The sequence below is a fragment of the Silene latifolia genome, chromosome 5 (assembly GCF_048544455.1).
Source record: "Silene latifolia isolate original U9 population chromosome 5, ASM4854445v1, whole genome shotgun sequence".
Lineage (NCBI taxonomy): Eukaryota > Viridiplantae > Streptophyta > Magnoliopsida > Caryophyllales > Caryophyllaceae > Silene > Silene latifolia.
Window position 1 is genome coordinate 35,038,602 of NC_133530.1, and position 72,089 is coordinate 35,110,690.

The 72,089-nt window shown below is 41.4% G+C and overlaps 1 protein-coding gene across 1 annotated transcript; it reads right to left on the bottom strand.

Annotated features, from left to right (window-relative positions):
* Positions 1-1,982: 1,982 nt before the first annotated feature.
* On the bottom strand, positions 1,983-15,548 carry LOC141657245 (folylpolyglutamate synthase; the record flags this gene model as incomplete). Its single annotated transcript, XM_074464405.1, is given in 17 exon segments — positions 1,983-2,047; positions 2,681-2,886; positions 3,437-3,592; positions 4,499-4,577; positions 4,682-5,008; positions 5,495-5,653; positions 6,187-6,264; positions 6,419-6,465; positions 7,926-7,986; positions 9,231-9,287; positions 9,985-10,068; positions 11,385-11,445; positions 11,666-11,775; positions 12,463-12,528; positions 13,594-13,814; positions 14,050-14,212; positions 15,370-15,548. Coding segments are annotated over 16 exon segments (1,920 nt in total). The 5' UTR covers positions 14,198-14,212; positions 15,370-15,548.
* Positions 15,549-72,089: the final 56,541 nt, after the last annotated feature.

Below are 72,089 nucleotides of genomic sequence, written 5' to 3' on the forward strand. Positions count from 1 at the left end.
AATCGAGTAAATGGGGAAGACAGAGAATATTGAGGGATTTGAGAGATTGGTAAAACAACTTCCATTGATGGAGTTGAAGAACCAGCTTAAGGAAAATTGTCAACGTGACAAAGTCTTCATGCATATGCTTTGGATTGTCGATCATGGTCTATTTGAACTAGTACTATTTTAAGTGTTTTAGAGTAGTATTTTAAACTAAGGCTTGAAGAATTCAATAGTTGTGAAGTAACATGAAATAAAATAAAATACATCGACCCAATAAACCGTATGTGTTTCTTATATATTATGAAATATCGATCAGTCTAATTTTATAACGTATTTTTTCACCCGTTCATCTGAAAACAATCTCTTTGTGTAAGGTTGCGTACATCTGCCCTTATCTTGCCACATGCATGCACTGAAGTCTTGGCATTATGTTGATTTTGTTGTTGTCTGACATTAGAATAAGTTTGCCAATACATAAATTGATTTGTTAATTATTACTACTTGTTAAGCAAATCCATGATTGAATTTGGATTTATGTTTTTAATTAATGTTCGACAAAAAAAGTTAATCTGGATCACACTCTCCAATTTAGCTTCTCAATCATTAAACAATGCAAAAAATCCCACAAATTTAGAATCACCAGGTTAAGTGAAACAGGGGGAGAACCGCCGAACCGGAGAAGTAAGAACTCAAGTATGTGCACTGGCTCAAGCCCTCAACTCATTAATGACTCCATTTCCAGTCCGGGAACTAACAATGTTATGATGTAAATTATGAGAATCATAAGTGTGTGTTCTTGCGACGAGAGAGGGAAAATAACTGTTGTGCCATTGTAGCAAATCATATTGCTTTTTTGCCGAAGTTAGGGAATTTTTTGGCAAATTGGTGTTTATTAGCAAAATAATTAGGGGGTTGGGGTTAGTTTGAAACTATTTTGACTTATGGTGTCCACGTCATCAGTTTTTTTTTTTTAAAATTTTTTTGTTTTTTTTTTTTTGAAAGAAAAAAAAAAAGTGAATAGTAAAGCCGCTAAGAAACCTAGCGGCTTTACTATTCATTTTTTTTTTTCAAAAACCGTCACCTTCTAACACTGATGACAGCCTATTCTAGAAATGAATAACCACTAAAGCCGCTAAGAACGTTAGCGGCTTCCCTATTTCTCTATTTTTCATAAGCTTATGGCATTTATTATCTAAAAAATGACAAAGAGACAAAGCCGCTAAGAAACTTAGCGGCTTTGCCTAAAAATTGGAAAAAAAATGAAACCGATGACGTGGACACCATAAGTCAAAATAGTTTCAAACCAACCCCAACTCCCTAATTATTTTGCTAATAAACACCAATTTGCCAAAAAATTCGAAGTTAGGGACGTCTTAAAGTAAATGGAGGTCCGGTACACCATAAAAAAATGAGGCACCAAATATGAATGTATAAGTGACTACACGTCGAGGTTTGTATTGAATTTTATTAATAAAGTTTATAAATTCGGTGGCCAAAACTGGAGGTCCGGTTCCGCCGCCCGGGGTATTAGACGCTCCTGAGTTAGGGTGACCCCTTAAAACATCAACTTATCAGTTGTCACAACACCAAACCTAAACAATTTGATAAATTGTTATATGGGACGATCTTATAATCAAGACCCGAACAATTAGCTCAATCCACAACCTCGTTGATGTTTTCGTATAGAATGATTTTTATCCAGCAAGGGCTTATGTTAAATGGCCAGAATTGGTCATACATATACAACCAAAAAAGGGTTTGAAATTTGGATACATTTGTAAATCAGGTAAGCATAAGTTTTAAACATCTTATTGTCAGCATTGGCTGAAAAACAGCACAAGCACAAACAAACGTAAACAAAGCGAAAAGGGAAACAAGAAGAAATTACTGAAGATCAAATAAGACTGTACACTTTACTCAGCTGTGAAGTCAGACTGTAGAGACTGAGAGACGTGAAACACCAACATGTCACTCTTGGAAGATCTAGCTTCGGTTACTTCGATCAACTCCTTAGTAACTTCAGAACATCTCCCACTAGATGCAAGGACCCCGTCACAAGGACCTGGAAAGTCAATTTCTTTAGTTAATGTTAAAGCACCCACGAAACCGAACTATCAGATGTAACGTGCTCTGAATCTGAGCTATGGTGCAAAACATATTTTGCTTGATTTGTAACGTGCTCTATTTATGTTATCTATTGAGGCAAAAAAAAAACATTATTTGCCCTCATTTTCATTCCACTCTACAACTTACTCATCATAAATACCTCTACCTTGACTTTACAAACAGGTCATTCGACTCAATACAAGGCAGGTAATTTTGGTATGCTTGTCTTCGAGTTCAGGTCATATAAGATAATTTAAAGTATTATACGTTATTCGGTGTGTGAGTTAGTTCGGGAACATTAAAGTTTGCTGGGGTTAATTATGGTCTCAGGTCAGTTATGGTTACGAGCCATATTTGGGTTATTCAGTTCAGTCCCCTACCCCACTTGCATGTGTGTGTCTAGAAACAACAATGGAATCGAACGTAAACTATGGATGAAACAAACGGAGCAGTACAAGACTAATTAGCAGATATACTTTGATTTGCTTAGCAATTCATCTATAAAAATCTTGAATGAAAAGGTAGCACGTTAGAATAGTATATTCATCCTAAACCTAAGTATCTCCGAAAAGTAGAAATGAATCCTTACCTGAAGTCTGAGAGAAGGATTTTCTCTTACACAATCTCTCAGCCATTTTATTGTTAGTGGCAATGAAGGAAGAACTGCACTTCTCGGACTGTAACCGCCAGGGATCTCATGGGAGTACTCCCTGTTCAGAAACTCCAACAGTGGCAAGTAATCACTTCTCTCAGCCTTTGAAAAATCCACCATGCTACTTATAGCTATATCAGAATCTGCTTTCGCATACACATATAGTCAGGACACGGAAAAAGGGTGCTCATAGAGAGTACGCTAATCTTTCCATTTATTTGAATGCATAGCATTTATTTATTTTTTGTGTCAATCATCCAACCGACTATATTTCTGATTTTCAATAAATATTGAGCATAAAAGGCAAAAGTACCCTCTCAAAAGCATGGGGGTTCCAATGTCCATCCAGTCGCTTTTACTTACACTCTCCTCACTTCACATATATACCCTTGCCATTTATCCAACTCATAAAATTTGTATCACTTGGAAATGCAGTGAATTCAAATAAATAGAGGTAGTATACATTATAATTATCAAAGCCTCGATTTTTTCCCCTCCTCCCTAAACAAAAAAAAGAAAGCAAATGATAGGCAGGGAATGCGATAGGTATGAACCCTGAGCGCAAAAAAAAAAAAAAAGTACAAAAGAATGTATGAGTAGATTCTACTGCAAAATGTGATCAAAAATTTCAAGTTGTAATCACATGCATTGTATGGTTGAAAACCTCAATTGTAAATTTTAGATAAAGCTTACCTTCCCTCTGCATTATCTTCTCCCATATTCTTTGCAGATTTAATTGCCAAGATAACTCCCTGGCAGGAATGTCTAAGGAACTACTTGTAGAGCCAGAGATAACTTTGTTGTACGACGATATGCTTGGCACAAATAAGGCTCTAGAGAAATCAACGCCTGAACAGTTAGCGAGTTCTCATGTCAAAAATAACAAGACTTCCTGATGTAGATCAAATGATTTCCTGATAGAGCATCAAAAACCACAGACAAGGCATGACTGACTAAATGAAATTTTATTTCATTACTCGAACAATTTCGCACATCCTGGTAGTTACTGGCTAGACATTTCAACTATCAACTCACCATACACACACAGAGATTAGATAAAGCTTGAGGATACATTAAATACCCAAAACACAAAGTGAATAAATAGGAAGTATTGCCCAGAGCGCAAGATATTAGGCAAAGGCGTTTATCCACGGAAAACGAGCTTGATATCTGAATATTTTGCTTCCATGTTTCACAAGTACTTCAAACTAAAATTTCGACTTAAGTCTGAGGTCGAGCTAATCCTAATTTGATACCCTGAAGTTTGGCTAATTCCAATTTGGTGACCTAATTTCCAAATTGGTTACCGGGGGGTTTGAAAATTTTCTCAATTTGGTGATCCAAGGTCGAACTTCATTTAGATTGAAGACTTTCTTCGGCATACTAACATGCAAATAAACATTAAGGTGAATTTTTACAAAACATGGCAAAAGACTACTTTGTTATGTATATTTGTTTTTCTGGAAAAATTTCAACTGATATCACAGTTTTTTTGTCACCAAAAAGGAAAATATATCAAAACTCTAGGTCACCAAAGTGAAATTATTTAAACCTCAATGCATCATAGTGAAGTAGCTCGAACTTTAAGGCGCTAAAGTGGAAATATTCCTCTTAAAATGTAATTAAGTAACATCTTCTTAGTCACAAAGACCACTTGTGTTATTAAGCCACTCACTGATTTTAGAATCATAGGTGTGACTTAATCAAGGATGACTTGTACTATACTGATGAATGCATACCAAACATTGATCATACCCGAGGAAGCACAAGTCTCAACAAGCTCTGAAAGCAATAGTTGTGGGTTTCTCACCTCCATGCAATTGAACAGAAGAACCTACAAATTAAAGCCTCGAAAGTAAGAAGTCCACTAATTAAAATGTCACAAGTCTTATTGAGTCATAACTGAAAAGAGGTTAGCTCAAAGAGCAGCCTAAATACCTGTCTAATATTTTTGTCAGTATTTTCCCTATTGCGGTTGATGAGGACATTATGTTTCATTCCTTGTCCACGTCCATCAGTAAAAGATGAATCTAAAGAGGGCATTGATTTTGAACCCTCACTCCCTTTCACAGCATCTGAAAACCATCTAGCACAGGCATCAATGCTTTCAGGACTGTGGGCTCCATCCAGATAAAAGGTCAAATCTCCTGAAGATATGTTAGAAGATTTGGGTATGGTGTCGTGAACAATCTGAGCCCTGCCGGAAAGGCGTGCTGCTGAAAGGCCTCTCAGAAAGGCATCTGGTAGATTTCCTTTGTTGTCATCCTGAGAACCAATATGTCATAGCAGCCAAGAAATAGTAAAATAAGTTGAAGCTTAGTTGCTGAAGGTAAACAAAGACGATTTTGCAGTAAATATGCCAAATAAAAAGTGAGCAAGGGCATTATGAAACATGATCAGACAATGAACTCCAGACGGGCAAATGGTTATCTGACTAACACCAAGTATAGAAAAGTTCAAGGATTTTCTCAAGTATAATCCATTAAAAATCCAACATAATGATCTCGCTATCAATTGCCACCAATCTAATTTAAATAAATGTTAATTGCCTGTGCTATATGAAACGGATTACACAATACACATCCACCAATTTCAAATTGCCAAGTGCCAATGGCCAAATCATAGAAATACTACTAGATTCCGAAATGGTTAACTGTGGTGCATCATTGGCTAATCGATGTGGAGAAAAAGATAATCTAGGTGATTGATTTTTTATGCAAGTGAACCAAAGAAGAAAAGTAGCTAACCAACATTGAACGCAATAATTCTGGAATTCCCTGTGAGTTCAAGCCAAGATGTACAGAGGGTCACAGCGAGGCCAGCATTCGCAAATTGATGATCACCTGCCAGACTTAACTGTAATCCATTTAAGTCTTCACGGCTAAGTGGTGACACTACTCCCAGCGGGACCTGCATATAGAGAAGGCAAATTAGACAAGAAAAACAGTGAGCATGCGTGTCATACGGAGGCATAGTCATCAGTCTATTCTTGCCACTTTAAGGCTTAAGCAAACTTATGTGTGAGCAGTTCGCAACAACAAAAAAGCCTCAGACCCAAAATCATTTGGGGTAAGCTAACATGAATCATTAATGTGAAGCCGCTCAAAAAAAAAAAAAAAAAAAAAAAAACTGAAGCTTTTGGTAGAAGATGGATTGAGTCAAGTGATATGATGCTTTAATAGTCCTGTTGCAAAAGAATTTGTGTTGGTAATAGAGACTCACATGAGCAACGGGATGCTGTGACTTTCTCATGCTTTATTTAATTATATTTTCCTTGCAAATGTAGCAGTCATATCTAACTAGGTAGGAATATGAGTGCGACCTAATATATCTCGATTGATCTTGTAAACTTTTCTTTCAATCGTAGCGTTGTCGTGGAAGATTAGTGACCAAGAAATTTGGTAAAGTGTAGCTAAGTTCGGACATTTCAAATAGAAGCTTACCTTCAACTCATGAGCCCTTTCCTTGATGATAGTCATTGCTTCAGGAGGCTGGATTACTGTGAATGCTGGTATATTAGGCTTCAGAAGCAGAGGACATCATCAATATACAATTTAGATTATAGCTGGCATACAATACCTCCAATTCACGATTTGTTAATATAAATTGCATATAAAATGTTATAATCAAAGGACTCTTCTGATACCATTCAGTTCCATTGGAAGGATTTTGTACCTTGAAAATACCAGCCTTGTGTGCGGCAATTTTCGCCAGAGTATCTCCTGTGGAAATACCGAAATATTGATTTAATGCCGTCAGGTCACACATATAGTCTAACTGTCTAAGGCATGTAATTATCATCATTATCATAAATAAACAGTATCGGACATCCGAAAACAGTCTCCTTGTACATGCTATATGCGTGAGTCATTGAGTAACTAAGGTGATTTTCTTACCATTTATCAACATTCTCATATAGAAGAAACATTGAAAGACATAAAAGTGCATTTTTAAAAAATTTAATGATGGCCAAACTAAAGCAGAATGAGGAACATCAATGAAGACCGTTTTTTTGGGTGGCGGAGGGAGGCAGATGGGAATCAAAGTTGTTATGGGGTTAGCATAGAACCATTCTGCAAAGAAAAGTATACACTACATGTTTAAATCAATGGTTCAGTCAATCAAGTAGTTCCTTCACAAGAACTTCGGTCAAGTACACCACCAACTTCTTTATTTCATTGATCCTCTATCTCTTTCACTTGGTACAATTTTTGAATGAAGTACAGCCTTGGCCGATAAAACTACAAAGACTACTGTCACCAGCCCACAAACTAAAGAGCATGGTTGCATGCACACATCATGAGTCAAAACATTCAAAACCTTGGGACGCTAACCTTGTTCAGCTACCATTGTCAAAACACAAAATTGCTGATAATCCTCAACGCTCAAGAAGGTTATAACAGGCTGCTAGTTGATTTACAAGGGTCAAAAGGTACTAAACCAGATCATTTTCAAAGATAAAGATTAGAACAGTTCAGCATGTTGTGTTCCTTTTTCAAATTTATGCACAGTGTTCGTAAACAGAAATCAATTCAAAGCAAAACTTTACAGTTGTTTTTATGGTATGTCCTTTAACTAGCAATTGAGCCCAACTCATTCACGGACAATCATTATCACTACTTCATTAACACGAAAGAGGCTACCCCCATAAGTAGTGTAGGGCGTGGCACATGTTCGCAACCATTTCCCTATTGACTATGCAGTAACATACAACTTACAAGAAGGCTGGTTTCAGCCACGACAAAGCCTGAATCCCAAAGTACGCTACAACAAATCGTAGCTAGAAGCCTAGAACGTGGTGAAACAGAGAAAAGGATAAAAAGAACGAAAGAAAGAACTGCAAAGGGTCTACTAGCAATTTTTATTGAGTTCCTCCATGAACTACAGAAGAATGTATCTACTACATTGGCAGATGGCTGCACTCTCACAGACACATCACCGCAGTTGATACACAAATTTACAAAGTGTAGCTTCAAATCTTCAATAATTAGTCAATGCCAAGTAACAGTTCAATAACACGATATATGTTGCAGCAAAGTCAGATTCATGCAATAAACTACGGAGTAATAATTTCTAGGCAACACATAACATTAATATACCAGAAATATAACAAAGAATAATAGTGGTGCAGAGGCATCCTATTTAGTTTAAGATAGTTCATTGTAACTGAAAAAGAGAATACCTAGTATCTCCATATGATCCATTCCAAGTGAAGTGATTCCACAAACAACAGGTTCTTTGATCTGCATAATCAGGAAGGAGACTAAGGACTTGCTTGAATGGGGGGATTTGGAGGGAAATGAAGGGAGAAAGATAAGGAGGGGGAGGGATTGGGATTGGGAGGGATCCATTTTCCCTCTTCCAAGCAAATTAAAATCCATCCAACATAGGAAAGTGTATCGAAACATCTATACTCCATTCCCCTTCCCCTTCTCGTCCCTCCCTTTCCCTCCTATTTTGCTATCCAAAAAAGCCCTTGGGCCTTGTTTGGATGAGGGGATTTGGAGGGAAAGGGAAGGGAGGGGAAAGAAGGGATACAAAATTCCTTGTTTGGATAACAAAAGAGGTAGAAGAGAAATGGAGCGGGAGGGATTTGGAGGGATCCATTTTCCCTCCTCCAAGGCAAAACAAAATCCCTCCACCATAGGAAAGATTTGGAGGGAAATTGTAACCAAACACTCATCCTCCATTCGCCTCCCCCCTAGCTCCCTTTCCCTCCACTTTTGCTATCCAAACACACCCGGTGTACTTGGATACAAATATAGGAGGAAGATTTGGGGGGGGGGGGGGGAGGATGTAGGGGGAGAGAAAGGGAGGGAAGGGAAGGGGGGAAGGAAGGGAGTTTGAGAGTTTAAACTCCATATCTTTCCTAGGTTGGGAGGGATTTTGATTAGGCGTACAGGAGGGAAAGACCCTTCCACTGCCCTCCTACCCCTTTTGGTAAACAAACAAGAAATTTTATAGCCCTCCCTCTCCCTTCCCTCCATATTCCTACAATTCCCTCAATCCAAACAAGGCCTGAGGATTGTACTTTACCATAAGGAACTCCATGTGTAATTTAATATTCTACAAGTTATGACGGACATGATAGCACATGTTTTATTTCAACAGAAACGACATTTCATTATTTTGACAGTAGCATAACAGCCTCTAGTATACATAAAAAAAAATGTGCCCCGTTAATATTACAGGGACATTACGTGCAGTCAATGAACTGTTGCTGGGTTCTTTTCTGTTGGGAGAGTGTAACACTTGCTCATTACAAATTTGCCTAATTCGAGGTAAATACATAACATCTAACATGCGATCTGCTCTTAACGGTGTTTGTTGTAGACTTTAAGTGAGAGCCATGATAGAATACAGTCATACACTCGAGCAGATTCGAGATTCACTGAGAATTGAGCGATCCGATAACTTCGATTTATTCGGGGAGAAAGGAGGTAGAGAGACTAAAATAAAGTAATAGAGTGGTCCAAAATTCACACACCACATTTGTGGAATCATTTCTTCCTCCAAGACCAACTTCGAAAATTCCAACATCAACCTATGGAAAACAATTACAGAAACTGAGAATCTCAATTCCCCATTAGCAGATTTATCCGACAAGGGACACAGAATTTAGTAGAATAGTAGAAGTATCAAAATTTTATGTGCTCTTTAATTTTTTATGTTGGATCACAAAGTTTATATTCCTTTTTTAGCTCCTTATACTTGCAAATTATTAACATCAACATGACATGATACTATGATAGTCATCTGATACATCATAAGGAAGAATACTGACACCAGGCAAGTAAAAGTAGGGCAGTAGGCAACTCAAACTAATGTTTCAGACACGACAACCCTTCAAACTAAAACAGAAGTAACAAAGTGGCATAATTTTCAGACAGGAACACTCGGCCCAATATGGCTTGCTGATCTGGCCTCGCTTCTTTTAATAGTGATACAGTAGTTATTCAACGCGATTCTTGACGTAATTAGCATTGCAACTCTTGATGTAATTAACATTATGGGTCATCTATGCAGAATAAAATGGTAAGGTTGCAAATATCCAACCGTCACTTGCCCCACCATGTGCGGGAGTTCTTGAGCCAATGAGATGATAATGTAATAATATTGTTGTAACAATTAACCAAAAGACGCAATCTATTAAATATCACACATAAGAAGCTAATCCCTTAAAATTAAATTAAGTAAAGGATAATGAAGAGATAAAAGCGCAATGAGTACAAGGATCTGACCTTTTCATGTACAAATATTTTGAATGCCATAAGACTGAGAAACTGAAATAAGGGAGGCATAGGCAACTCCTTTGATACTTTCTCCTGCATTGTGATTCACTAATCAATCCATAGTTTTCTTTCTGTCGAAATTGGAAGAGCATTTTTTCTACATCAGTAAGATTGCCCGTTTTTAGACAGGTCACAACAACATCTGAAGTTCTAGATAACAAGAAAAACATGGTCCTGCAGTACGGAATTGGACTTGCACCAGCAGGTCACAAGTTCAGAAATCTCTAGATAACAAGTCATTCTACCCTCTCTCTTCTAAACGTGCTGTGTTGGCCCAAGATGGATCCAGCCTATTTATGGAAACTAAATTCTATTTTTCTTTTCATAATAGGACAGAACAAATAAATATATTCAGCTGTCTCCCAACTACTGAGTAAATAACAAAGGAAGCTTGCGACTGGAACTGCAAGAAATTAGTTCAATGCGAGAACCATGGTTACCAGATACGTAATACGACCGATTCCAATTTGTAATACAAATACGCAATTCGCTCAAAATAGAGCATAATTCGATAAAATTATAACCAAACACCATAATTCAATGTAATTCGAATTCGTAATTCGTGATTCGTTAGGCAATTAAGCGAATCCGGTAACCTTGGCCAGAACCGACTAATTAGCTTGACATAATTACCAATATGACACTAAGTTCGGTAATGAGACAACAGGTTCAGTGATATTAGAAGTAAAAATTATTCACTAGACCGATTAGTCCAACAAACTGTTTAGACAAATGATTCGACAATTTTGATCATTGCCATGCAAATGATTCACAGAGTCACGTTTTTACACATAAGAGAATTTAAGGATAAGACAAAAGCGCAGGGAATAAGATTTCGACAGACCATTGTATAAGTACTCTACCATCAAGCTGACACTAAGTTTTGCTGATCTATCAGTTCCTATGGTAAGAAAAAATTAGGGAACCCTGACTTTACAGAATTACTCCTACAAATTATCTTAAAATTTAGAAAAGGATAACAGAGCATCGATGATATTGAATACTCCCTCCTATTCCGAATAACTGTCCCATTTGGACAATGGCACGAAAATTAAGGAATGGAGTTAAAATAATGAAAAGTATTGTATAGGGGTAAGAATATAGGTGTTAAATAATGAAAAGTATTGAATATGATGGTTTAGGGGTGGTTGAGGTGGTAAATAAAGAAAAGAGCCAAGGGTAGGAAAGTCAAAAAAACATGTCCAAATATGGCAAATGGGACAGTTATGTGAATAGACGGAAATGGCAAATGGGACAGTTATTCGGAATAGGAGGGAGTATAACTTAAAAGTCTTAAACTAGGAAACAGCTACATACATGTAGAGAATAGTATACACGAGAGATATTACCCTTAGCTGATCCCAGCAGTCCCAGAAATACCGCAGAAATGCCTCCTCGGAGATATCAAGCCTATGCAAGAGCAAGGGAAGAAAAAGATTTAATCATTGGAGTATTCAAATGAATACATTCAGGAAGATAAGTCTTTATATTCTAGATTTCATGCTTGGCTAAGTCTAATGAAACCCGATACAGTAAAGAGCACCAGATTATCCAACAATTGTCAATTTATACATTAAGAGAGATCTCATAAAAAAGTAGCAAAAAAGAGAAGTCACAAGAGCACACTAACCCATCAATTCTAAATCTCTCTCGCACATCAATTAAATGGGGTGATGTAAAAAGGCCAGTACGGAAACCACACTCGCGTAATATGGCCTCGGAGAAAGCACATGTAGACCCCTGCCAATGGAGAAAAAATATATTAGAAACAATAAAGCAAAAGGTAAAGATTTATGGCAATAAGGTAAGTTTCCAGATGATGGGAGGTAAGCACCTATGTTATTTAGACTCGGCTACATGTGTCGGATTGATAGTGTCGGAGTGTTGGACACTGCTACTTTATAAAAAAAAAAGTGTCATGTTTTTAGTCTAAAATGGGGTATCGAAGTGTCTTATCAGTTATCATGACAGTGTCAGGATGTCAGACGCGAGCCACTTCGACAAAGTGAAGTGACATAGTAACATAGGTAAGCACATAGCCATATCTCTTCTCGAAAGGATGGTGCGATATGAATCCAGTGTGCTCCAAAAGCATATTGTGCAAAATTCAATATTCTCTCTCTCTTTAGCTCTATAGCCTTACTGAAGGGAGAACCTTCTACTAAATCTGAATACCATCTGACTTCCACATCAAGACCTCGGTTTAACACTTATACACCTATCAGCCTGAGCATTTGTGCCTGTCCCAATCTTTCCTCTATCCTTCCTCGCCAAAAGACACCGAGAAAACACACACAAACTTGGAAGAAGATAGGAAAGCAATTTACCCAACACTTGTTGTTTATGAGAAAGCCAATAATTGTCTACCACTTAGGCTGTTATCCAGGAAAAAGCGAAGGCAAAGTAAAAATTGAGGAAGAAGAGTACCTTTCCCTTTGTTCCAGCTACATGGATTATCTTAAGTCCAGCTATTTTTTCCTCCAAGCCTAATATCTTGAGAGAAAAAATGAAAAGAGAAACAGTCAACATCTGAAGACATAGTTGAAACCATGCATCTTCAAGAGGAACTTAGCAGAGAAAGAAATGAGATTTGAACATCAGAATATTAGAAGCAGTGCTGCACTGCCACATGCCATTGATTAACTTTTACATGGTTGTTATATTGCTCTAGAAATTTCAGAAACGCATGTTTTTCAGATTCAAAATCTAAAATCAAATCAAGAACAGAATTCTTTGCTCTATAAGTCTATAGTTCACAGCAACACATGTTTTGGAGATTCAATATCAAGCACAGAGTACCTCAAATACAGAAAGAGTACCTCAAATACAGAAAGACTCAGTGACTTCCAGCAAAATAAATAAATAAAAATATATACCAGCAAGTCCCTCGAACAAATATTCAGAAACTGGGTGAGTCCTCGTCCAATTTCCCGGTCCAACATGAATTGAACTAGTTACCAATTTAGAGAATCGGGTAAATCATTATACCACAGACATATATAACAAGACTGAAGCTGACAACAAAGAACAATCCCAAACAATTTGCAACAATGTTCTGTTAGCATAGACATTCAAGAACAGTCACTAAATTAAGAGTCGTATTCTGACTTGAAAACAACAATATATGGGTAAGAACCTGGAAAGGTTACCTATATTCATTGAACATGAGGGCTAGTTTCCAAGTTCCAAGACTTCCAACAAACACTTAGAAAAGGCAATAAAAAAGCTTAACAAGCTGATTTTCAGACAAGTCTAATTACTCTAATACCAAAGTCTTAAATGGTTGCCTCGATCTATAAAATGCAACATTCTTCATAAGAGGCATTTCGAAAAATCCAGCCCTTAATCAAGTCAAGCACACACTGAGAATGACAAGCCATGAAGTAATGATCATGCACCTGAGTTAACTAATCAGGATACAGTCAAAAACACTCCAAGAATGATAAGTCCTGAAGTTATGATCAATGATCATGCACCTGAGTTTACTAATCAGGATACAGGAACAATGAGTTCAATTTTTGGCATTACAAACATTAAAAAAAGGCTTGAGGATAATACCTTAAGATACATCACCATCCGTTCCAGCTTAGTGTATTTGCCACCAACTGTAGACTTATCCCCACGTTTACGGCCTCGAATGAGAGAAGAAAGTGCTTCCATGGCAGTCTCATAAGAGCGCGAGTGAGATAAGTCTGATAAGAGTTCTTCAGAAATTTTATTGTTTCTTATTTTTTCTAGAACTTGGGATGTCGGTGAGGACATCATTCTTGATTGTATACCTGACACATTAGTCGCAACAAAATAGTGTCATCAGTTATGGACATAATATAACGGCTACAGTCTTGTACACACTCATCGGCACATGGGATGAAATTTTTCCCGTTCACATTCGTTTTCCGATGCCACAGGCTCATACAGTCACAGCTAAGACAAGTGATAAGGATGGCAAAAATACTGGACATCCAACAGTCTAAGTACTAACTACTAAGCAATCTGTAAAAAAAGATGACTTACATAAGGAAGCAGGATCATATCCATTCAAGCAAGGAGGGAAACTTGGACTCCTGCAAGCTGTAATAATAGATAACCATCTTCCTCTATCATAAAAGCGGGAAATGCCAATAACTTCTCGCCTGATGAAGCCATTTGATAGACTCTGCATGATAGCCCAGTAATCCTGCAAAAATAGCAACTTCCAGTTACAGAATTTATTGGCGTTCTGGAGTTGAACATCTAGAGCTGGATAGTAGTTCACTAAGTAACATAGAAAGACGGCCAATTTCCATACGCATGAGTAAGTCTATATGCAGCCAACTTTTATGTGTTAACAACACATGAGTAAGTCTATATGCAGCCAATACTACCTTCCTGGCCATTTCTGAGAGTCCTTAGGGGCTGAAGGCAAAATCTTGACTGCTAAAAAATCTTGTCTACGACAATGTAACGTTGTTGCTATTGTTTTTTCTCACTAATAGGGGTCACGCAGCTCCATGCCTAAGGCAAAATCTTGACTACGACAATGCTAACCGCCGACAAATGAGAATCTAATCCAAGTATCTAATATAATGGGGTGAGATTTCAAGCATTCATCAATGAAACACAAATTCTCATTATAGACGGTAGATATCCGTCTATAGTTATAGACGGGCCAAATATTCACTCACTCTAAGCATAAGACAAGAATGAAAAGTCACCACAAAACAATAAAAACTCGCTTCGACCTACCATAACACCTTCTTATCAAGATTAATACTCATTTAAACATTGGCAACCTAACAATTGCCCTATTCAATTTATGATTTCAATAATCACCCCATAAGCTGGAACTAACATTTCCCGCCAACTTCTAACAATTACATATGCAACAACCACCATAAAAACACAGCCAGAGATATAATCTAGACCAAATTCCAAGCACAGCCCACATATTAACAAAAAAATTACTCCATCCGTTTCAATTACTCCCTCTGTCCCGGTCATTTGTTGTCCTTTTCCATATTGGGGTGTCTCAGTGAGTTGTTGTCCTTTCTATTTTAAGAATGAACTTGATGAGCAATTTGATCATTCACACCCAATTTGTTCCACTTGTCATTTAATAATTGGCTCATTTCTCTTACCTTCATCTTTGTGCCAAAACCAAAGAACAACAATTGACCGGGACGGAGGGAGTATTTATTTAACATTTTTATTCTTTTAGAGCCGTATTTTAATCAAAGTTAAACAAATGATCAGTTTACAATAAAGTTTGTAAAGTTACAATAAAAATCAAAGATACATGGGTAAAAAAGAATCAGAAATTACGCAAAATTCAAGAAGATGAAGTGATGAGATTACCAGGAAGCCAGAAAATTGTGATGAAAAATGGAATGGTGGTGAAATGGTATGATTCTGCGTGTAAGCTAAGTAGAATACCAAGTGTTGAGGAATAGTAACATTTTTTAACTGAAGGGTAAATAAACGGCTAATTTTAACTGTAATGGCATGGCGGCGTTCAGATATCAAGACATGTTTTGCTTTTTTCTGGGTTCTTTTTTTGGGTGGTTCTCTTGTTTTTCAATTTTTTTTTTTCTTTTGGGGTGGGTTGGGTTGGGTTGGGTTGGGGGAGTATTGCCCAAGTAGACTACCAAGGCTAAAGGTTACCATTTGGACGGCATGGCCGGGTTTAGGGCCAAGTTGCACATCCCGGCCATTTCTAGTCCGCCAAAATTTGAAAAAAAAAATGGTGGCATGTGACTAGGGCTGTAAATAAACTGAGCCTGTTCGACAAGCCCTCGGAATCGGCTCGGTCAAAACTCGGTTCGAAATCGGTCAAACTGAGCTCTAGCTCGGGCTCGAACTAAGTTGCGCCAAAACCGAGCCGAGCTCGAGCACACTAGGGCTCGGCTCGGAAGCTCGTTTGAGCTCGTTATTTTTAAAATTACTTAATATTTTCAATATATTTACTTAAATTGTATCAATTTTAAAATAAATAAATTAAAATATTAGTTTATAAGATAAAATTACATAATAATTGTTATTATAAGCTAACAAAAAGATAATATTCTCGTTTGAATTTGAATTTTAAATCAAAAATTATGTTATAATTAAAATAATGCTCGAAAAAAAAAGTATGCAAACAAAGCTCGGGCTCGGATTCGGGCTTGTAAAATATTATATGAGCTAATCCCGAGCCTTGATTTCAAGAGCTCGATCATAGGTAAGCTCGAGCTTGGCTCGGCTCGATTACACCCCTGGGCAAGTCCCGAGTCTCAACTCAGCAACGAACTGGTTTTTGGCATGTGCCAGCCCGGCCTATCTCCTCCCACCGAAGCACTTCCGTGTCCAGTAAGTTGAGCCCGAATCGGCATGCATGGGCCTTGAGGCCTAGAGTTTTGGGCTTTTTTTACCATAAATATAAAATATTCCTTTGCGGCGATGTGAAAACCCGAATTAACCCGAGTTTTAGTTAAAATTATTTAGTGCGGAACAATGACTGAATGTCAAACATCGGTGAAACATTCCTTGGCTAGTTTTCACCGATGTCAAACTCTAGGCTGAATTCTTCCTTGGCTAGTTTTCATTGATGTTAAAATATGAAACATTCCCTGAGGCCTAGAGTTTTGGGGTTTTTTACCATAAATATGAAACATTCCTTCTCGGTTTTCAAAATCGTTTGGATATTTATTCTCGATTTAAATCTTAAATTTTTATAAAAGAAATCCGGACTTCGATTTTAAAAACTATAAAGTTTAGCTTGACTTTTTGTATTGTGTTTCACTGCCCTTTTATTTTTCACTTTTCCTTTGCTATTTTTTTACAAGATATAGCATTCAAAACTTCATTATTATAATCGCCATAAAGAGGTTACGCTCAAAGAATTAACAATACTAACAAAGAAAAGCATAAGGATTCATACACATATTATATTGACGGTCTTGACTATTTCATACTTGAATAACCACCACAGCACCACCAGTGCATTAAGCATTTCTCTTATACAACATATTGAAACAAGGTATGTCCTCATCCCCTAATATACAGAAATGTAAGAATAAAGGGTGATCATGCACCTGCTTCAAATTTAAAGACCAAGCTAGCATAAAAGTCCGAATTCTCAGCAAGTAATAGAATTAATCGAGTGGAGTTGCTCAATAACCTAAATTAGCAAGATGTGGATTTCTTTGTGGTGAGTTACCAGCACTTCAGTTCTAAAGTTTAACTAAGCATGCACCAAAATTCACAAGACTCATTTTACACGCATTGACTTAACCTATGCAGCTCTCAAACCACTCATTTATTAACGAGGCATTATTCAAGGTTGTTTAATGCACGTATATTGCTTTTTCATGCATCTATAAGGCTACTTCATGCACTGATGAGGCTATTGACCCAAAAATCTTGCCATTCTTTTAGGACGGGAAAGGGTTTAGGGTTGGATACCCTTTCCCTTATTATCGGAACGGGCTTAACTTAAAATTTATGTCCTTAACCAGCCGTAATTAGTATGATAATTCATATGATCATGATTAACATTTCTTGTTGATTTGGAATGATTACCATACTAGATTGCGGGTGCATTCTCTTGAGTCGTAGATAGGAGAGTGTCACGTTCACATATAATTTTCCTTGTTCATATCATGAGTGTGAGTGTTTCCCGTAAGGAGTCTGATGTCAATAAGATCATGCAAGAGTTGAAATGTCCATATGAAGTCCTTTGTGTCACGCCGTCATGTAAATCTCATCCATGTATTGCATTTTTCCCTATGCCCATGTTGTTTCGGGATTTGATTCATTGTGCTTTAAAGTTACTTGACGGGAATTGTATTTGGATGAGACAATTGTTGCTCGTACCCTTGTCCTTGTCATACATTATATTGTGTGCTTGCTTGAGGACAAGTAAGGGTTTAGCTTAGGGGAGTTTGATAGGTCTATTTTATATATAGCTTAACTCCTTATTTAACTCGATTTTATTTGGTTATTACACTTCTATTAGTATATTTGTGAGCTAATTCCGTGTTTTAGGTGTTTTTCTCGTACTCATTGCACTTAACAAAACGAATTAATGGTAGAAATAAAATTACCGTAACAAGGGAACTAGAACTTGAATAAGAAGAACACAAATAAGAAACCCGAATAACTTGAATGGAAAAGCTTGAATTAATAACTTGAAATGCTTTGTGATAAACGAGATAACAGAGAAGAAGTTTGGAAAGATTAATTGATCTTATTATTCATCGTACAAACAATCATGGCATATATACAACTCTACGTAATCAAATCTTCTATGAATAAGGTAAACTATCCTACGAATAATACACAAAATATATCGAGAATATTACAGACTTGTCATACAAGGACTCTATATCGAGAATATTCTTTCACTCCCCCTCAAGTTGGAGCACTTGGTAAACCAAGTCACAACTTAGACTGCAAATATCCATACGCTTCTCCTCCGAGTGCTTTTGTAAACATATCTGTTATTTGCTCCTTGCTACGAACATGAAGCATAGTAATTGTTTTGTTGACTAAATGTTGTCTTATAAAATGGCAATCGATTTCAATATGCTTTGTACGATCATGAAAGACTGGATTTTTTGCAATATGAATCGTTGCTTGATTATCGCAAAACAACTTCATTGGCTGTAAATGAAAAACTCCGAGTGATCCAAGAAAGTATTTAAGCCAAATTAACTCACTTGTGCCCCTGCCATCGCTCGATATTGCGCTTTCGCCGTGGATTTCGCAACGGTCACTTGTTTCTTAGCTCTCCATGATACTGGCGAATTTCTGAGTGCCACAAAATAACCACTTAAAGACCTCCTCGTCAATGGGCATCTAGCATAATCCGAATCACAATATCCTCGCAATTGTAAATCCGATTCCTTTCTCAAAATGATTCCCTTGCTTGGATTCATTTTAACATACCATACTACTCTTATTGTGGCGTCCCAATGCTCTTTTCGCGGCTCATTCATGAATTGCGACAACACATGTACAACATACACCAAGTCAGGCCATGTAATGGTGAGATAAACCAACCTCCCAACTAGTCGTCGATACTTCATTATATCCTTTAATACATATCCGTTCGCTAATGCTAGCTTATGATGCTGCTGGATGGGCGTGTGGACAGGTTTGGAACCCGTCATTCCTGTCTCCTCGATGATGCCTAATGCATATTTCCGCTGGTTTAAAAACAGACCCTTAGTTCCATGGGCTACCTCAATACCCAAGAAATATTTGAGACGACCCAAATCCTTGATGCCAAAACTATTGTCGAGAAATTGTTTAAAATTCTTGCACGCCTCACTGTTATTGCTAACGACAATCATGTCGTCTACATATACAAGGACGGCAATGAATACCCCGTCCCTATTATATGTAAATAAGAAATAGTCTGCTAGCAATGGAACAAAACCATACCGTCTCAATGAAACCGTCATTTTCGTAAACCAATTCCGGGATGCTTGCTTTAGTCCGTATATTGACTTCAAGAGCTTTCACACTTTATTTTCGCCCTTCCTCTCAAAACCTTGCGGGATTTTCATATACACTTCTTCATCGAGATCCCCGTGCAAAAATGCATTATTGACATCTAGCTGCTCAATGAACCACTTCTTCGCTACTGCCACCGCTAGCATACACTGAACACTAGTCATTTTCGCCACCGGTGCATATGTCTCATGGTAGTCCACTCCTTCAATTTGTGTAAACTCTTGTGCCACGAGTCTGGCTTTGTAGCGCTCAACCATCCCATCAGCTTTGTACTTGACTTTATACACCCATTTTCAGCCAATTGGTTTCTTTCCTTGTGGCAGTTGAACAAGTTTCCATGTTCCATTTCTTTCTAACTCATCGATTTCCTTACTCATGGCGTCTCTCCATTTTTGACTCCCTGCCGCCTCATAATAATTGGTTGGCTCTTTAATCTGGTCAATAGCTGCCAAGAATTCTTTGTGGGAGGAAGAAAAATAATTAGTAATAACGTAATTGACTAGAGGATAGCGAGTACCTGCCTTCGAGAACATCGATTGAGCGTGATGAGCATGTCGGATGGGGCTGATAATTCTTGTCGATTTGCAATAATAATCTTTCTTCCAATAAGGCTCAATCTTTTCCCTTGCTCCTCGACCAAGTCTCCCTTCCCCTGTCGTGATATTTCTATCATTGGGCACGACAGTATCCAGCACGTCAGTCTCCGGTATGTTGGGTTGCTCATGACTCTCCCCTGTTTCGAGAGCCTCCCATGTTTCGAGAGCCTCTCATGTTTCATTCCTGCCTTCATCACCCCTTTGTTCTTGGGACGTGTCATTGACATCAGCCGTCTCCGTCTCATATGCCTCAGAACCAGTAACAACATTTTTATTTTCTGTTTTATTGTTGTTACCAGGTTGGGGAATGCTAGGGTCGATAGTATTCGAAAAAGGAAAAACATGCTCGTAAAAGGTTACATCTCGAGACACAAACATTCGCTTTTCTTTCAAATCATATACTTTCCATCCCTTTTTTCTATGGGGGTACTCCAAGAAAACACATCGCTTCCCCATTTCCCCAAATTTTTCACGTGGTTTGTCTTTATTATGAGCGTAACAAAGGCATCCCAATACTTTAAGACCGTCTAATTTGGGTTTTTGATTGTATAGAAGCTCAAATGGGGTTCGACCTTGTAAAATGCCTGTTGGGGTTCTATTGATCAAATAGGCTGAAGTCAATATACATTCCCCCCAAAAATGAATTGGTAAGTCTGCTTGGAATTGTAATGCCCTTGCTTTTTCAAGTATGTGTCGGTGTTTTCTCTCGACTCGCCCATTGATGTATCACTTTTATATATACTTTTATAGCTTCCTTTATACCATTTTATATACCGTTTTCGTGCCTTTATATCATTTACATGCCTTATTTCAATGAATTGTCGATACTGCCGCTATTTTGTGTTTAAATGCAGAAATGACTCGTTATGAGGATAATCGAGCTAAGATGAGCGTAGCAGAGATGGCATAGTAGAATACACGAAGCATGGCACGAGGAACGAGGAAGCATGAAGGCTAGAATTGAAAGAAAGGAGGAAACCGTCTGTGAAGCTGGTTCCTCGATCGAGTCAGGGAGGGCTCGATCGAGCAGCCGTCCTTGATCGAGTCACCTCAGACTCGATCGAGGAACCTCTCTGGCAGACTATTTTCCGGATTTTCCTAAAACAGTTATCTTTTGTTATAAATTAGAAACTCGTACTTTATCATTAGGTTACGCTTTTATTTACTCTCATATAGTTAAATACTCTCTTTAGCCCTAATCTTTCCTTGCTACGGTACTAATCTTTCTTCAATAATTAATCGTTCATTGTTTTATGTTAATCGATTATTGTTCTTATTTTATACTTTCAATTATGTCTTCAATCATGATTATTGTTGTTATTGCTTTAGTTATGAGTAGCTAATTTCCTCATCTAGGATGAAGGGGATCTAGGTTAATTAAAAAGGGAAATTGATTAATTGCTAGGGAAATCGCATAAGTTGTCGTTTGATTATTGTTCTTCTTCTAGTTAATTAACTTAGGCCTGAGTTGTTAATTAGTGTAGCGAATTAATCCTTTCACCGACCGGGTTAGAATTAATATAGGCTGCGATAATCAAATAGATTGTATCTAATTATAGCGACCGCATGTTAGAATCAATCTAAAGGGCATAATTGAGTCGACCGATCTTATAACCTTAGACAGCTTGGTAGATCTAGCAATTGATTAATAGACCCCATATAATTGACCTAGTGAACCGGAAATCCTAGACCTTTAATATCATTGTTTAAATCTCTTTTAATTGCTCGCATTTAGTTGGTTAGATAACAAAATAAAACAACCCCCAGAAAACGGTTACCTTAGGCAATTTAAAAATTTACAGACTTAACCTTTACCGCCTCCCTGTGGATTAGATACCTGTCTACTACTAGCTATTCTTGTTAGTCTTGAGATAGTTTTACTTTGATTTGGCGATACGACTTTAGCTATATCAAATTTGGCGCCGTTGCCGGGGAGGCAACATTTGTTTAGTTTGTTTGTGTTTATTTTGTCTCTTTGTCTCAGGGAACCCAGTTCCTTGAGACCGTTCTCACACTTTTCTTGTTAGTTCCGTGTATGCCCAGGTCTAGTAGGTCTGAGGTGATTCCTTTTGATCCTGAACCAGAAAAGACTTTTCGCTACAGACGGAAATTTAATCAAGAAGTGGGTCAAGTAGAAGACTTGAGTATACTTGACGTAGAGACGGCGAGCTCATCACAGTCAGCCGATCAGTCCTTCGAAGAGGACGACATTCCTATTCCCGAAATCCCAGTCGAAACTCTTATTCCCGAGACTACCATCATGCCTACTCTAGCCAGTCATTCCGAGCCGACCTTAGCTTCCATCCCACAAGGATTTAAGCTGCCCACTACTGACAATGGAACTTTTGAGATTCGGCCATCTTACATCAACTTGGTGGAACGAAATATGTTTGGAGGGGCAGCTGTTGAGGATCCTGCGACACATATGGAGAAATTTGTCACTTACTGATGTTCCATTCCTTTAACAGCTGGAGTGACACAAGATCAGATAAAGCAGGTGCTTTTTCCTTTCTCTATGAAAGATGGAGCAACTGAGTGGCTAAGAGACCTGGATATGGAGGGTGAAGGAATTACAGACTGGAATACCCTTGCTCTTGCTTTCTACAAGAGGTACTTCCCACCTCAAAAGACTAATGCATTAAGAAGTCAGATTACTAGTTTCAAGCAAGGAGCAACTGAAGATTTGAATGAAGCTTGGATTCGCTTCAAACGTTTGGTCCGATCAGTTCCCCATCATGGTTTCCCTAAGTGGTTTCTTTGCAACCAGTTTTATAACGGGTTGTATGACGATCATCGTGCCCTTTTGGATTCTTCTGCAAATGGGAGGTTTCAGGACAACACCAATGATGATACCGCGTGGAAGTTAATTGATCAGATTGCCACCCATACTGTCAGGTATGGAAATCCTAGGGGAAACACGCGAGGTACTGGTGTTGATAGTGCCCTTGCGGCACAGTTAGAGACTATTTCTGCTCAGATTGTCGAGATAAAGACTACCCAATCATTGCGTAGTAAGGAGAGAGTTCATGCTATGAGTCAGCAAGTAGAGGAGTCTTGTGTTAGATGTGGTTTAGACGGTCACGGTGCAGCTGATTGCTTGAGTACATTGGAGCAAGTTAATGCCTTTCAGGCTTACAGACAAGGTGCACAAGGTACACCTTTCTCCAACTTTTATAATGAAAGAACAAAGGAGCACCCATTCCTTCAATGGTCTAGTCAGAATGTGCAAAATCCGCAGCAGCTGCAACCACAGAAGAATACTTATATCGCCCCCAACAACCGTGGTAATCAACCACAAGGGGGATATCAAAGGCAAAATCAAGGAGGCCAGTAGTTCAACAACCAATATCAACAGCCTCCTCAGCAAACTCCTCAACAAGCTCCCAACAATGAGATGGCAGAGTTGCGGAATCTTTTGCAACAAACTTTGTCGATGTAGCAGAAGCAGACGGCTCAAATTTCTGAGCTGATTGCCCACAATAAGATGCTAGATAACCAAGTGGCTCAGATGGCACTTCAAAACCCATCAAAACAGGCCGTGGGTCTTCCTCCTCAAGGTAAACAAGCTCACGAGCAAGCTAATGTTATTCAGTTGAGGAGCGGTACTTCTTACGCAAATCCCGACCTGCAAAGCCTTGGTAATGATGTGCCCATTACTGATGATGAGGTCCCTTATATGCATCCCAAAGGATTGGGAAATTTGGAGCTTAGTGATGATGAAAAAGATTCTGACAAAGTTGAAACACGAGATGACGATAAAAGCAAAAAGGACGAAGAAGCTGAACCTGCTAAGGTTCCTCGATCGAGTCAGCCCAGGCTCGATCGAGGAACCAGTGTGCTCGATCGAGTCACCTCCAGGCTCGATCGAGGCACCTCCTCGACAGACGACGGTGTTTCAAAAGTGATTTCTAAGGTCAAGCAAGCCGAGCCCATTACTATTGCACTACCTTTTCCTCATCGGCAACAAAAATCCAAGCTGGATAAGCAGTTCGGTAAGTTTATGGAGGTCGTAAAGAATCTACAGGTAAGTGTTCCCTTCACTGAATTAATTACTCAAGTGCCGGCTTATGCAAAGTTCATGAAGGATATTTTGACAAGGAAGAGATCCTTTGATGCGGTGGAAACTATTGCTTACACTCAGAAGTGCAGTGTCATGTTGCCAATCAATTCACCACCTAAATTAAAGGACCCAGGAAGTTTTTCTATCCCTTGTCATATTGGTCATCTTGTTATTAGTAAAGCTCTTTGTGATTTAGGAGCTAGCGTCAGCGTTATGCCTTATTCTATTTGTAAGAAATTAAATATGGGTCCGTTAACAGTTACTAATATGACACTACAGATGGCCGATAGATCTGTTAAACACCCATTGGGGGTGTTGGAGGATGTTCCAGTTCGTATTGGGAAATTTTTCATCCCTCTTGATTTTGTTGTCTTAGATATGGCTGAGGACAACCAAATCCCTATCATTTTGGGCAGACCGTTCCTTCATACTGCGGGGGCGGTTATAGATGTTAGGCAAGGGATATTGACTCTAGCTATGGGGAATGATACGATTGTCTTTAATTTGGAAAAAGCGCTAAAACATCCCATGATAGAGGAAACTTGTCATAGTATAGATTTTGTTGATTTTACTATTGATGAGTGTTTTTCTATTTGTTTGGACAGGGATCCTCTGGAGATTGCCCTGGTTTCGGATTCAGCTGATCAGACGGGTTCATGGAGTCCAGAAGTTCATCGGATTGAGAGGCTTCTAACTGGAGAGTAATGCCCCCATCAAAAGGCATACAGTTTGGGTACCACACCTAAGGTATTTGAGGTAAAGAAACCTGAACTAAAGCCTCTTCCCTCTCATCTTAAGTATGAATTTCTTGATGACTGTGAAATGAATCCCGTGATTGTCAATGCTAGCCTCACTGAAGGTCAACTATCTGCTTTGTTGACTGTTTTGAGAACTCATAAAATGGCCATTGGGTATAGCATTGATGATCTGAAAGGTATTAGTCCTGATTTTTTTTTATGCACCGTATTCATTTGGAAGAAGGCCACACGCCTAGTGCACAGGGTCAGAGACGACTAAATCCTCCAATGCAGGAGGTGGTAAGAAAAGAGGTACATAAATTACTTGATGCTGGTATTATCTTCTCTATATCTGATTCTAAATGGGTCAGTCCTGTCCAAGTTGTACCTAATAAGGGAGGTACTACAGTAGTAAAAAACGATAAGAATGAATTGATTGCTACTAGACTTGTTACAGGGTGGAGGATGTGCATAGACTATAGGAAGTTGAACACGGCCACTAAGAAAGACCATTTCCCACTTTCTTACATTGACCAAATGTTAGAGAGATTAGCATGTCATAGTTATTTCTGTTACCTAGATGGCTACTCCGGTTTCTTTTAGATACCCATTCATCCCGACAATCAGGAAAAGACCACTTTCACATGTCCATATGGTGTATTTGCTTATAGGAGGATGCCCTTTGGTTTTGTAGATACCTCATTTCTGCACCTCCCGCAAACCACCCGGTGATGATTGGGCCGCATGTTTGGTATACGGAACGATTTGTGACAGTTTGTAAGTTTATCGTCAAGTGATCGCTCAAACATTTATGTCTACCTCTTAATTGATATCTACGTGCCGATACGGTCGTTTTGGCAGTAATTAGAGTGCATTTGGAGTCCGGACCTAAAACTGTCTTCATTTTCTGACAACCATTAAAATGCCGAGTCGAAATGTTCTGGAATGTTCCGGATATTTCTATTCCATATTTTATAAACCTTTTTAATCTTTGGTAAACAATTTCCCGTAATATTCACACAAAATATTAAGGAAAACCAAATTATTCCGTTATTCCATAAACTAAACACGGAAATCTTTCTTCCGCAGGAGGAAACCACTTGGGAATAGACGCAGTAGGTGCTGCGCCTCTTCCAAGGGACGCAATGCCTGCTGCGCCTCTTCCCAAGTCCTTTTCTGCGTATTTTTCGTATCTTTTCATATCTTTTCGAGATTCACTTCCAAAGTGTCTCCGAAAACCCTACTTCCTCCACGTGATTAGTATAAATAGAGACCTTCGGTCTCACATATTTCTCACGCGAGAGTCCGCCCTTCTCTTCTCCCTTTGCATTCTAGACCACGTTCTTACTTTTCGGCGTCTACGTGCTTGAACTTTTGACCACGTAAGCTCGGATCTTTCTGAGTTCCAGCCTCGTTTTGCATGACCTACAAATTTGACCAACTCCACCATAATCAACTTTAATCAATCTTATTCGATTTCCTCTTACGAGGGCACTTTCGTTACATTCGAGTCGAGCATCACTAATCGATAACTTAGTTCATCTCGTTTCGTCAAACATGTAAGTCTTAGGGTGTATAATCCTTCTTTTATTTATTGTTCTTTATTTTTTGTAATCATATTGTAAGGTTTGTGTCGAAAATACAATTAAAACCGATTTCTAAAAACCTTGTTTAAAACCCTTTTTACGGATTATCAGAAGACAGACGTCGAGAAAGGACGCAAAGAATCGCTGCTGCGCCTCTTCGAAGGGACGCAGCTCTGTTGCGCCTCTTCGTGAGGGCGCATGATTCTCGCTTCCTTTCTTCTTCCTTCGTCTTTCGTTAATTCGTTTATCTTTCTTTTGTTTTCATTTGTTCTTTGTTTCTTTAATAATCTGAACATAAAAATTTGACATGTAAATAATTAATCGTCATTAACATATAATTTATCATTAATATCCCGACTTAAATCCCAAGTAATTAATATTTGCGGGTTTTCGTCATTAAAGTCAAACCGGGTTGTAGAAATTCGATTCATTCATATTGGGTTTCTGGAATTCGACCTTTGATATACTCCCACCTGTTTATTCATCATATTCATCATTAATTCGTCATTAATCCATCTTATTTAACCTAATTATTTTGTTTAGTTTATTAATTTGTTAATTAACCTCTTAATCTTGTCTTTAATTCGTTTTCATTAGTTTCGTTCATATTTTATCACCTCATTCATATGTAAACAACCTATTAATCACTTCCATCCGAGTAAATAATATTAATCAATAATTAATCACCAATTAACATTAACGGCTTGCAACCAATTCACACGACGGGCAGACCGAAAGGAACAGGAACGCGGCGATCGATGCGCCTCTTCAAGGGACGGCGCTCGCTACTGTTCTGGGCCGATTTTGTCCCTGAACTCCCGTTTTGCCTTGACCTAGTTTAATTACGTATTTAATTTACTATTACTCGTATTATCACTAATTATCATGTTCGTTAATTTATTTATTTATTCTTTTCTCAAATTATCTGTTTTGAAAGTATTTTCGACATAAATCGTTTAATCCCGATGTAATTATTGTAATTTCCATTATTGTAATTTTCTTTATTTTCTTTATTGCATTCCTTGTATCATATTGTATGCTTTCACATGTAATCAATTTAAACTCTAAATCCGACCCAATTGTGTGCTAAATTAATTGTTAACCGACTTAGTCAAATTCTCACATGCTAGGATTAAAACGTTGGATGTTGCATTGCATGCATATAATCGACAATATATCGAGCATAGACAATTTCCCTAATCATTAGTAGAGGCCGCTATCGAGGCGGGCGGGATTAGGTGTTCGATCAAAAGAGCTTCCTAATACGTACCCTCACCCCTTACTCCAGATCTCTGTGAACATCCGTGTTCATTGACATCCACGAGAGTCATTCTAGACATAGAATGCTAAGGGTAACGAGTTCTTGGTGTTCATGTCACTACTTTGTGTCTTGACATGACACGAGGTATTCGAACGGTTTCGAATTTTCCACAATAAATTGGTGGCGACTCCACAAATGCAAACGCTTGTTTTTCCCAAGCGCCCCCGTGGGCCCATTGTCCACAATTTGGCGACTCTGCTGGGGATAATACACTTACGTGTAGCCAAAAGGGTGAAACTTAAACAAGGTTAGGGAATAGTTTGTACAAGACAATTGTCGGTTTTTCATAACTCGGTCTTCCTAGATCGTTTATTCGGCCTTCCTAGGCCCAACCCAACCCATTCGACCAATCGTCCCGTCTAAACGGTCCTAATTCTTATTTGGGCCTAAGGATGGATAACGATTGACGTCATCCATACCATGGTACTTACTCTTGTTTGTATCAAGGACTTTCACTACTTGAGGAAATGGACTAGGAATCGGCCTTACTCTTGTTTGGTACGAGCCTCTCCACAGACTTCGGGTTTGATTGTTCGTTATGGCAACCCACCCTTTAAAACCAAAACCCTTCTAAATGCACTCAGCATCCCGTTATAATGCTTGTATATTGTTTGTACCATACATGATCACCCTTTTCTAAACAAAACCATGACGATTTTTGTAAAATTCAAAATCTTTCTTTAACATGTAAAATTTCGAACTTGGGCCTAATATTAGCGCAAAACAAGCCGAAACTCTGTCCAATTATCGAGTCAAAATTCAGGCTTCAAAACCCATTTCAAAACCTCACTTCGAGTCCACTCCTACAACTGCACTAAAGTTGACAAGGACCAACATTTTTCAAACCCTGTCGTTTCCTCAAAGCTCACTGACACAAGTGGCACACTCCCACTTCATGATTCAAAACATTTCTTTTCAAGTAAGTATGCTAGAGTGGTCGATCGTGTTTTGATTCATCGTCGATCTCTTATTCAGCTTCCAAGATGCCTGAAACAAGCGACGTGAACTTAAGTCAACTCCAGAATAGTAATGATCAAATCCTAACCACGCTAGCTCGTCTCCAAGTTACTCAAGACCAAGTGTATGATCGCCTTGACACCATTGAGGGCCGAATATATGCCGTGGAAACGAGGATGCCTCCTCGAGAAAGTGAGATCTCTGATGACTTCGTGAATGACTTCGGGGACGAAAACCCTCCCATGGGTATGACTGCAGCTGAGAAACGACTCCAATACTTAGAGGAGCAATTGATGTATCTTAAAGGGGATGACATTTATAGGGAGAATAATCGCAAGTATGAGGCCGTAAGTTCTAAGTTGCCAACCAACTTCAACATGACGGATATCCCTAAGTTCAAGGGGCATGAAAACCCTTTGAACCATATCCGTGCCTTCAAGGATTACATGTCTATCAAAGGCATTAAACCCGAGATGTTCTTAAGGATCTTTCCTTCATCTCTTGACACCATCCCAAAACAATGGTTCTATTCGCTAGATCACAAGAAAATCGTTACTTGGGACGATGCCGCGATCGAGTTTGCTAAACAATATGCGGATAATGCTGAAATCCAAGTCAACATGCACACCTTAGAGGTTCTTACCCAAAATGACAAAGAAGGTTTCACCGATTTCCTAAGTCGGTGGAGGAAGACTAGTACTCAACTTGTTGAACGTCTGGATGAGGCTACCCTTGTGGAAAAATTCATGGACAACCTAAAGCCCATCTATGCAAATCATTTGAGATATCAAAACATCAAGACTTTCAAAGATTTAACCATACTAGGGACAAGGATCGAAGATGACATTCGAAAAGGGCTCTTGTCCAAAACGATAGGTCGTGGATATCAAGGCTCAATAAGTCGTTCTTACGGCTCTACTAGCAAGACTGATGAAGTTAACCTCCTTGAGCCATCTAAGAAGAGTACCCCTCCAAGGAAATTCACAAATCTAGGGGACACATATTCCAACGCTCTGAAAAGATTGATAAAACTCAGGAAATTCAACCCATAGGCCCTACGCCCGAACCGGAAAAGAAATCCAAGTTCTGGGACGAGAATTCGTACTGCGAATACCATAGAGGTAAGGGACATGATACAGAGAAATGCTACAAATTGAAAAATGTACTTCAAGACATGATTGAAGACAGTCGTCTACCAATACCACCTGGAGGTAAGCCTCACAACACTAAGAATCCTCTTGGAGTTCTAGTGATTACAAATGAAGAATCTACCATAGATTGTTCACATCTCATTTCCCCAGTCGAAGATGAAATTCATGCAACAGAAAATGGAGGGAACTCCTCCACCATTTCTCCAATTATCACCGTGAGCCTACTATTTGGAGAAGATCGATTCGTTAGAGCCGCGCAGGACGAGATCATTACTATGATACTTCAAGATGATCACTTCAACCCTACCGCGTTAATCACATAAATCAACACTAATCAGCAGAAAGGATGGAGAAAATCGATCAAGTGGACAAACAATCAAGGAAGACTCTTCAAGCTCACTACTGGAGAAGGAGAGATGTTCAAAGGAGAACCAGAAGACGATGAATTCGAGTCAGAGTCAGAGTCGGAGTCAGAGTCGAAGTCTAGAGAAGTTCTAGAGAGTCTCCTCCGTCGTCATTCCCACTCCCTCGTTTCTCCGGCCTAGTATCGAATAGCAACAGGTGGTTCGGGAAATGTCCCAACCGCTGTCCCTTTACCGTGACCACGATCGGATGGCTTATTTGTTTCAACTTTTCTCAAATCTTAGTATGAATAAATCAGGTTCTGCTTACTCTTCGTGTTATCTTGAATGCAATTCTGTTTACGATAATGATGAGAATGACCCAGACCCTGACTTAATCGAGATACCTCCCTACATAGCCAAATAAATACTACAAGAGGGGGAAGGGGGACCAGTGATAGAAGACTCTGAACCCATCAACGTAGGAACTGAACTAGAATCCCAAGAACTTAGGATAGGGACAACCCTGAGCCCCACCGAAAGGGCCAATTTCATAGACCTTCTACACGGGTTCAAAGACATTTTTGCTTGGTCCTACAAAGATATGCCAGGGATCGACAGGGAGATTGCAGACCATAGAATCCCAATCAAACCAGGGTTCAAACCCGTGAAACAGAAGCTTTGAAGAATGAGGACAGAATGGGCTCTCAAGATCAAAAAAGAAGTCGATAAACAATTCAAAGCCGGGTTCATCAAAGTTTCCGATTACTCAGACTGGGTAGCTAACATAGTACCCGTACCCAAAAAGGATGGGAGAATCCGTGTTTGTGTTGACTTTAGAGACTTAAACAAAGCAAGCCCTAAGGATGACCTTCCTCTACCACATATCGACATATTAGTGGATAATACAGCGGATCACGCGTTGCTATCCTTCATGGATGGATACGCGGGGTATAACCAGATCAAGATGGCCTTAGAGGACATGCATAAGACCGCCTTCGTCACTCAATAGGGAACCTACTGTTATACGGTCATGCCGTTTGGGTTAATCAACGCCGGAGCTACATACCAACGAACCGCAACTACGCTCTTACATGATATGATGCATAAAGAAGTTGAGGTATACGTAGATGACATGATTGTCAAGTCCAAGGAAAGAGAGGGACATATTGCGAACCTTCGCAAATTCTTCTCGAGGCTACGGAAGTACAACATGAGGCTCAATCCTCAGAAATGCGCATTCGGAGTGACATCTGGCAAACTCCTGGGATACGTGGTTAGCCAACGAGGTATATAAATAGACCCTTCAAATATCAAAGCTTTAATATAAATGCCGCAACCTCAAACAGAGAAAGAAGTTAGGGGATTCCTAGGCAAGGTACAATACATCAGTCGATTCATATCGAAACTCACCATGATCTGCGAACCCATATTCAAGAAGTTAAAGAAAACAGATCACACCATATGGGATGATGACTGTCAGAAGGCTTTCGACCGAATCAAGGAAATAATAGCCAAACCGCCAGTGCTCATGCCACCGCAGCGGGATCAACCTCTTGGTTTATATCTCACGGTAACTGAAACGGCCATGGGCGCCATGCTAGCTCAAACCGTAGGAAAAGAAGAAAGAGCCATCTACTACCTTAGTAAGAAGTTCTTGGAGTACGAGTGCAAATACACACCGCTTGAGAAGACATACCTCGCTCTTGTGTGGGCAACGAAGAAGCTACGCCATTACATGCTTAGCTACTCCGTCAAAATATTCTCCAAAATGGATCCTGTCAAATACCTCTTCGAGAAACCCATTCTCAATGGACGTTTAGCGAGATGGACTTTGATGCTCTATGAGTTCGATCTTAAATATGTACCTTTGAAAGTCATAAAGGGGCGCGCCGTTGCCGAATTCTTCGCAGAAAATCCCATCAATGATACACAAACGATAGACACTTGGTCATTTCCGGATGAGGATATACTCCAAACAGATGTAGACTCCTGGGACCTCTATTTTGATGGAGCATCGAACTTAAGAGGATTTGGAATAGGAGTGTTGTTCATTTCTCTTGAAGGCAAGCATACACCAATCTCTGTCAAATTCGACTTCGAGGTGACAAATAACGCTGCAGAATACGAAGCCTGTCTCATTGGATTGCAAGAGGCGTTAAGTTTAGGCATCAAGAATCTTCGAGTACATGGGGATTCCTCTTTGATCATCAATCAAGTTACGGGATCTTGGAAAATCCGAAGCGAAAGCTTGGCACCTTATCAAGCCAGAATAGACCAAGTAGCCCAATTCTTCGATCAAGGAACCTACTTACATCTACCTCGAGAAGAAAATCAATTCGCAGACGCTCTTGCAAAACTCACATCTTTGATTAACATGCCGGATAGTATGGTACAAATGCCTTTATGCATCGAACGACGATCAGAGCCAGCTTATGTGCATCAAATCACCAATGAAGAGGAAATTGCGGAGGAACCCTGGTTCCAAGCAATCCTAAACTTCAAACTCAACGGCACCTATCCACCAGAAATGGACAAAAGGGGACAACGCGCTATCCGCTTGCTAGCTTCCCAATACGTTCTCATGCAAGGAGAGTTATACAAAAGAACACCTCTTGGTGTCATCCTACGTTGTCTTGATCATTCACAGGCACGAAAAGTGATGGAAGAAGTCCATGATGGAGAATGTGGCTCTCACATGAGTGGACCCATGATGGCAAAGAAAATCACACGTTTAGGATATTATTGGACCACGATGGAATCTAATTGCATCAAATATGTGAGACATTGCCATAATTGCCAAATCTTCGGGAATGTGCAACATGTTCCTCCCTCATTGCTTTACACCATGACATCTCCATGGCCATTTTCTGCTTGGGAAATTGATATCATCGGAAAGATCACTCCAGCCGGAATAGGAGGTCACTGTTTCATCCTAGTAGCAATTGATTATTTCACCAAGTGGGTAGAAGCGGCTTCTTACACCAGTCTTACAGCCAAGAATGTGGCAAAGTTCATACAAACCAATATCATCTGTCGATATGGTTGCCCACATGAGATCATCAGTGACAATGGATCACATTTCCAAGCTGAGACTGAACAATTGCTAGCCAAGTACAAAATCAAGCATTACCACTCCTCGCCATATAGACCACAAACCAATGGCGCGGTAGAGGCAGCGAACAAAAACGTTGTCACAATTCTCAAGAAAATGATTGACAACTATAGAGACTGGCCAAGCAAGATACCCTTTACTTTATGGGGATACCGTACATCCCTTAGGACGCCCACTGGGGCTACTCCTTTCTATTTGACCTACGGCATGGAAGCCGTACAACCAGTCGAGCTAGAAATACCATCCTTGCGTATTTTACTCGAAAGTCAAATACCCGAAGCCGATTGGAAGAGGGATAGATATGAAGAACTCATCCTTCTGGATGAACGAAGGTTACGTGCATTACATAATGTGCAAACATATCAGGCGCGCATCAAACGAGCCTTCAACAAAAGGGTTAAGCCAAGGAACATCAAAGAAGGAGATTTGGTCCTCAAATCAATTATGGCTCTTTTACCTGTCGATACACGAGGAAAATTCAAACCCAATTGGGCCGGGCCATTCCTAGTCAAGTCCATACTTCCAGGGGTGCGGTTAGGATCACAGACCTAGACGGGAACGAATTTGCCAACCCAACAAATCTCGACCAATTAAAACGTTACTATGCCTATAATAGGAGCAAAAAACGCGCCTCGCGTAACCTCACGTGTCGCTCTTGTGGCACGAAATGAGCGGCCACTGGCCAAGCTAAATCAAGCTAATGTCATCTTGCTCTTGCATTTTGACAATTTGTCATTCTCATATCATCAAATAAACTAAATTGCATTTTCGGAGTAAGTAAAGCACATGCTTATTTTCTAAAGTTCGTTACAAGCTCTTACTTAGAACAATTATTCTTTTATATTTACTCGAACTACGCGCAAGGGTTTGATTTCATTTTTAATGAATACGTAGGCAATCCTTCGCGGGATACAACCCATCTAATTCTTTTGAATGTAAATAGAAGGACATTTGCGAATGCATTTGAAATTCGATAAGAATAATGAAAAGAAAACCACAACGGTTTCATAACCAATCCACCTCTTTTATTTCATTCATAATAATAATACGTTACATAATAAAATCCTAAAAATAATAAATAGGCTAGGATTCTAAAAACTCCACCTTCTTATTACAATAATAATAATAATAATAAATAATAATAAAAGACATAGGCTACTCTTCCATTTTCCCTTTGCCTTTGTCATTCTTATCATACTTCTTGTCACGATCTCGAGCCGGACGCTCCTGCACCACTTCCGACCTAATCACCAATGGTCTCTCTCGTGGTCTTGCTTTGCCATTCTTGCCAACCACCATCTCGACGGCAGGAGAAGTCTTCGGTTTCTTCAAAGGATGAACAACTCGAAACCCGGCTTCTTCCTCTCCCTCGGTCAGGTGCTTCTCCTTCTCCTTTTCCACCTCACGAACCTTGTAGTCAACAGGTTCACGCTTCCTTAATCTCTCACGCTCCTTCGGAGTAGTAGCTTTCCTCCACCGCATATAGGAATCCGACACCCATAGAGCGCTGACAGAAGAATTCAATAACCAAATATTCCTCTGAGCCCATTTGATGGCCCATTCTCTTCGACTCTCCGTAGTAAGTGCCACAGCAGTCTGCGGGACAATCTCAAGCTTCGGGATCATCTACTTCAATCCAACCTGCCTCATCAACCTCTCCGGGAAGATGCATATCATAAACTCCAAGCCGGGAATGCGAACAGCTCGGGTAGGAGGATCCAGGGAAGATACTCCAGTGACAGATTTGAGGTGCCACCATGGTACAATCCATCTAATTAAAGGGCCATCTTCACTTTTCAACTTGTTTTCCCAGTAGTTGCACACTCGAGTGAAGTCCACCATGTAAAGCCTGGTCCTCATTGCAATCGAACGAGCATGGTAAGAAGGAACATTAACTGGGGGCTCGATCAATCGAAGTCGCTCCATGAGCCAGACCTACCAAAAGCGGGTGTCAAAAACGAAAAAAAAAACACAAACGAAAAACGAAAAAAAAAACCAAAAAAAAAAAAACAAAAAAAAGGAAAAAAAAAAAAAGTATTCTTTTACCTGCAAAATAATGGGACTTCCCAAATAAGGTAGGTCGCGATTGGCTTTCCTGTTATCCAAGCCCAATAGGATCTCTCTTAAACACAAACAAGCTGGGCTCCTGCGCAGTTCCATTTGCTCAATCAGGCTCAAAAGACGAGGGTCGCCCCTCATGTCCTCATCAACATGCCCTTGAAGGACATATACATGTAACAGGCAGAATCCGAACGCCCTTCGCCTTGCAACATAAGAAACAGTAGGATCAGCCTTGTTGATGAAGCGATCGATGAAATCCAACATTCGCACTCCTTTAGAAGTCACAAGACGGTCAACATCAAGGCGGGCTAACCCAAGCAAGTCTCTAAACTTATTCTTATACCCTTGAGAAGTGGAGGGAATAGCGGGCAAATGTTCCGGATCCCAACCACCAATCGCAGCGATCTCCTCCGGAAATGGGCAAATGTCTCCTCCAGGAAAGGCAAATACGTGCTGATTAGGGTCCCAATAGTCAAGACAAGCATCGAGAAATGGTTTGACTACCTTGATCAATTTCAAGCTCAAAAGTGCTCCAAAATTATAAGCACCCGTGTCATACTTCTCCATGCTATAGAACTCATTTGTCCATTCTTTTAGACGAATTTCAAGAGTATTCATGATGTAGGCTTATTTTGGGAATTTGTGTAATAAGACGAAGAAAGACGGAAGAACTATGTGAATAAAACCTCCCTCGACGTCTCTATTTATACTAAAAGTTGTTTCCTAAAATACATCAGAACGGACGCACTGGGGAACAGGCGCAGCAGGTGCTGCGCCTCTTCTAAGGGACGCAGCTCTTGCTGCGCCTCTTCCTCAGCTGTTTCTCTGTGATTTTCCGCGTTGGATCTTTCCTAAATTCCTCAACGAATAATTTCCTATTCTTACGGGTTATTATTTTGGTAAATGCGTCAAGATTACCATATTTCGTGTTTCCTAATTTCGCGGGCACGCATCTCGAGATGATATCGACATTTTCGTCATTTTAGAACACTTACACGTTTCTTTTTAATTTTCTTTTTTGGGGAATCATTTCACCAATTTAATTTCATTTATTCTTTTTTACATTTTGGTATTTAATTTCATTATGTCATTTTTTTCGAACTTTACCTCTTTACCTTTTGGGAATCATTTCATTCTCCACTTCAAACTTATATGTTTTTATTTTTTCTTTTTTTAGGGGGTAACCCTCCCTACCGTCCGGTCATTTCCGACCAAATTTTTGCATTTCCGGTCATACTTCTTTTACATTTTCGAGTCATTGTTTGCGCTATTTTAGGCCATATGTACAAATATATGTTCTATGAGATTTCTGTGTAAATTTCGACAGCATGACGGCATAAACCGTCATCTACCAAACCTGTTCAAAACTAAACTGCAGGAACAAACAAAGCAACCCAGCAGCAAAGGCACTCAGGCCGTCATGTATACACCCAAAAAAGGGGATTTGTACACCAAACTAGGGGCTCGAGCCCCAAAAACAAAATCCAAATGTCCTAAAATGTGTAAATGTACAAAAATACAACAAAAAACAAGAAGCGACACGGAAGCTACTGCTCGTCGCCATCTAGCTCAGCAACTCTCGCCTCGAGAGCAGCAACCTCGGCGTCGCGAACCTCGAGCTCCCTCAGCAGGCGAGCCGTCTCCTCTCGGGACTGGGCAAGCTCTCGCTCCAGCTCGCGGTCCCTCTGTAAAAGACAAAAACTGGCTCCTGTCAATCATTTCAAGCGTAAAGGAAGATTAGAAAACTCAAAAATAAAGTAAACGGAAGGTTCATACCTGACGTCCTCGGCCGCCAGCAAGTGCCTCAACGGCAGTAGCCCGCAGCTGGTTGGCTACCCTCCACAAAGCCACGAATCGGGATGGCGCGACCTGCATTTCGAAAGAAAAATGCTTAGCAACTAAGCAAACTCTAGCAAATGTGTTCTTACACGAAAACTATACAAGCTAGAAGGCTCACCCTCCGGATCAGATGCTGCCAATCGTCCAAGCCAGCATCTCTCACCGCCACGTCAAAGTCACACAGCTCGGAGATCGTCGTCCTCCCGGTCGCGTCGGTGTACTCAAGGGTCTCGGGGTACTCTGGGGGCTCGATGCTCGCCGCCTCGACCTCCTGCAAAATCAGATGACTTTCGTTAACCGATGATCCTTCATCGTATGCTCAAACAATCAAAAATGAAAGAGGGCAAAGCACTTACCACAACCGGCCAGTACGCCAACCTCCCGTAGAGGAACGCCGAGTAGTCCTCACCAGGAAAGAGGAGGGCGTCACCACCAACGCCAACCAAGTCAGCCTCCCTCTCAGCCTCAGAAGGCTCCCTAAACATCGTCCGATGAGGATCGATGGGAACCGTCAAGACGTCCCGAGAGCACTGACGAGCCAAGCGCTCACCCAAGTACCACACAGGACCCATCGACGTCCTCAGCAGCAACCGGCTCGAGCTCCTAGGTCGAAGGACCTCAGCCACGAAAGGAGGAGCGTCAGCGTACTCCTCCCAAGGCCTAGGCACCTACTAGAAAAGCAAACGAAGGGTCATTCTTATGATCAGTTCTAAAAAAGAGAAAGTGAGACAGACAAATGTAAGGTAAAATACTCACGCCGTCCAGCTGAAGAGCGTTCACCTCCCGCCGACAAGCGTCGTGGAAGGAACGCCGACTCCTCGTGCGACACATCACCCAATCCTTCACAACGGGATAAGCCTTCTCCACCGGCTCCGTCCTCTTGGGCGCGAGGCCCGGAAAGTAGGAGTACACCCACGCCTGTAAATCAATATAATCAACAACGATCTTTCATGATTTGATAAGAAAAGGAAATGATCTTTCATGAAATAAAGTGAAGGTTCATACCACCAACAGCAGTCCAGGGCCGACAGCAGCAGGAGAAGTCCCCTTCTCCATCAACTCCGGACGAACCATGGCCCTCATAAAGCGGATGAGGACCGTAAAACCAGCAGTGACCCAGTCCCAACGGCCTAGGGAGCTCAGGTCAGAAAGGAAGGGAAGAAGCTTCGTCGAAAGCCTCTCTCCCTTGTCTCCGAGGTAAATCGAAGACAAGAACCACCAGAGCCACAGACAGACTCTCTGCTCGGCAGTGCAGGGAGGAGGAGCCGTCTCCCTTCCCTCGATCACCACCAACGCCGGGGTCTTCCCCGCGAAGTAGTCTCGAACATAAGAACTAGGCACCAAGCCAGGTACCACAGCCGCCTTCGGCGCCAAGTTCCAGCTGATCAACCTCCTGGCCTCCGCCGAGTCAACCCTCATGGCTGTCTCCGGCCACTCCACCACCTCAGTCCCACACGGCAGACCAGAAATCATGCCGTAATCCTCCAAAGTGACTCCCACCTCACCAAAAGGCATGTGAAACGTGGAGGTCGTGTCCCAAAACCGGTCCAAGAAAGCTCGGACCAGGCTAAGGTTAGCCCGAAGCTTCCTCTTCGCAATATCCCTCCAGGCCTGCACCAAGGCGCCGAACGCTCCCCGCTCGATCATGGCTCGCTCCTCAGCAGACAGCCTCTCGTAGCACCCCATCGCTGTCGTGTAACCTGAGAACGACCTGATGTTCCCAGCCTCCTAGTTTGATTTGAAACAAAAGCTATCTTTAGCTCAAATGAAGAAGAAAAGGAATGACAAACAAAAATGAAAGAAGATGAATGAAGAGTTATGAATCCTATTTACCAAGCTCTTCACCGTCCTGTAGGACAGGTGACCCTCCGCTGACCCGGGGCGGTGCCTCGTCCCTGAGTCTCGGCCACGCAGTGCTCCCTCGGTGGCGACCACCTCGTCCAACGTTGGCCCGTCTCGGGGCCTCCTCCTCCTCAGCAGCCTCTTCCTCTAGGACCTCGTCCTCAGCAGCCATCACCGCAGCGGTGAAAGCCTCCTCCAACGCCTCCTCAAGCGCCTGAGAAGGGTCAACAGCAGTGTCCACATCCATGGGAGCCCTCCTAGATGTAGAAGCCTCGTCACCTGCAAAATTAAGGTAAAATTAGGCCGCATCAAGTGACGACAAGCCTTGATTAGGGGATTTTCGAGTTTTCGGAGCTCCGAAATCGCTCTTTTCTCGCCATCTTTGGCAATTTCTGTGGACAGCGGGCCGCCCACGGGGGCGCTTGGTGAGAAACGAGACAAGCGTTTGCATTTTGTATGGAGTTGCCACCAATTTTTATGGGAAATTGGAACCGTTCGAATACCTCGTGTCATGTCAAGACACAAAGTAGTGACATGAACACTAAGCAATCGTTACCCTTAGCATTCTATGTCTAGAATGACTCTCGTGGATGCCAATGAACACGGGTGCTCACGGAGATCTGGAGTAAGGGGTGAGGGTACGTATTAGGAAGCTCTTTTGATCGAACACCTAATCCCGCCCGCCTCGATAGCGGCCTCTACTAATGATTAGGGAAGTTATTCGTACTTGATATATCGTCGGCTATATGCATGCAATGCAACATCCAAGTTTTAATCCTAGCATGTGAAGATTTAACTAAGTCGGTGAACAATTAATTAGCACACAATTAGGTCGGAGTTGGATTTAATGTTCAATTACATGTGAAAACATACAAATGATAAAAGAAATACAATAAATTACAATAATGAAATTTACATTAATTACATTGGATTAGGCGATTTATGTCGAAAATACCGCTAAAACGGATGATTTGTGAAAAAAAAGAATAAAAAGAAAGAATCAAATAAATTAACAAACAGGAATTAGAAGGTGATAATACGGATATTAGCTAATTAATACGTAGCCTAATTAATTACGTCAAGGCGAAAAAGGAGTTGAGGCGGAACTCATCTGGAACAGCGCAGCAGATCGCGCCCTCGGAAGAGGCGCAGCAGACGCTGCGTCTGTTCCAAGGGTGAGTTCTGGCTGTGAAGCCGGAACTGCAAATCGTTAATGTCGATTGGTAAATTTAAAGGATGATTGATTGATAATATTTACTCGGATGAAAGTGATTAACAGATTAATTATATGTGAATGATGGTCATAAAAGCGATAAACATGAATGAGACGGATGCAAACGAAAACTACATGATGAAGCGATGTTAATGAACGAGTCCTCTGTTGAAATCAATTAACTAGTCTAAACATGATGAATATACAACGAATATACGACAAACATGTGAATAAACAAACGAAAACTATATCAATGACGAATCCCAGAAACCTAATATGAACAAATTGAATCTCTGAAATCCGGGTTTGAATTTAATGACGAAAACCCGTAAATATGGATTATTTAGGATTTAAGTCGGACTTATGATGATTAAAACAAGTTAATGATGATGATTAATATGATACAATATACATGTGAATTATCAATGGCGATTATATCAAAGAATTAACGGACGAACAAATAACAAAACGAATTACGAGAGGGACGAGGAAGAAGAAAAGAAGCGAGAAGCTGCGGCGGCCCTCACGAAGAGCGCGGCAGAAGCTGTGCTCCTTCGAAGAGGCGCAGCGATTCTTTGCGTCTTTTCTCGACGATAAATCTCTCGGAAATCCGCAAAAACAGGTTTTAACAAAGGGTTTTAGAAATCGATTTTAACGGTATTTTCGACATAAACCTTACAATGATGATACGATAAATAAAATACAATAAATAAAGAGAATTATACACCCTCAGACTTACATGTTGACAGAACGAGATGAACTAAGATATCGACTAGTGAATGCTCGACGCGAATGCAAAAAGAGTGCCCTCGTAAGAGGAAAACGATTGATTAATTAGATTGATTGAGTGTAGTTGGTCAAATTGGTCGGTCATGCAACGGAGAGGCTGTTACCCGGAAAGATCCGAGCTTACGTGGTCGGAAGTCCAAGCACGTAGGCGCCAATTAGTAAGAACAAAGTCTAGAATGCAAAGGGAGAAGAGAAGGGCGGACACTCGCGTGAGAAATATGAGGAGCGAAGGCTTCTATTTATACTAATCACGTGAAGGAATAGGGTTTCGGAGACTCTTTGGAAGTGAATCTCGGAAAGATATGAAAAAGATACGTAAATCATGCAAAGAAGGGTCTGGGAAAAGGCGCGCGCGTAACATGCGTCTCTTGGAAGAGGCGCAAAGACTGCTGCGTCCATTCCCGAAGGTTTCCTCTCTTTGAAGAAAGATTTCGCGTTTGAGTTATGGTAGGACGGAAATAATTCGATTATCTTATGAATATTACGGGATATTATTTTCCAAAAGATAAAATTTATGAAATATGGAATAGAAATATCCGGAACATTCCAGAACATTCTGACTCGGGATTTAACAGTTATCAGAAATGGGAGACGGTTTTTGACCCGGACTCCGAATGTACTCTAATTACTGCCAAAACGACCGTATCAGGACGTAGATGACAACTAAGAGGTAGACATTTAATATTTGAGCAATCACTTGACGATAATCTTACGAACTGTCACAAATCGTTCCGCGTACCAAACATGCGGCCCAATCATCACCGGGTGGTTTGCGGGAGGTGCGAAATGAGGTATCTACAAAGCCCCCACTTTGACCGAGGCTTGTACAAGGCGAAAGTCAAAGTATAGCCATCAGGTCAATCGAAGATTACAACTTGACGACTATGGCGACGCGAGGCGGTTCAGGGGGGTCGAACCAAGGACTGTCGTCGGGAACATTTTAGAGTCTGTCGACTATCGGGGAGGGTCGTTTAAAGTCCATTAGACTACGTAAGGAAGCTCGCCTTGACCATAAGAAGAGACCATACCCGAGATACCCCTGGGTGAAGCGGGGATCGAAGACGCTTCGGCAAAACTACGTCCGAAGATAACTTGGTGTCGAAGGCATTAGGGGTCACAGGAACTTTGATCGAACTCTGCGGGGAAACAAGAAATATTGAAAGCGGCGGGACGTCGGAGAAAGCTCGCTTTGGGAATACGCTTGCGTCGGTCTCAAGCGAACTTCCGGCAAAACTTGAGGTTGAATCGCTTGCGTCGGTCTCAAACAAACTCTTCTTTGGGGAATATTTTGACGACTAGGAACATCTAGATCATCGTGGGAGAAATCTTGAGTGAGCGATCTTGCAAAATACTCTGCTATTTGGATATAATGATCTTGAGCAATACTCGCAAAATCTGCTGTCTTTGGATATAATGATCTTGAGCAATCTTGCAAAAATCTTTGCTGTATTTGGATATAATGCGGGCCGGAACGGAAGAAAATCATCGAAACGGACCAAAAGAATATAATAGCGTCGAAGAAGAGGCGCACCAAAGATGGGCCCACAAATAACGAACTTATAACGAATTTTTGAAAATCCGTATGGAGGGAACCAAAGGAAGAGGCGCAGCAAGAGCTGCGTCTCTTGGAAGAGGCGCAGCGCCTGCTGCGTCTTTTCCCCAAATTGGCTTTCCTGCGTAAAAACGCGAAATCAGAAGGGATTGTGTTTCATTATTTCGAAACACAATTCTTGCAATTTCTCTCTCAAATCTTCACCATTTCCGCCAAGGTTTGATTCAAAAGCTTGCTTTAAACATGACTAATCGAGGTATGTGTCTTAATCTTGCATTAATCTTCTACATTTGTCGAATTTTGAGCCGCGAAAGCTAGGGTTTTCGACCCTTTTGATCGAAAATTTGGGGCTTTTCCCCCAAATGGATTTGCCTTGCCAAATTGATGCTAGAAATGGATAGTAGGTGATGTTAGAAACATAACCATGTGTTTGCTTCGAATTTTCATCGAGTTTTGAGCCTTTTGAGTGAATTTTGAGACGGTTTCACAGCTAGACCGTAAATTGCTTCGAAAATAGCCTTAGAATTGCCCATTTGCGATGAAACTTGATATTTGGGATCCTTGGATGATGGGTGAACTTCCTACCATCTCGGAATTTTGTTTTGTGACAACTTTTTCAGGGCACCTTTTTAGGGCATAATCGCCGTTATAACGAAATGCTGCCGAATTTTCGACTCGAACCCAGAACTAGGCTTTGAGTTGGACTTGACTTGACCCAATTTATCACATGAGTGATCGGGTTGGTGGGAACATGGCCAAGGATGGCCAGAAAGGGGCGATTTCAGGGCCTTGAGGGCTCGAAAATCCCTTAACAAAGGCTTGTCGTCGTATGACGCGGCCTGAATTTACTTTAATGTTGCAGGTGATGAGGCTTCTACTTCTGGGAGAGCTCCCATGGAGATAGACGTTGTTACGGTTGAGGAGGCTTTAGAGCAGGCCTTCACCGCTGCGGTGATGGCTGCTGGAGACGAGACTCACGAGGAGGAGGCTGCCAAGGAGGAGGAGGCCCCGAGACGGGATAACGTCGGGCGAGGAGGTCGACAGCTGAGAGGAGCTCCTGCGTGGGCTGAGACCTGGGAGAGTAGGCACCTTGTGTGGGCTGCAGAGGGTCACCTGTCCTATAGGACGGTGAAGAGCTTGGTAAATAAGAATTCACTACTCATTACCTATTCCCTTTCATTCTTTTTGTCCAAACTTCTTTCGAATTTCATTCAAAACTAAAGATAGCTTTGTTTCAAATCATAATAGGAGGCCGGGAACATCAGGTCGTTCTCGGGTTACACGACAGCGATGGAGCACTATGAGCGGCTGTCGGCGGAGGAGAGGGCCATGATCGAGCATGGAGCGTTCGGTCCTCTGGTTCAGGTCTGGAGGGATATCGTGAAGAGGAAGTTGCGGGCTAACCTTAGCCTGGTCCGCGCTTTCTTGGATCGATTCTGGGATACGAATTCCACGTTTCACCTACCTCTCGGTGAGGTGGGAGTTACTCTGGAGGATTACGGCATGATTTCTGGTCTGCCGTGCGGGACCGAGGAGATGGTGTGGCCGGAGACTGTCATGAGGGCGGATTCGGCCGAGGCGAGGAGATTGATCGGCTGGAACTTATCGCCGAAGGCTGTTGCAGTGCCAGGTTTGGTACCCAGTACCTACGTCCGAGACTACTTTGCGGGGAAGACCCCGGCGGTGACGATCGATGGGAGGGAGACTGCTCCTCCTCCCCTGTCTGGTGAAGCGAGAGGGCACAAATCCGTGGCTTTGGTGGTTCTGTCTTCGATTTACCTCGGAGATAAGGGCGAGAGGCTATCGACGAAGCTTCTTCCCTTTCTTTTCGACTCCGAGTTCCCTAGGGCGGGACCGGGTCATCTTTGGTTTTGCGGTCCTCATCCGCTTTATGAGGGCCATGGTTCGCCGGAGCGATGGAGAAGGGGACTTCTCCGTTGTCGGACTCGGAGCATCGGAGGTATGAACCTTCCTTTAGACCAAAGTAAATTCCTTTCTTTATCAAATCACGAAAGATCGTTATTGATTATTCTGTTTTACAGGCGTGGGTGTACTCTTACTTCCCGAGTCTCGCGCCCAAGAGGACGGAGCCGTTGGAGAGGGCCTATCCCGTGGTGAGGGATTGGGTCATGTGCCGGACGAAGAGCAAGCGTTCTTCTCACGATGTCTACCGGCGGGACGTGAACGCCCTTCAGCTGAGCAGCGTGAGTATCCCATTTGTATTCACTTATTCTTCTTATACTTTGCTTTTAATTGATCATAGGAATGATCTTTGCCTTTATATTGTCGCAGTGGGTGCCCAGACCTTGGGCGGAGTACGCTAGAGCGCCTCCTTTTGTCACCGAGGTCCTTCGACCTAGGAGCCCGAGTAGGCTGCTGCTGTGGACGTCGATGGGTCCTGTGTGGTATCTGGGCGAGCGTTTGGCTCGTCAGTGCTCTCGGGACGCGTTGACGGTTCCCGTTGACCCTCCCAGGACGATGTTTAGGGAGCCTTCGAGGCCGAGAGGAGGCGGACTTGGGCTGGTGCCGGTGGCGACGACCTTCTTCTCCTTGGCGAGGACTACTCGGCGTTCCTCTACGGGAGGTTGGCGTACTGGCCGGTAGTGGTGAGTATCTTTTACTTTCGTTTGATTTGATTTTAGCGGATTTGCGATGAAAGATCGTCGGTTAATGAGAGCTATTTGTCTTTGCAGGAGGTTGAGGCGGCGGGCATCGAGCCCCCAGAGTACCCCGAGACCCTTGAGTACACCGACGCGACTGGGAGGACGACGATCTCCGAGTTGCGTGACTTTGACGTAGCTGTGACGGATGCTGGCCTAGACGACTGGCAGCATCTGATTCGGAGGGTAAGCCTCTTGTTTATATAACTTTTGTGTAAGAACACATTTGATTGAACTTGTTCAGTTTGCTGAGAATTCCTCTTGAAAATGCAGGTTGCGCCGTCCCGGTTCGTGGCACTATGGAGGGTGGCCAACCGGCTGCGAGCTACTGCCATCGAGGCACTCGTCGGTGGTCGAGGTCGTCAGGTATGAACCTCATTTGATTTCTTTTGATTTTTGGTTTTTTGATTTTTGATCTTGCTTGAATTGATTGACATGAGCCAATTTCTTGTTGTTTACAGGGTGACCGCGAGCTGGAGCGAGAGTTGGCCCAGTCTCGGGAGGAGACGGCTCGCTTGTTGAGGGAGCTCGAGTTTCGGGATGCCGAGAATGCCGTTCTTGCGGCAAGAGTTGCCGAGTTGGAGGGCGCCCAGCAGTAGTTTTTTGTAGTTTTGTAGACTTGTACATTTTGGACATTTGATTTTGAAACATTTTTGGACTTTGTTTGGGCGCAAGCCCCGATTTGCTTGGACTTTTGGACTTTGTTGGGCGCAAGCCCCCGATTGCTTGTACATTTGTATATACGATGGCCTGAGTGCCTTTGCTTGGGTTGTGTTGCTTGTACCTGCAGGTTAGTTCTTGAACAGGTTTGGTAGACAACGGTTTACGCCGTCATGCTACCGAAATTTTATATGGAAATTACCTAAAACATACATTTTATATACATATGGCCTTAAATCAGCGCAAAATGAGACTCAAAAGAGCGCAAGGAAAAGCAAAAAATTTGCCGGAAATGACCGGACGGTAGGGAGGGTTACCCCCTAAAAAAAAAGAAAAAAGGAAATCTATAAGTGTAGAAATGAAAATGTTGAAATTCGTTAAAAATGAAAACAAAAGAAAATTATTTCCTAAAAATGAAATTTACTTCCTAAAAATGAAAAAAATGAAATTTATTTCCTAAGAATAAATAAATGAATTAAAATAATAAAAAGAAGAATTAAGTGTGATGAAAATGGCGAAGGTGTCGACGTCGCCTCGAAATGCGTGCCCGCGAATTTAGGAAACTTGAAACATGGTAAACTGCTCGTATTTACCAAAATAAAATCCCGTAGGAATAGGAAATTATTCGTTATAGAATTAGGAAAGATCCAAACGCGGAAATCACAGAAAGTGAGCCTGGGGAAGAGGCGCAGCATGAGCTGCGTCCCTTTGAATAGGCGCAAGAGCGCCGCGCTGTTCCGAGCTTGATCTGTTTCGGCGGATTTTTGGAAACAAAGAATTAGTATAAATAGAAGCGTCGTGAAGCTTTAAATCATATAATTCTTCCGTCTCTTCTCCGTTAATCCGCATAAAAAAACTCCCAAAATAAATTTTCAAGAGAAAATTGTCATCATGAATACTTTGGAGATCCGTTTGAAGGAATGGACTAATGAATTCTCGAATATTGAGAAGCACGACATGGGTGCTCATAGCCTTGGGTCTCTATTGAGTTTGAAACTCATTAAGGTTGTAAAACCGTTCTTGGATGCTTGCCTTGACTATTGGGACCCAAATTATCATGTTTTCGCGTTCCCAGGTGGTGATATTTGTCCTTTTCCGGAAGAAATTGCTGCTATTGGCGGGTGGGACCCCGAGCATTTACCTGCCATTCCTTCTACTTCACAAGGGTATAAGAGTAAATTCAGGGACTTGCTTGGACTGACTAGACTCGAGGTGGATCGTCTAGTTACCCCGAAAGGCGTGAGAATGCTGGACTTTGTAGACCGATTCATTAACAGGGCCGACCCTACTGTTTCCCATGTTGCCAGGAGGAGGGCATTTGGCTTTTGTTTGCTGCACGTGTATGTCTTCCACGGACACGTTGATGAAGATTTGCGAGGTGATCCCCGTCTTTTGGGTCTTATCGAGCAAATGGAGCTGCGCAGGAGCCCAGCTTGTCTATGCTTAGGGGAGATTATCTTGGGTTTGGATAATAGGAAATCCAACCGCGATCTGCCGTTTTTGGGAAGCCCCGTCATTTTGCAGGTAAAAGACATCTTCCTTTTTTATTTTTATTTTTTGTTGTTTTTTTTTTCGTTTTTTTTGTTTTTTTTGTTTTTTTTTTTCGATGTCTAATACCTGCTTTTGGTAGGTTTGGCTTATGGAACGACTCCGATTGATCGAGCCCCCAGTTCATGCACTTTCCTATCATTCCCGTATGATTGCGATGAGGACGCGGTTGTACATGGTGGACTTCACTCGGGTCTGCGACTATTGGAAGAACAAGCTGAAGAATGATGATGGTCCGTTGATTAGGTGGGTTGTACCATGGTGGCACCTCAAGTCCGTCACTGGAGTGTCTTCTTTGGATCCTACTAGGTCCGTGCGCATTCCGGGATTGGAGTTTATGGTATGCATCTTTCCGAAAAGATTGATGAGGCAAGTCGGGTTGAAGCAGACGATCCCTAGGCTTGACACCGTTCCGCAGACTGCTGTGGCGCTTACTACAGAGAGCCGAAGAGAGTGGGCCATTAAATGGGCCCAAAGAAACATATGGTTCTTGAGCTTCTCTGCCAATGCTTTGTGGGTGTCGGACTCTTATCTGAGGTGGAGAAAGGCTGCAACTCCGAAAGAGCGTGAGAGACTGAGGAAACGTGAGCCGGTTGATTACAAGGTGCGCGAGGGAGAGAAAGAGAAGGAGAAGCATCCGACGAGGGAGAAGAAGAAGTCGGGTTTTGGTCATTCATCCTTGAAGAAATCAAAGACTACTCATTGCGGAAATGGTGGTTGGCAAGAATGGAAGAGTCAGGCCTCGAGAAAGACCGTTGGTGATTAGGTCTGAAGTGGTGCAAGAGCGCCCGGCTCGAGGTCGTGACGGGAAATATGACAAGAATGACAAGGGCAAGGGGAAGATGGAGGAATAGCCCGAGTCTTCATTTATTATTTGATTATTATTATTATTGTTGTAATAAAAAAGGAGGGATTTTTAGAATCCTAGCCTATTCTATTTTTATTATGTAACGTACTATTATTATTAGAAAGCGAATGGAATAAAAAAGGTTGAATGGTTATGAAACCGTTGTGATTTTCTTTTATTATTCTTGTCGAATTTCAAATGCAACGCAAATGTCCTTCTATTTACATTTTAGGTATAATGGGTTGAATCCCGTGAAGGATTGCCTACGTATTCACTTTAAAAAAAGCGAAATCAAACCCTTGCGCGTAGTTCAAGTAAATGTAAAAGAATAATTGTTCGAAGCAAGAGCTTGTAATGAACATAGAAACTAAGCATGAGCTTTTGCTTGTTCTCAAGGTGCGAATTTAGTTTATTTGATGATATGAGGACGACAAATTTGTCAAAATGCAAGAGCATGGTGACACTTAGCTTATTTCAGCTTGGCCAGGGGCCGTTTATTTAGTGCCACAAGAGCGACACCTGGGTTTACGCGAGGTGCGTGTGTGGTCCTATTCTAGGCATAGTATCGTTTCAGTTGGTCAAGGTTTGTGGGGTTTGAAAACTCATTCCCATCTAGGTCTGTGATTCTAACCGCACCCCCTGGGAGTATGGATTTGACTAGATATGGTCCGGCCCAATTAGGTTTGAATTTTCCCCTTGGGTCGACAGGTAAAAGAGCTCTAACCGATTTGAGTACTAAGTCTCCTTCTTTGATGTTTCTTGGCCTAACCCTTTTGTTGAAAGCTCGTTTGATACGGGCTTGATATGTTTGGACATTATGTAAGGCGCGTAGCCTACGCTCATCCAGGAGGATGAGTTCTTCATACCTGTCCTTCTTCCAATCTGCTTCTGGGATTTGACTTTCGAGTAGAATACGCAAGGATGGTATTTCTAGCTCGACTGGTTGTACGGCTTCCATGCCGTAGGTCAAATAGAAAGGAGTAGCCCCAGTGGGCGTTCTAACAGATGTCAGTCATTTTCTTGAGAATTGTGACAACATTCTTGTTTGCCGCCTCTACCGCGCCGTTAGTCTGTGGTCTATAGGGCGAGGAGTGGTGATGCTTAATCTTGTATTTGGCTAGCAATTGCTCTGTTTCGGCTTAGAAATGTGACCCATTATCGCTAATGATCTCATGTAGGCAACCATATCGACAGATGATGTTGTTTTGTATGAATTTGGCCACATTTTTAGCCGTAAGACCAGTGTAGGAAGCCGCTTCTACCCACTTGGTGAAGTAGTCAATTGCTACTAGGATGAAACAAAGTGACCTCTGTCATTTTGGGGTTATTTTCCGATTATGTCGATTCCCCATGCGCAGAGAATGGCCAAGGAGATGTCATTGTGTATAGCAACGAAGGAGGGACATGTTGTACATTCCCGAAGATTTGGCAATTGTGGCAATGTCTCACGTATTTGATGCAATCGGATTCCATTGTGGTCCAATAATACCCTAAACGTGTGATTTTCTTTGCCATCATGGGCCCACTCATGTGAGGACCGCATTCTCCGTCGTGGACTTCTTCCATCACCTTTCGTGCCTGTGAATGATCAAGGCATCGTAGGACTATACCAAGAGGTGTTCTTTTGTATAACTCTCCTTGCATCAGGATGTATTGGGAACCTAATAGGCGTATAACGCGTTGTCCCCTTTTGTCCATATCCGGCGGATAGGTACCACTAAGCTTGAAATTCAGGATTTCTTGGAACCAGGGTTCCTGTGCGATTTCCTCTTCATCGGTGATTTGATGGACATAAGCCGGCTCTGACCGTCGTTCGATACACAAGGGCATTTCCACCATGTGATCTGGCATATTTATTAGAGATGCAAGTTTCGCAAGAGCGTCTGCAAATTGATTTTCCTCCCGAGGTAGGTGTAGGTATGTTACGTGATCAAAGAATTGAGCGACTTGGTCTATCCTAGCCTGATAGGGTGCGAGGCTTTCACTTCGGATTTTCCAGGATCCTGTAACTTGGTTGATGATCAGCGATGAGTCCTCATGTACTCGGAGGTTTTTGATGCCTAAGCTTACTGCCGCTTGTAGCCCAATGAGACAAGCTTCGTATTCTGCAGCATTGTTTGTCACCTCGAAGTCGAGTTTGACAGCAATTGGTGTATGCTCACCTTCAGGAGAAATGAGCAACACTCCTATTCCAAATCCTCTTAAGTTTGATGCTCCATCAAAGTATAGATCCCAGGAGTCTACACCTGTTTGAAGTATATCCTCGTCGGGAAATGACCAAGTATCTATGGTTTGTGTGTCGTTGATAGGGTTTTCCGCGAAGAATTCGGCGACGGCGCGACCTTTTATGACTTTCAGTGGCACATATTTGAGGTCAAATTCCGAGAGCATCAGAGTCCATCTTGCCAAACGTCCGTTGAGGACGGGTTTATCGAAGAGGTATTTGACTGGATCCATTTTGGAGTATATCTTGACGGAGTAGCTAAGCATGTAGTGACGTAGCTTCTTCGTTGCCCACACAAGAGCGAGGCATGTCTTTTCGAGTTGCGAGTATTTGCACTCATATTCCAAAAACTTCTTACTTAGATAGTAAATAGCTCTTTCTTCGCTTCCTACAGTTTGAGCTAGCATGGCACCCATGGCGGTTTCAGTTACTGTGAGATATAAACCAAGAGGTTGATCTTGTTGTGGCGGCATGAGCACTGGTGGTTTAGCCAATATCTCCTTGATTCGGTCAAACGCCTTTTGACAATCATCATCCCACATGGTGTGGTCTGTTTTCTTGAGTTTCTTGAAGATAGGCTCACAGATCATCGTGAGTTTCGATATGAATCGACTTATGTACCGTATTTTTCCCAGGAATCCTCTGACTTCTTTTTCTGTTTGGGGTTGTGGCATTTCGATCGGAGCTTTGATTTTTGAGGGATCTATTTCTATACCGCGTTGGCTAATGACATATCCCAGGAGTTTTCCGGATGTTACCCCGAATGTGCATTTCTGAGGATTGAGCCTCATGTTGTACTTTCGTAGCCTCGCGAAGAACTTGCGAAGGTTTGCAATATGTCCCTCTCTTTCCTTGGATTTGACGATCATGTCATCTACATATACCTCAACTTCTTTGTGCATCATGTCATGTAGGAGTGTAGTTGCGGTGCGTTGGTATGTAGCTCTGGCGTTAATCAATCCGAATGGCATTCTTTGTATAGCAATATGTTCCCCATTGGGTGACGAATGCGGTCTTGTGCATATCTTCCATGGCCATCTTGATTTGGTTATAACCCGCATATCCATCCATGAAGGATAGTAATGCGTGGTCTGCAGTATTGTCCACCAATATGTCAATGTGAGGTAGAGGGAAGTCATCTTTCGGACTCGCTTTGTTCAAGTCCCTAAAGTCAACACAAACACGGATTCTCCCATCCTTTTTGGGCACAGGTACTATGTTAGCTACCCAAAGTCGAGTACTCGGAAACTTTGATGAACCCGGCTTTGAATTGCTTGTCCACTTCTTCCTTAATCTTTAGAGCCCATTCTGTTCTCATTCGTCGAAGCTTCGCATTTCTGAGGTTTGAAACCCGGCTTAATTGGAATTCTATGTTCGGCGATATCCCTGTCGATCCCTGGCATGTCTTTGTAGGACCAAGCGAAAACGTCTTTGAATTCATTTAGGAGGTCTATGAAATCGGCCCTTTCGGTTGAGCTCAAGGTAGTCCCTATCCTAAGTTCTTTGGGTTCTAGTTCGGTTCCTACATTGATGGGTTCGGTGTCCTCTATTACAGGTCCCCCTTCCCCTTCTTGTAATATTTATTTGGCTACATAGGGAGGTATTTCGGTCAAGTCTGGGTCTTGGTCATCCTCAGTATCATCATAAACGGAATTGCACTCGAAAGAACACGAGAGAGTAAGCGTAACCTGATTTATTCATATTAAGATTTGAGTAAAGTTGAAACAAAGAAGCCAACTGATCCATGGTCAGTGGCGGCAAAGGGACAGTAATTGGGGCATTTCCCGAATTACCGTGACTACTCGAGGCTAAGCTAGGAGAAACAAAGGGAGTGGGGATGACAACAGGAGTAGACTCTCTAATGACTCCTCTAGACTCTGACTCCGACTCCGACTCCGACTCGAACTCGTCGTCTTCTGGTTCTCCTTTGAACATCTCTTCTTCTCCAGTGGTGAGCTTGAAGAGCCTTCCTTGGTTGTTGGTCCATTTGATAGATTTTCTCCACCCTTTCTGTTGCTTTGTGTCGATTTCTGTGATCAACGCGGTGGGGTTGAAGCGATCGTCCTGTAGTATCATAGTAATGATCTCATCCTGCGCGGCCCTAATGAATCGATCTTCTCCAAACAATAGGCTAACAACTTGTTCGTCGAAGCAAGGTGCTTGACGGGTTTTGACGGTAGGAACCGTTTCGGGAGGAATGAAGTAGCAATCGTGAAAGATCTCGATTCCGGCTAACTTCCTCTCAAGATAATGCCAAGGTTCGGGAAATCCATGAAAGGGTTCTGAACTTCCTTCTTGAACAAAGTACCCATTTAGAGTGGGAAGATATGGCCTCGTTTGGACTCCCACGTGCTTGCGATTTTGGACTTGGGCAAGCATTTCGAGAACTTCTTCTTTTGTGGGTTTGTACCCTAGTCCAAGTGGTATCCATGTCGAGTTGCCTTCCTTGTATGGTGCGAAGGTGTTCTTCCGAATTGGGTTTAAAGGCATTCCAGGGAAGTATCCCTGGGATTTGAGTATATGGTTGACCACCAAGTTAGAGTAGGGATTATAGTATAAGGGTGCCAACTCACTTTCCATGACGTTTACACTTTGGAAGCCCCCAAGTTCGTATATGGGATCCGCAAGGACTTGATTGTTTGATTGCTTCTCGATTATTGCCTTGATGGGTGACGAAGTGATCGTCACTACTTTGCCATTTAGTGGAATCTTGATCTTTTGATGAAGGGTGGATGTTACCGCTTTGGAAGCATGAATCCAAGGCCTTCCCAGAAGTATGTTGAATGAAGCTTCGATGTCCACTATTTGGAAGTTAACCTTTCGTTCAATCGGCCCCGTGGCTATGGTTAGGCTAGCAAGTCCAACCACTTTTCGTCGCGTACCGTCATATGCACGAACACCTTGATTTGTAGGAGTCCAATCCGACTCTTTCATGCCTAGTTTGTATGCCGTTTTGAGGGGTATGACGTTGACCGCGGAGCCATCGTCTACCAAGGTCATTGGCACGTTTTTCTTTAGACAAATGACAGTGATGTATAGAGCAAGGTTGTGACTAGCGCCAAAAGGTGGCAAGTCTTCATTCGAGAAAGTAATAGGATTACTTAGCTTAGGTGATTCTTGGAAGACCAAGTTGACCACATCTTCAGGAGTGGAGTTATGTACTACATTCAATTTGGCCAAAGCTTGCAGTAAAGCTTGGCGGTGTGGAAATGAGCTTGCCACTAGTTGCCAGACTGAAAGATCAGCCTTGGTTTTCTGTAATTGCTTGAGCAAATGATCAGTGGGGTCATCTTCGTTGTCATTTGGTGTGATGACGTTGGTTGGACCGTTTTGAGTAGTGCTTTGATATGGGCGACCCGAACGAGTTAGGTGATCCACATCTTGGTCTTCACCATTTTGGACTATTTCCTTGACTAAGGAGTTTTCAATGAGATATTCGTCTTCATCATCATCGGCCCAAACCCCATTGACTGCAGCTAGTTCCTTCATTCTCATGATATCACTTTCTAGTCGTATGATTTGATCGACTAGTTTATCAACCACGGTGACTACTTCTTGCATAGTGGCATTTTGAGAGAAGATCAATGGTACGCGTTCTTTAGGTATTGCGTTGGGATTGCGCAAGGTTGTTACCATGTTTTCTAGTTCCCACACTTGTCTATCTACATTCCTTGCCCATGTGATGAAGTCGGAAATGGTAGGGGAGATAGTGGAGTAGAGCCTTTCTTTCTCAATTGCATGAATTTCATTTTCGGTGGGAGAAATGAGGTGTGAGCAATCTAAGGTAGATTCGTCACTTGTAATCACTAGAACTCCAAGAGGATTCTGAGTGTTGTTGGGTTTACCTCCTGGTGGAATTGGAAGTCGACCATCTTCAATCATATCTTGAAGTACGTGTTTCAACTTGTAGCATTTTTCTGTGTCGTGCCCTTTGCCCCTATGGTATTCACAGTATGAATTTTCATCCCAGAATTTGGACTTCCTTTCGGGTTCGAGAGTAGGTCCAATGGGTTGGAGTTTGCCTTGTTTCATTAGCCTTTTTAGAGCGTTGGAGTACGTATCCCCAAGGTTTGTGAATTTCCTTGGTGGAGTAGTTTTCTTGGATGGCTCGAGAAGGTTAACTTCGTCGGTCTTGCTAGTAGAGCCGTATGAACGACTTGTGGACCCTTGATATCCTCTACCTACCGTTTTGGACAAGAGTCCTTTACGGATGTCATCTTCAATTCGTGTCCCTAGTACAGTCAAGTCCTTGAAAGTCTTGATGTTTTGATATCTCAAATGGTTGGCATATATGGGCTTGAGATTATCCACAAACTTTTCCACAAGAGTAGCCTCGTCCGGGCGTTCAACTAGTTGAGTACTAGTCTTCCTCCACCTACTTAGGAAGTCGGTGAATCCTTCTTTGTCATTTTGGGTAAGGACCTCTAGAGTACGCATGTTGACTTGGATCTCGGCATTATCCGCGTATTGTTTCGAGAACTCGATTGCGGCGTCCTCCCAAGTAGCGACCTTTTTGTGATCTAAAGTGTAGAACCATTGCTTCGGGATGGTGTCAAGAGATGAAGGAAAGATCCTTAAGAACATCTCGGGTTTGATGCCTTTGATAGACATGTAATCCTTGAAGGCGCGGATGTGGTTCAAAGGGTTCTCATGTCCTTTAAACTTAGGGATATCCGTCATGCTAAAGTTAGTTGGCAATTTGGAATTGACGGCTTCATATTTGCGATTGTTTTCCCTATAAATGCCATCCCCCTTAAGGTACATCAATTGCTCCTCTAGGTATTGGAGTCTCTTCTCGGCGGCAGTTGTTCCTATGATGGGATTCTCATCTTTAGACTCGTCATCGGAAAAACGTAGTACTTCACCTTTAAGGGGAGGCAACCTTCCCTCTACATCAAAGATACGGCCTTCGATAAGTTCAAGGCGGTCATAGGTTTGTTCTTGAGTGATTTGCATTTGGGCTAGCGCGGCTAGGATTTGATCATTACTCTCTTGAATTTGCTGGAGGTTTGTTTCATCACTTGATCCGAGCATCTTGGAAACTGGATAAGAGATCGGCGACGAATCAAAACACGATCGACCATTCTATCACACTTGCTAAAAGAGGAAAAGTTTTGACTCGTGAAGTGGGTGTGTGCCACTTGTGTTGAGTGAGTTTTGAAGAAAGACAAGGTCTTTGAAAATGTGTGTCCTAGTCAACTGTAGTGTAGTTGTAGGAGTGGACTCGAAGTGAGGTTTGAAATGGGCTTGTGGCCCGAATTTTGACACGACAAACGGACGGAGTTTTGACCGGATTTTGCGCTAATTAAAGGCCTATTTCGAAATTCTTGTTTGAAAATAAGGATTTTGATTTTTTGAAAATTCGTCATGGTTTTGTTTAGAAGTGGTGATCACGTAAGGTTTACACATTTATACAAGCATTATAACGGGATGCTGAGTGCATTTAGAAGGGTTTTGGTTTAAAGGGTGGGTTGCCATACCGAACCATCAAACCCGAAGTCGGTGGAGAGGCTCGTGCCAAACAAGAGTAAGGCCGATTCCTAGTCCATTTCTCAAGTAGTGAAGGCCCTTGATACAAACAAGAGTAAGCATCATGGTATGGATGACGTCAATCGCTATCCATCCTTAGGCCCAAATAAGAATTAGGACCGTTTAGACGGGACGATTGGTCGAATGGGTTGGGTTGGGCCTAGGAAGGCCGAATTAAACGGTCTAGGAAGACCGAGTTATGAAAACCGACAATTGTCTTGTACAAACTTATTCCCTAACCTTGTTCAAGTTTCACCCTTGGCTACACGTAAGTGTATTATCCCCAATGAGTCGCCAAAGCGTGGACGGCGGGCCCACGGGGCGCTTGGTGAGAAACGAGACAAGCGTTTGCATTTTGTATGGAGTTGCCACCAATTTTTATGGGAAATTGGAACCGTTCGAATACCTCGTGTCATGTCAAGACACAAAGTAGTGACATGAACACTAAGCAATCGTTACCCTTAGCATTCTATGTCTAGAATGACTCTCGTGGATGCCAATGAACACGGGTGCTCACGGAGATCTGGAGTAAGGGGTGAGGGTACGTATTAGGAAGCTCTTTTGATCGAACACCTAATCCCGCCCGCCTCGATAGCGGCCTCTACTAATGATTAGGGAAGTTATTCGTACTTGATATATCGTCGGCTATATGCATGCAATGCAACATCCAAGTTTTAATCCTAGCATGTGAAGATTTAACTAAGTCGGTGAACAATTAATTAGCACACAATTAGGTCGGAGTTGGATTTAATGTTCAATTACATGTGAAAACATACAAATGATAAAAGAAATACAATAAATTACAATAATGAAATTTACATTAATTACATTGGATTAGGCGATTTATGTCGAAAATACCGCTAAAACGGATGATTTGAGAAAAAAAAGAATAAAAAGAAAGAATCAAATAAATTAACAAACAGGAATTAGAAGGTGATAATACGGATATTAGCTAATTAATACGTAGCCTAATTAATTACGTCAAGGCAGAAAAGGAGTTCAGAGGCAGAACTCATCCTGGAACAGGCGCAGCAGGACTGCGCCCTCTGGAAGAGGCGCAGCAGACGCTGCGTCTGTTCCAAGGGTGAGTTCTGGCTGTGAAGCCGGAACTGCAAATCGTTAATGTCGATTGGTAAATTTAAAGGATGATTGATTGATAATATTTACTCGGATGAAAGTGATTAACAGATTAATTATATGTGAATGATGGTCATAAAAGCGATAAACATGAATGAGACGGATGCAAACGAAAACTACATGATGAAGCGATGTTAATGAACGAGTCCTCTGTTGAAATCAATTAACTAGTCTAAACATGATGAATATACAACGAATATACGACAAACATGTGAATAAACAAACGAAAACTATATCAATGACGAATCCCAGAAACCTAATATGAACAAATTGAATCTCTGAAATCCGGATTTGAATTTAATGACGAAAACCCGTAAATATGGATTATTTAGGATTTAAGTCGGACTTATGATGATTAAAACAAGTTAATGATGATGATTAATATGATACAATATACATGTGAATTATCAATGGCGATTATATCAAAGAATTAACGGACGAACAAATAACAAAACGAATTACAGAGGACGAGGAGGAAGAAAAGAAGCAGGAACTGCGGCAGCCTCACGAAGAGGCGCAGCAGAATCGCGCGCTCCTTCAAGAGGCGCGGCGATTCTTGCGTCTTTTCTCGACGCCTGCATCTACGGAAATCCCAAAAACAGGTTTTAACAAAGGGTTTTAGAAATCGATTTTAACGGTATTTTCGACATAAACCTTACAATGATGATACGATAAATAAAATACAATAAATAAAGAGAATTATACACCCTCAGACTTACATGTTGATTTTTAACGAGATGAACTAAGATATCGACTAGTGAATGCTCGACGCGAATGCAAAAAGAGTGCCCTCGTAAGAGGAAAACGATTGATTAATTAGATTGATTGAGTGTAGTTGGTCAAATTGGTCGGTCATGCAACGGAGAGGCTGGTACCCGGAAAGATCCGAGCTTACGTGGTCGGAAGTCCAAGCACGTAGGCGCCAATTAGTAAGAACAAAGTCTAGAATGCAAAGGGAGAAGAGAAGGGCGGACACTCGCGTGAGAAATATGAGGAGCGAAGGCTCCTATTTATACTAATCACGTGAAGGAATAGGGTTTCGGAGACTCTTTGGAAGTGAATCTCGGAAAGATATGAAAAAGATACGTAAATCATGCAAAGAAGGGCCTGGAAAAAGGCGCAGCGTGAGCCCATCGTCTCTTGGAAGAGGCGCGGACTTTCTTTGCGTCCATTCCTGTGGAGGTTTTCCTCTGTCAAGAAAGATTTCCGCGTTTGAGTTATGGTAGGACGGAAATAATTCGATTATCTTATGAATATTACGGGATATTATTTGCCAAAAGATAAAATTTATGAAATATGGAATAGAAATATCCAGGAACATTCGAACATTCGACTCGGGATTTAACAGTTATCAGAAATGGGAGACGGTTTTTGACCCGGACTCCGAATGTACTCTAATTACTGCCAAAACGACCGTATCAGGACGTAGATGACAACTAAGAGGTAGACATTTAATATTTGAGCAATCACTTGACGATAATCTTACGAACTGTCACAAATCGTTCCGCGAACCAAACATGCGGCCCAATCATCACCGGGTGGTTTGCAGGAGGTGCAGAAATGAGGTATCTACAATTTCCCACAAACCCAACCGCTCATGTAGTAATTTGGGTCAAGTCAAGCCTAAGTTGAAGCCTAGTCATGGGTTCGAGTTGGAATTTCGGCAGCATTTCGTTATAACGGCGATTATGCCCTAGAAAAGTGCCCTGAAAAAGCCGTCACAAACCAAAATTCCGAGATGGTAGGAAGTTTACCCATCATACAAGGATTCCAAATACCAAGTTTCGTCGCGAATGGACAATCCTAAGGCTATTTTCGAAGCAATTTACGGCTTAGCTGTGAAACCGTCTCAATTTCACTCAAATGCTCAAAACTCAACGAAAATTCGAAATAAATACATGGTTATGATCCTTATATTACCAATTAGCCATTTATAAAGTCTATTTTACAAGGCAAAATCATTTGGGGGAAAAGCCCCAAATTTTTGACTAATTAGGGTCGAAAACCCTAATTTTGTCGGTCCCATGTGATCAAATACGGAAGATAAATGCAAGATTGATGCACATACCTCGATTAGTCATGGAAAATGCAAGCTTTTGGTTCAAATTTCGACGGAAATGGTTGGAATTTGAGAGAGTAATTGAGATTTTTGTGTTTCGAAATAATGAAATGAAAACCCCTGTTTCATCGGGTTTTTACGCAGAAAAGACACGCCCAGGAATAGACGCAGCAGGCGCTGCGCCTCTTCCAAGGGACGCAGCTCTTGCTGCGCCTCTTCCTCAGCTTCCCTTCATACGAGTTTTCAAAAATTCGTTATGAGTTCGTTATTTTTGTGGGCCCATCTTTGGTGCGCCTCTTCCTTGATGCTACATCACATATTTGGTCCGTTTGACGTATGTTCTTCACCCGGATCCACATCTTCCAAGTCAACAACAAATTATCGCCCTACGTTTTACCCAAAACCTAGCTTGTCACAACGAGCATTCCTTCTTTGACAGGTGTTTCGACATACCTTTATTCTGTTCCCCCAGCGAGAGTACACGGATAAACTTTCCCTCTCGAGACATGGAGATCAGTTCCCGATTAAGTTTCCCCAGCGAGAGTACACGGATAAACTTTCCCTATCGAGACATGGAGATCAGTTCCCGATTAAGTTCCCCGGCGAGAGTTCACGACCGACAGTCATTCTCTCTCGAGACATGGAGATCAACATCGACCCCAAATACTTCCGAAGTTTGTTTGAAGCTGAACACAAGCAGATTTCTCCTAGCAGTTCCAGACTGTGTCCTGCTATCCTCTCCCAATATCGCATTTTGTTTTCCCTGGAGTTTCAACAAGCCTCAGGTATGGTCTCTTCTTATGGCTGGCGAGCCTCCTTACGTAGTCTAATGGACTTTAAACGACCCTCCTCGATAGTCGACAAACTCTAAAATGTTCCCTACGACAGGTCCTTGGCTCAGACCCCTTGAACCGCCTCGCGTCGCCATAGTCGTCAGGTTGTAATCTTCGATTGACCTGATGGCTATACTTTGACTTTCGCCTTGTCCAAGCCTCAGTCAAAGTGGGGGCTCTGTAGATACCTCATTTCTGCACCTCCCGCAAACCACCCGTTGATGATTGGGCCGCATGTTTGGTATACGGAACGATTTGTGACAGTTCGTAAGTTTATCGTCAAGTGATCGCTCAAACATTTATGTCTACCTCTTAATTGACATCTACGTATCGATACGGTCGTTTTGGCAGTAATTAGAGTGCATTTGGAGTCCGGACCTAAAACCGTCTTCATTTTCTGACAACCATTAAAATGCCGAGTCGAAATGTTCTGGAATGTTCCTGATATTTCTATTCCATATTTTATAAACCTTTTTAATCTTTGGTAAACAATTTCCCGTAATATTCACACAAAATATTAAGGAAAACCAAATTATTCCGTTATTCCATAAACTAAACACGGAAAGTTTTCTTCCGCAGGAGGAAACCACTTGGGAATAGACGCAGCAGGTGCTGCGCCTCTTCCAAGGGACGCAGTGCCTGCTGCACCTCTTCCCAAGTCCTTTTCTACGTATTTTTCGTATCTTTTCATATCTTTTCGAGATTCACTTCCAAAGTTTCTCCGAAAACCCTACTTCCTCCACGTGATTAGTATAAATAGAGACCTTCGGTCTCACATATTTCTCATGCGAGTGTCCGCCCTTCTCTTCTCCCTTTGCATTCTAGACCACGTTCTTACTTTTCGGCGTCTACGTGCTTGAACTTTCGACCACGTAAGCTCGGATCTTTCTGAGTTCCAGCCTCGTTTTGCATGACCTACCAATTTGACCAACTCCACCATAATCAACTTTAATCAATCTTATTCGTTTTCCTCTTACGAGGGCACTTTCGTTACATTCGAGTCGAGCGTCACTAATCGATAACTTAGTTCATCTCGTTTCGTCAAACATGTAAGTCTGAGGGTGTATAATCCTTCTTTTATTTATTGTTCTTTATTTTTTGTAATCATATTGTAAGGTTTGTGTCGAAAATACAATTAAAACCGATTTCTAAAAACCTTGTTTAAAACCCTTTTTACGGATTATCATAAGACAGACGTCGAGAAAGGACGCAGCAACTGCTGCGCCTCTTCGAAGGGACGCAGCTCCTGCTGCGCCTCTTCGTGAGGCTGCCGCAGTTCCTGCTTCCTTTCTTCTTCCTTCGTCTTTCGTTAATTCGTTTATCTTTCTTTTGTTTTCATTTGTTCTTTGTTTCTTTAATAATCTGAACATAATAATTTGACATGTAAATTATTAATCGTCATTAACATATAATTTATCATTAATATCCCGACTTAAATCCCAAGTAATTAATATTTGCGGGTTTTCGTCATTAAAGTCAAACCGGGTTGTAGAAATTCGATTCATTCATATTGGGTTTCTGGAATTCGACCTTTGATATACTCCCACCTGTTTATTCATCATATTCATCATTAATTCGTCATTAATCCATCTTATTTAACCTAATTATTTTGTTTAGTTTATTAATTTGTTAATTAACCTCTTAATCTTGTCTTTAATTCGTTTTCATTAGTTTCGTTCATATTTTATCACCTCATTCATATGTAAACAACCTATTAATCACTTCCATCCGAGTAAATAATATTAATCAATCATTAAACACCAATTAACATTAACGGCTTGCAATTCCGGCTTCACCGCCAGAACTGAGCCAAGGAACAGACGCAGCGACTGTTGCGCCTCTTCCAAGGGACGCAGCTCTGCTGCGCCTGTTCCTGGCTGATTTCTGTCCCTGAACTCCCGTTTTGCCTTAACCTAGTTTAATTACGTATTTAATTTACTATTACTCGTATTATCACTAATTATCCTGTTCGTTAATTTATTTATTTATTCTTTTCTCAAATTATCCGTTTTGAAAGTATTTTCGACATAAATCGTTTAATCCCGATGTAATTATTGAAATTTCCATTATTGTAATTTTCTTTATTTTCTTTATTGCATTCCTTGTATCATATTGTATGCTTTCACATGTAATAAATTTAAACTCTAAATCCGACCCAATTGTGTGCTAAATTAATTGTTAACCGACTTAGTCTAATTCTCACATGCTAGGATTAAAACGTTGGATGTTGCATTGCATGCATATAATCGACAATATATCAAGCATAGACAATTTCCCTAATCATTAGTAGAGGCCGCTATCGAGGCGGGCGGGATTAGGTGTTCGATCAAAAGAGCTTCCTAATACGTACCCTCACCCCTTACTCCAGATCTCTGTGAACATCCGTGTTTATTGGCATCCACGAGAGTCATTCTAGACATAGAATGCTAAGGGTAACGAGTTCTTGGTGTTCATGTTACTACTTTGTGTCTTGACATGACACGAGGTATTCGAACAGTTTCCAATTTTCCACAATAAATTGGTGGCGACTCCACAAATGCAAACGCTTGTTCTTCCCAAGCGCCCTCGTGGGCCCATTGTCCACGGGTTTATGTAACGCTCCTGCTACTTTTCAGCGTTGTATGATGGCCATATTTTCTGATTACATAGAGTCTATCATGGAAGTCTTTATGAATGATTTCAGTGTGTATGGTACTGATTTTGATGTTTGCTTGAGAAACTTGACTAAAGTTTTGTTAGTTGTGAGGAGAGCAACCTTGTTCTCAACTGGGAGAAGTGCCACTTCATGGTCACTGAAGGGGTGGTACTCGGTCACTTGGTGTCAGGTAAGGGTATTCAAGTGGACAAAGCTAAGGTTAAGGTAATTGAGCAACTCCCATACCCGGTTAATGTTAAAAGTGTGCGTAGTTTTCTTTGTCATGCAGGGTTCTACCGCCGCTTTATTAAGGATTTCTCTAAAATTGCTCAACCTGTAACTCGGCTACTCCATAAAGATACACCTTTTGTGTTTACTGACGAGTGTGTTAAGTCCTTTGACAGGATTAAACAAGCTCTTATCTCAGCTCCCATAATCCGATCTCCGGATTGGAGCCTTCCTTTTGAGATTATGTGCGATGCCAGTGATTATGCAGTTGGAGCTATTTTGGGGCAGCGAGAGGATAAGGTGTTACATGCCATTTACTATGCAAGTAAGACTCTTGATGATGCGCAGATCAACTATGCTACTACGGAGAAGGAGCTTCTTGCAGTTGTCTATTCTTTAGACAAATTTAGAGCTTATCTTGTTGGTTCTAAAGTTATTGTTCACACTGACCATGCAGCTTTAAAATATCTTTTAACCAAACAGGAGGCTAAGCCACGACTTATTAGATGGATTTTATTGTTACAAGAGTTTGATTTAGAAATCCGTGACAAGTCTGGTGCTGAGAATGTTGTTGCAGATCATTTTTCTAGGCTGAGATTTGCAGGAAGAGAGATCTTGCCCATTGATGACTCTTTTCCAGATGACCAACTTCTAGCTGTAGCTGCAAATACTCCATGGTTTGCATACTATGCCAATTATTTAGTAGGAGGTATGCTTCCTCCTGACCTATCCTATCAGCAGAAGAAGAGATTCTTGCATGATGTGAAGCGGTATTTCTGGGACGATCCTTATCTATTCCGGGAGTGCGCAGACGGTATTTACAGACGATGTATTCCAGAGGGTGAGGTATGTGCCATCCTTTCTCATTGTCACTCTTCTTCTTATGGTGGTCATCATGGTCCTTCTCGGACATTTGCTAAGGTAATGCAATCGGGTTTTTATTGGCCTACTATCTTAAAGGATGCTACTACTTTCGTCCGTTCTTGTAATGCATGTCAAAGGACGGGCAATATCTCGCAAAGGCATGAGATGCCTCAAACTGGAATCTTCGAGGTGGAGATTTTTGACGTTTGGGGCATTGATTACCAAGGGCCATTCCCTACTTCTCATGGGAATCAGTATATATTAGTAGCTGTAGATTATGTTTCTAAATGGGTGGAGGCAATTGCCACCCTCACTTGTGATGCTAAATCTGTTGTTAAGATGTTTCAGAAGATTATCTTTCCACGGTTTGGAGTGCCTCGCGCGGTGATCAGTGATGGAGGCAAGCATTTCAATGAGCGTCATCTTAATTCCCTTTTGAAGAAATATGGCGTTACACACCGCATAGGATTGGCTTATCATCCTCAAACCAGTGGACAAGTAGAGATTTCCAAGAGAGAGCTGAAACAGATCTTGGAGAAGGTAGTAAGCAAGAACAGAAAGGATTGGAGTCGGAAGCTAGATGACACTTTGTGGGCTTACCGTACTGCATTCAAGACGCCGATTGGAGCATCGCCGAACCGTCTAGTCTATGGCAAATCTTGCCATTTACCTGTGGAGCTTGAGTACAAGGCTATGTGAGCCATAAAGGAGCTGAATATGGATCCCTCACTGGCGGGTGAGAAACGACTGATGCAGTTGAATGAGCTTGATGAGTTTCGACTACATGCCTATGATAGTGCTCGAGTGTACAAGGAGCGAACGAAAAAGTGGCATGACAAGCATATTTTGCCAAGGAAATTTCATGTTGGTGAGAAAGTTCTCTTATTTAACTCTCGTTTGCGTTTGTTTCCAGGTAAGCTGAAGAGTAGATGGTCTGGACCGTTCACTGTAGCTGAAGTGAACAAATTTGGGTCAGTTACGCTGCAAACTGACAAAGGACAAACCTTCAAAGTGAATGGGCAACGATTGAAAATCTACTATGAAGGGGCGTATGTTGGGGTAATAGAGGCTTTGGACCTCTTTGCCATTGATTCTTCTTGCTGATGAAGAATTACGGTCGTGCGGGACCGCAAAAAAACCAGCGCTACCGAGAGGCAGCTCGGAAATTGTAACTTATTAATTTGTAATTAGGATTTCAATTTAAGTATTGTATTTGCTTTTACGTTTTCCTTGAATTTTGAGAGATGAGAGGAAGGAATTTTATATGTTTTCTAAGTATTTTGTGCAGGCATTGACGGAAATTAAAGTTAGGAATAACAAAGAATGAAAAAGGACGCCAGCAGGTAGTTCCTCGATCGAGTCAGGCTGGGCTCGATCGAGGAACCAGTGTGCTCGATCGAGTGCAAGTGTGGCTCGATCTAGGCACCAAGAAGGGAATTAAAATTCCTTAAAACGAGAGTTGGCTAGTCAGGATTTTGGTTCCTCGATCGAGCCAGGCCGGGCTCGATCGAGGCACCTTGCTGAACCCGGTTCCGCGTTTTTCCAAAGACCGGTTTTATGCATTATTTGTTCTTAATATTTCCAATTTCTTTCTTCATTCCGCCATTCTTATTTGCTATTTCGCCCGCACTACTCCCCTTTCTCTCTTAATTCTTCATCATTCATCATCAATTCTCTCTTAAAACTTGGGTTTAATTGCTAATTAAGTGCTTACATCAATCTCTTGTGTTTATTTTTGCAATTTCATTGCTCTATTTGCTAAGGTAAGTGCCGATTTGCTCTCTTTTGTCCCGGAAAAATCTGAAATTTCTTGCTTAAAACTTGAGTTTATTGCTTTGAATCTTCCATTGCTCATATACAAATGCTATTTCCTTGCTTTTTAGCCCTTTATTTGTTGAATTTCATGCCTAATTTGCTAATTTGGGAATTAGGGTTCTTCAAAATCCGGGTTGAATTTATGCATTAAATTGGTTAGAAATTGTGTTCTTATGCTTGGAATCTTCATTATTTGATATATAATCATGATCCCCTAACTTTTTGGATGGTTTAATTGTGATTTTGAGTCTTAAAAATTGATTTTTCGACCCATATTTGCCAAAAAAAGGACTGTTTTTGTCTTTTGATTGGGGTATGATTGTATACTTGTCTATTTTGCAGAGAATGTCGTCTACTAGGCAAGTAAACAAGAGGACATGGGAAAGGAATGCTCCCATTCATCAACCCGAGGTGATACCCGAGGTGATACCCGAGGTAGTGGAGTCTTCCGAGGAGGAGGACTTATCTCCTTTTGACGACTATCCTTTTGTTGAGTTCCGTGACAAGGAACAAAGGGACAGGTTTGAATTTTTGATGACTAAATCCATTAGTGCTACTAGATGTGTGGATAGGAAAATTTTACGAACCTTGAAGATTGTCGATATTATGATAGGAATGTTTGTCGAGATTGGTTTACAGGGTCTTTTTCTGCTTCATGAGTTGTCTTACCCTGCTTTGACCCTTGAGTTTTTAAGTTCATATGCCTATTTCCCCAATGACCACCTTATTCGGTATCGTTTGCTCAACGTGGAACGGTCTTTGACCTTTGACCGACTTTCAGATATCTTGGGGATTGATAAGCACACTGAGGGAGACTTATACAATGCTAGTGGGATGTCTGCTATCCGATATTTTCCATTATTTACTGGCTATGCGGATGCAGATGTTAGTAGTATGTCTTTGTTGGATGTCCAACATGTCTGTCTTCGATTGTTTCTACGGTTTTTGAGCTATTCACTTTACGGGTGGCACGATAAGAGCAAGGCCTCTACTATTGAGGTCTTGATTCTTGCTAGTTACCTGAACCCTTATCGGGAGAGGACATTCCAGTTTTCTCCCCTGCTCTTGTGTGCTCAGCCTTTGACCGTATGATCGGGAGATATGGGGATCTTGATTATGGTGCCCTCATCACTAGGATTGCTCGGGCTGTGTGTGATTTTCGGGGAGGTGACCCCTACGAGCCTATGGATGATCATGAGCCCTTAGCTGATGACGACCACTTGCGTTATGATATCTCTTACATTGACATTAGGAACGGGAAGGACCATTATTGGAAGGTCCAGGGTCAGTTTTACATGCTTTTGCCTTGTGACCGTTTGCCTGCTGTGGACCCTCTTGAGGAGAGTCCAGATAGGGAGAGACCCCCACCTGTCACTTATCTGATCCCACAGGACCTCTTGGTCACTTTTTCCAGTTCCAGTACTACTACTACTACCACTGGTGGGCGTCGGAGACGTCGTCAGCCTGCCACCCACTTACCTGGCTCTTTCCAGCCTACTCCTCCTCCTCCACCTCCTACAGCCTATCCTATTCAGGGTTATCATTTTGACCCAGTTCTTGCGAGAGAGGTGAGGATTCATGAGGGTGTCAACACCGCATTGACTGAGCGGCGTATGTGGGAGCAGATGGAGGCTATGACTCTTGCTTCGGGGGGACAGTACACGGGCGTTTCTCCTAGCTACTACACCACTCCGGGTGATGATAGTCGTGTATTCCACCTTTATGGAGTGACTCCTGCTGAGTTTGGACAGTTTAGCACTGATTATGGTGCTTTGGGTCGTCCTTTCTACACTCCAGTCCGTCCCCATCAGCCTTCTTCTGTTTTTCCTGAGGATGTCGGTGTCCTTTTATCACAGCGGGGACAGTTTGGTCAGTTTGGAGCTTCTACTTCCGCTGCTGTTATTCCAGGAGGTGGCCGTTCTAGAGGCCGTAGTAGACGAGCCGGCCGTTCTAAAGGCCGTGGTACCCCTGTTACTGACCCTGAGCTGCTGTCTCTGTATGCTGAGATTGATGACTTTGATTGTGACACCCCGCGATAAAGCGGAAAATATAACTTATAAATTCAAGCGGAAAATAGGGAATTTTTGAAACTTTTAAAATTTAAAGCGCGGTTTTATTAAAATACCAAACACAAACAAAGAATGCGGAAATAAAGTTTAAATTATACAAACGTGATAGTCAAGGTGAGGGAAAAGATATCCCTCGAATGTCAATACAATAAAAGGCGAGTCTAAACAATCCTAATAAACCGACAAAAAAGGCCAAAGTGCTCGCTAGCTCACACATGTCTTCACCCCAGGAATGCACCAACTAATACCTGTCATTCATGTAAACATGAACGCCACAGTCAGTGGGGAGTAACTCCAGGTTCTCCCAGCCACAAAATGTCAAAACGAACATAACAAGAAACTAAAACAGGTAAGTCGTATAAGACACATACAAAAGATAAGAATATCAAATTTATATGTAAACATGGCAAATAATTGAGATGGAACAAGATAGGCCAACATTAGCATAATAAAGATTCAACTGTTCACGGCAGACCATTAAATAATATGAAAGACAAGAATACGGTCATTTATGCAAAAGTACGCATTTCAAGAAATTACAACATAGATATGAGATTAGAATCAATCATGTGAAGCGAGTTAAGTAAGGGATCAACCAATGCAAATTACAAGAATAGAAACCGTAGCCATTATTTAGAAAACCACTTAGCAAACATTGCACGGGACGTGGCTACTAATGTCACATTCATACTTATGGCTTGCATCTCACCATAAGAACGGATGGGAACATCAATCCCGACGATCATATCGCAACTAGAGGGCTTATAGCTCACCCCTAATATCCGATAGGACCAAGACAAACAAAACAAGGCATAACTCTTGCCTTGAAAGACAAATACCAATATCTATAACCAAGCAAGACCTTTACTACTCATATATAAATATATAATTCCCCTGGTAGGACGACAATGGTACTCCCAAGACTCAGTCCTAGTCTAAATCTGGCCAGACTCTCGGGACAGTACAGTTCCCGATTCGACATGCGGCAGAACAGTCCGCATCCAAGACTCGAAAACAGATCGGAAATCGAGAACCCACGATCGCGAAAGTCAAAGAGGCGGAAAATATGAGCTAAACCCACAATCGGCAGGACAGTCCGAAAGAGGCGTAAAGATAAGTCAAGCAAAAAGGTATAGCATAAAGGCATTAACAAGAATACGACTAAACCAAGCGATACGAATCAACTTGGAAAGAGACTACTACATGTAATGAACCGATGATAATCCAAGTAAGACATTTCAAGCCAAATTATATTCATGAATATGAATAAGTAACCCATTTCCTCAATATTGTCACTTGAATAATAAAAAAAATGTAGCTAAATGGAAACGGACCATTTAAGGTAAGCAAAACAAGAATTTGATTATAAATAACTCAAATGTAAGATAAACCATTTACTACTCACAAAGCATGAATAATCAAATGAGGTTCATATTAAAAGGGAATATGTCATTTCATATACACATGAGATAATAGTGAATGTATTCCACAAGTATAAACCATGTGAGAAGAATATAAAAATGAATGATATTTAACGAATTACGTTATATAAAACACGAGACGGATATTTAATTATTTCAAAAGACCAAACTTGGCGTCAAAAGCACCATAACCACGACCCTAAGCAGCCATTGGACAACCCCATACATGATACCCCAACGACCAGCCGTGACCAAAGGCCACAACCAAATCAACCGAGGTCACTCGCCCGGGCTACAATCCCCCCCGGCCCAGTCCCCGCTCAGGCCACAAGAAGAAGTTCCCTGCCTAGACCTTAATCAACCTCCTACCCTCGCCCCAAACAATCACCGTTACCTCCCAACTTAGCCACCACAACCCGCCTGTTCAACCCTTCCCCCACGGCTGCCAAACAGCCTGCAAACGGCCCCACACACCCTGTTATGGCTGACCAAACAGTCCCACACAGTCACCAATAACATACCACCATATGGTCTCATATTAAGGTAACAACCTGCAAGGTGAGGTAACATCGAGCCTATTTACGGCACAAAGACAGAATACAGGATCAAAACTTGAAGAGAACAAAGAGATAGTTTCCTGTCCTAACTAAATCAAAAGCAAAAGAATTGACTCCAAAAATTACTCACCCAAGGTACAACGAACCGTGCTAGCAGCTGGATTCGGCATTAAGCACTACGCTACCTAAGCTATCGAGTTTTAGACAATCAGCTCTAAAAAGAGGCATCTCATTTCCTCCGAAAGGTATACTTGTTTGTACGGTAAGTTAAATGGCCGCAGTCCAACCTATTTTGCCACACATCAGTGGCTTAAAACCGTCCCAAAAACAGTCCTATTAATACATACAACTCGTCCCCAAAAACTCAACCTGTAAGTCTCAAAATTCGTCTCAAAACCTGCATTTTTAAGCACCAAAACCGGTTCCAACAAGGTACCATTTCACGATTAAAAACAGTCCTAAAAGCACTCACTCCTACGCCCCAACACAGTCTCAAACAACCATCTAACCAGCCACCAAAAGCCGGTCTGAAGCAGGGTAATATGCCGCCTCAAACCAGTCTGTTTCAAACATAATCTGCAATAGAAATGTAGCACAGGTAAAATATGAACAGCAACCCCTAAATTCAACCCAACGATACCCAAGGCAACCGTGAAAGCAGACCAATTTTCCCGTCATTTTGAGCCATTAACCGAGCTCAAGTAAATGAATCTCAAGATACTGATCGGGGCTCAAAACAGTCCCAAACCAACACCAATATGAGCGAAGTTTATTATACAAATGAGAAAATGTAAAAACCCAAACTTTATCAGAAAAAGAACACATAAAATGACACATAAGACGGAATTTCGACATTTTTGTCGAGTAACCTATCACCGTTACCTTTTTTGCTCTCCTTAAACGTCCAAGGAATCGCCCAAGGATGATCTTAAACCCAAAAATGGAATAAATCAACCCAAAATCCGCATCCTTTGAAAGACGGCCGAATGAAACAAGATGAAAGTTGGACTCTTTCTTACATACAAAGAAGGAGGACGACGAGAGGAAGCCATTGGTGCAAAAATTATCGAATTTGGTTAAGAAACGGAAGAGAAATCGGAGTTTGAAGCTCGGGAGGGAAAATGGTGATTCGATGTTGATTGTTGTTGTTGCTGTGGATTGAAAAGGAATTGGGAAAAAATGGAAGGGGGAAGTGACGGGGGTGGGGATAGGGTACAACACCAATAATAATAATAATAATAATAATAATCATTAAGTTAGAGTGTAAGAGTGAGTGTTGTCGGAATCGGGTTGGTCCGAATTGAAATAGCTTATAAGAGAAATGTGACGACCCTTGCTAGACGGAAATATATTTACAATCTACTATAATTTAAGACGGGAATTTATTATTATTATTACCGCTATTATTACTATCCGACCGTATATATATATATATATATATATATATATATATATATATATATACACAAGCTTATAAAATTATAGCTTTCTGTAAAAATCATGTTTAAAATGAAACTAATTAAATTAAATAATTTAAAATATAAATGAAACAATAGAATGGTTAATAAATTTATAAATGATAAAATAGAAAATTCGCGGGTGTTACAATCACCCCACCTTTTAAAAAGTTTCGTCCTCGAAACTTGAAAGTAGAAATGAAAGGTTATATAAAATAAAACTGGAATTTTGGAATCGGTAATCAAAGCATTTAAAAAGGTTACAAATAGTAAGAATTAAAATTCTTTCAAAAGTTTCAAATAAAATTTTCCGATAGAACCAGATTCTCATCAAAGGAACGGAAGTGTTCTCGTTATGTATTCAAGAATATCACATTCCAAATCAATGATAAGGTCAAAAGGCAAATCATTTGTATAAATCGAAAATCAAAATACTTTCAGAAACATTAATGAAGAGCTTTCAAAAGTATAAGTCTTATTCATGGAACGAAATTGCTCTTGTCGTGCACACAAGAACGCTAACTTTCCAAGTCAGACAAATTTAAAACAAAATCAATTCGCCGACAAGCGTAGAACAAGTTATCAAACGTCTCCAATAACGAGTTCTATCATCCGATCAACGTCAAAATCAAAAGAAAAAGATAATCCACTCAAATTTTCTTTTACAAAAGCCAAAATAGAAATGGAGGTTTCACCTTTAAACCCAAAAAGGAGTTAAATTCACGAAAATATAATATTAAACTTTGACAACGAAATCATAAATAGATCAAAGTTAATAGAAATTGGATAAAATTTAAAGAAATCTCGGGTTTAGCAACTCAAGACCATGATAAAGAAGTCTATACACGAAGAACGAATAGGAAACTAAATCAAATTT